At 35.9% G+C, this 63,134-nt stretch overlaps 1 protein-coding gene across 1 annotated transcript; it reads left to right on the forward strand.

The window, feature by feature from the left end:
• The first annotated feature begins 44,391 nt into the window (after positions 1-44,391).
• Positions 44,392-57,977, forward strand: LOC147079987 (E3 ubiquitin-protein ligase PHF7-like). Its single transcript, XM_085953830.1, has 5 exons — positions 44,392-47,278; positions 48,185-48,286; positions 54,854-54,978; positions 55,951-56,090; positions 57,481-57,977. Exons 1-5 carry the CDS (start codon positions 47,096-47,098, stop codon positions 57,639-57,641), a joined length of 711 nt encoding a protein of 236 aa, XP_085809956.1. The 5' UTR covers positions 44,392-47,095; the 3' UTR covers positions 57,642-57,977.
• Positions 57,978-63,134: the final 5,157 nt, after the last annotated feature.

Here is a 63,134-nt window from a genome sequence, read left to right on the forward strand (position 1 = left end):
AAGAGTTTCCTATACCTACGTGTATTGCACGGAAGCGATATTAAATAAAATTCCGATACCTACGCAATATTCAATACACTAAATTTTGATGCAGGGTTTTGAATGTGAGTGTCCTACGAAAATGAAACACGCATTATGCACGACTGTGTGTAATACACCAATATTAAATAAGCGACAATGCATACACCAAGAGCAGTAGTCAGTATTTGACGTATGACGTATTCTTGACACGTGTTTAAGTTTATCCCGGATTATTCCTTACTCGATATCGGTTACATGCTACTCCTTACCAGTTAGGTATTTCAGTTCCCTGGTATACTGTTTACTTCATCTTAGCCGCTCTCAATCCACGAATCTCTTTCCTGTTTCCACTCTTCTCGATCTTTATTCTTTCTTTGGCATCTTAATTGTATCACTTAGTCACTTTAAAGTATTTTAATCATATCGTAGGAGCAGAGCTCGGAGCTGGATTATAAGTGACTCGTCAAAATGAGCTTCAAGATTATTTTTAAATAATAAAATGCAAATGACAAAAGATGATTAGATTTACTGTCTGCAATTCTATTATACATATAGAATCATTTTTATTATAAGTACCTAATGACACTGAATGACTTTTGAAAACATGGGTCAAATAAGTTTATTAAAAAACAGTGATAATTCAAATTATGGAGCAGAATTTAGAACAGAGCGGGCCAATTAAAATATTGGTGTGCTGTGCTTCCAATCCACTGTTTTTAATATCTCTTGGATAGGTACCACGAATGATTAAACTAAATTTGTCAATTATCGGTGATTCGTCGAGCGACGTGACCTGCCTATGTAGACTTGAACGTCTTTACGCGTTTCCTAGTCTGTATTACGACCAGAACTTTGTTTTCACCTTTTTTATTTATAATGTCATACTCATCATAACATAACATAATTATTAAGTCAGTTGTGCAACTAATAGTCGCAGCATAATATAAGCCGGCTCGCACATCAGAACTCGCCTCGTGTGCCTGACAGCCATAGTGCGAGTTGTGTCATGCAACACTTGCCGCCCGTTCTCGGAAGTTTTGATTGGCGGTTAGGCACACGAGGCGAGTTGTGAACGTTTGTTTCTTGGTTTACGATGACGTCACATCGACGAATTCGACATGCGACGCATGAGGCGAGTTCTGATATGCGAGCCCACTTAGGGTCATATAGTATATTTATAATATCTAAGGGCTTGCGCAGACAGAGCGCGGTCAGGCGGTCTGCGTTCCGCGTTCGGAGTTCGGCGTTCTTTGTACTGTATGGACTTCATACTGTATGGGTACACAGCCGGCGGTCAGACCGCGCCGGTCAATTGAAACGCTAGAGTTCTGGAGTTATATGCCCGGAATTACAAAGAACGCCGTACCTCCCGTCCAGTCCCGTCATAGGAATTTGAGCAGTCACACAACATCGAGCGAAACCACACGGGGGAGTGAGTACGCAACAGCGGTGCTTTCTCACTTCCACTCGCAGTCGGAATATAGCGGTCTCGCATTATGCAGCGCTTGTGTCAGTACAACGTTTGTAAACAAATGGAACGCTTATTGTTGACCGCCACCTGTCTGCTGTCCCTGAACGTTAGCGGTCAACGGTCGGTTGAACGCAGAACTCCGACCGCTCTCTGTCTGCGCAAGCCCTTATAGTAATATCTTCATAATAAAATTATAGTAATATCTTCTTTCAACACGGCATGAATGTTTTTTAGTGTTGCAACAGTTTTATGATTTTTATGAAAGTCGTGAATACAGATTTATCAAAGTCATCAATATTATTTTTTTTATTTTTAACTACCCTCTTTTTAGGACTCGAAAAGGTCCCTGTTTTTTGTTTTTCTCTTAAAACACGCCAAACCGTTCTTAAACCAACTCCTGATGCACTTCTGTCACAACACTACTTTCACTACACATTTCATTTTTATTTTTTACGTATGTATATAATATATTATATTATATAACTTCCTTCGTTTGGGCATTAATATTATGACTAATTAAACGGGACATTATAATTCAGTATGCTTATCGTTTCGATAACAATCACTATATGAACACACTGTAGACGATTGCAAAGAATGAGTTTATGGTATGTTTATTACCAGCGACTGTCAATTCACCTACAATAGAAACTCTGCCTTTTATGCCCCTGCACTGCACGGATAACCAATTGGTGATAAGGTAATAATTGCAGGCGGTTCTAAGTAGGGTTTTATTACTGGGCTTAATGCATACACACAAATAATACCAAAGCAGATGAGAAGCAATTTTAGCGTACAACAGTAATTCTGTAAAGTGTTTCACCTATACCTACTGACATAAAATTCATGTATAAATAAAAGAATAAAACACGGTTCTTTTCTGTTTACAATATTTACAATTTACAGGAAGCCAGCAGCAAACAAATTTTGAAAATAGGCGATATACTGGATTATTTTTTAGGTTACGTTAGGTTTTTATTCTTAAATTCATGAATTTTGACAAAATCTCGCATGAAAATTGAATTAACGTTCATATTGAATCTAATAAAATTGGAAACCGTATAGTACCTACCTAGTACCTACGGTCATCTCTTTCCGATAGCGAACTATGCCACGGTGAAAGGGTCTAGGACGATTTGGCACCGCGAACTGGCCTCCGCCGATTGGCCTCCGGTTATTGGCCGCCGGTACAATCGGACACCGACCCAATTGGCCTCCGGGACGATCGGACGCCGGTACAATCGGGCGCCGGCCCAATTTGACACCGGCCCAACTGGCCGCCGGGAGATTGGACGCCGCACCGCTGAATAAAATGCGCAAAGGAAAAGACCTACGTAACGACTTCGTAGAGAAAGTAGACACGACACTTTAATAAATTCTTCTATCTACTTAGTGGTTGTACCTAATACATTTTGCGCTTAATATATTTTTATTATGATAGATAATAATTATTATTCATGCTTTATGCTGTTTATAAAAGAAAACATCAAATATTAATAATGAATTAATTAGTTAGTGTAACTATATCACCCGTAAATAATTATTTTGAAGATTATGAAATTACAAACAATATAAGTAGGTAAACTACTTGAAAGGTATATACCTATTACATTAGATATTAGCTCGAACAGGTGAAAAGCTACATCTATCTGGGACAACAAGTATCTATAGATGGATGTATATTTGATGAAATTGTTCGCAGAGTAAAGCTAGGCTGGAGTGCTTTTGGCCGCCTGAATAATGTCTTCAAAAGTGACCTTCCACTGTGCCTAAAGCACAAAGTGTTCAACCAGTGTGTGCTTCCCGTGATGACATATGCGTGTGAAACATGGACCCTAAGTAAAAGAGAGATCCAGAAACTTAGAGTAGCACAACGTGGTATGGAGAGGTGCATGCTGGGCATAACGCGAAAGGACAAAAAGAGGAATGAGTGGATAAGGAAGCAGACAAGGGTTTGCGATGTAATAGAGTTTATTAAAAGCCTTAAATGGAGATGGGCTGGACACATAGCTCGAAGAAGAGACAATCGTTGGACAAATCTAGTCATCCAGTGGTATCCAAGAAGTACAAAACGTCCACAAGGTAGACCTAGAGGCCGCTGGATCGATGAAATGATAAAGTTCTGCGGAAGTACGTGGCAACGCAATGCACAGGACCGAGAGAAGTGGAAGCAACTTGAAGAGGCCTTCATCCAGCAGTGGATAGATTCAGGCTGATGATGATGATGATGATGATGATTATGTTGACAAAGCGAATTTGTAACTTTATTGGAAGTTTTAGTCATTTTTATTTAAGTATAGTATATATATGATGTTTATAAAAATAATGGAATTCTTTCCTCGTCTTTTAAAGATGTGCACAATTAAATTTACGTATTTTTATTTATATTTACAAATCTGTAGGTGTCCCTATAAAGGGGATAATTAAGTATATGTTATGCGAAACTCAAAGCGAGGAAAAACACCAAATAAAAACAGTAACCAAAATATATGTATTCGTATATGGTATTTTTTTTAGTTTATTAAATGTATATGATTTAAAATACAACCATAAAACACTAAAGCTATTGTTATTTATTTCGTCGTGTGTTTTTTATTTTTTTGCCTGTTTCTAGTTTATTAGTTAAATTTGAATGAAAATAATATTCTTTCAGACTTTTCTTAAATTAAAACAATACATTTTTAAGTGTGTTTTAGGGTAAATAAAAATATCTTTAAATATTTAAGAAAATAATCTGCTGTAAATATTTCAGTAGGTTGATGGATAAATATGTAAAGTAACCTTATAGTAATTAATAATATTCACTATTTGCTAAGTCATATTTTTATAATAATACTTACATATGAATTTCTTTAACGGTATTAACTCACAGTAAAGCCTTGATGAAAAGACAGTACCTATATTAAATAATAAAATAAAATATAACACAATATTATGCAGTGCTAAGCAAAATTGATAAATAAAACGACAATTATATTAATACATTTATTTTCAATGACAACCTATTTTAGACAATACATTTTATTAATATAAAAACAAAATGCAGTTCATAAATACACATCGTATGGGTATTTTATAATCCTACTTATGATATTTAAATAACATAATATACGTACATATTCATCTCAAAAAACCTCATAACAAAATAACATACGAAAACTACACAAAATATTTATTACTTTCCATAAAAATAAAGGAATAAATGGAGGAACCTAATAATACAATATTAGGTACCTTCCTACCTATCTACCTAAAACTTGTAATGTAAATACACTTTTAATATATTCTACCTAACCGAATATTTTACTACTTTTCTTAATAACCTCTCAAAAATTCAACATACTTATATATTTGAATGTAAGTAAACTAAACGAATAAATTTTAATGGATTGAAGTTTTGTACTTTTCCATTTGAGTCGTTTTTTGCGACCCGAGTTTCGCCTTTCGGCACCTTCGGGCACTATGTAAATACACACTGTCGATGAATACAGTTAATAATTCTAACTTATATAATAAAGTAATACAATAAATTAGGTGAAACTTTATCACCTACCATTAAGTTCACAATAAAAATATAACAAACAAATTATGAATAGTTGAGGTGTTTGTAAAAAAAACCCTACCTTCTCACTAATAATACATTCGATATGAGTATTATACGTCAAAACATAATAATAGATCATTAGTAAATGTAATCAATAAAAATACTTACTACACTCAAGAGGTGTAAAATTGTCAATTCTGGGAACATAGCAACGTATTGGGAATTTAACGGAGGTTACTAATGAGATACCTATATCAATGATATCAATCTTGTGAAACAAATATTCGATATTATTCTTACATGCTACTTTTTTCCACTTCACTTCAAATACTTCAACTAATCATAATTTATTTGTTAATTTTTTATTATTATTTATTGTTATATTTTTTATTGTGATCATTGACTTAATAGGTAGGTGATAAAGTTTTTACCTACTTTATTGTATGAATTTGTTATATAAGTTAAAATTGACTGCATTCGTTGTCAGTGTGTGTGTCACACTCTAACTTTCCATGCCCGCGTTCGCTCATAATCTGCCCTTCCATTGCGAATATGGTATTTGTCACTAATTATTGTCACTTGAGTTTATTTTGAAATTTCGGCCCACGTACGTAAAAAGGTTTGCCAACCCTGATCGAAATAATACTATTAAACCTATTTTTTCTCAAAAAAGGGGGTTTTCAAACTGTGTTCACTCGTATAATTCTGTTTAATACAATATTTCTTTATTAATTATGTTAACTGTAAATTCATGGTGGAAATGAATTCTATTATTGATTTAATTTAATAAAACGCAATTTTTATCGTACTGACTAGACTAGCCTCTGAGTGGACGAAACCGGTTGCAGTTAAAAAACGTTCATGTGATTGGGTCATCGATATATTTAATAATATGTTTACTGTTCAATAATTCTACTTATTAAGTCATAATTTGTGTTATACTAATTATTTAATTTATAAATACGTACTGCAATATAATCAGTCAATGTCGATTTAATGATTTATTTTCTTCCAAACTCAATAATTACCCAGTATTATTAAATTTAACCTAACTAAAAAAATACGACATCCAACAGGATTCGCGCCCAGATGCGTGCTCTGGCCACTAAGCTATACGAGTCCTATCTACTTGTATCGAAGTGAGCTAATGCTTTTATAATTCTCTCTGAAGCACTTTCTAAATTGCGTTACTTATTGGCAATCGGCTTTTGTATTTTAAATCAAAGTAGGTATTGAATTATCGATTTCAGGATCACTCCAATGTTTTATATTATATTTTGCTGATATTTTTGGACGAATTCACTGGACAACCGGCTCTTAGACTGCTAGCCGATGAGTTAGACATTTTTCTAAATTCTTGTCCTATTAAAAATATTTTTAACGCTATTATAATATTTTGTATAATTCTCATGACAAGGGCCAATCATTTTTTAACCCCTGATCGAGCTAATGAGGTAGTTAGATCAGATTATTTTTAAATATCTGGGGCTTTCCCACGTACCCAGGTATTTCCACAGATAAATTAAAAATAATTCCCTATTACAAACATCGGCTTCCTAGTGATTAATATAATAGGTATTATATATTTCGACGTAGTTACACAAAACAATACAACTCATAAAATATAAATCCATGCTTGGTGAAATGTTTCACCAGTCAATATAATTTTTTTTCCTAGATTATTTATTTTCTTATTATCTTCCCAAGTCATGTCACCATTCTGTATCCACCATATATATAATGTGTGGATGGTTTTTAGTAGCCTTGGTCAGGTGACAGGTGGTGGTATTGACTTTTGTTGTCAAAGAGGATATATAATTATTAAGTTTACACTGCTACTTATTACTATTTTGTTTTACTGTTTTTGTTATATTATACGTATTCATATTCCAACAGTGAATTTTCCATTTGTGAGATTTTCTTCAGAAATAAATATTTATCTTCTTCTTCTTATTGTGCCATCCCCTAGTAGAGGTCGGACACCATCAAGGCAATATTAGCTTTGTCGTCTGCTACCTGGAATAGTTCAGTGGAGATGCACTCGTACTAATCACGGAGGTTTTTAAGCCACGATATGCGGCGCCGTCCTCTGCTACGCTTACCTTTGATCTTTCCTTGAATGATAAGTTGGGGAATACTGTACTTTTGTCCTCTCATAATGTAGCCGAGGTACTGTAGTTTCCTGGTTTTAATACTACGTAGAACTTCTTGGTCCTTTCCTATTCGATTGAGAATTTCAACATTTGTCACTCTGTCAGTTCAAGAAATTTTGAGGATGCATCTATACAGCCACATCTCGAAAGCTTCAAGTCTCCGTAACATCTCTTGGTTTAGCGTCCATAATAATGTTTATAATAATGTATTAATGTTAGCCATACTATTTATCTTTCAACAAAAATATGTGTACACATTTTAAATTAAAAGTGAAATTTTTAACATATGAACATTTCGACTTTTAAATTAATATCTAGTACACTCTACTCCAGTTATTTTAAAAATAATGTAAAAAAATATACCACACTATGAAAAAATATTCATTTACCTATGCACCGTGCTGAATTTTTTGAGTCAACTTTTCTTGAAATTTATCTAATGTGAGTTAGCGCGTTTTTTATAAAATACGTTTAGTAATAAAAATAGAATAAGCAATTTTAAGCCGAAGATACCTAACACCTATTTCAAACGATAGTCTATTGACAATAATATGCACATACATACAAATTCGCTTTGTCAACATAATATATAATAATGTAGGTACAGAATACATGTAGGTACTGAATACGGTATAGTTTGTTAATTATTATAGACTTATTTTATTTATTACGTAAACGCCTTGATTAATATAAATTGTACCTAATTATTAAAGATCGATTGACCAACACATTTCAAACAATAATATAATATATAATGTAATATGTAGGTACCTTTCAAGTATTTTACCTACTTATATTGTTTGTTATTTCATAAACTTCAAAATACTTATTTACGGATGATGAATAAATATAAAGTTCAATTATAATAACATGAAATCGAGAAAACGCCGAAAAATATTATTTTCACTAACCAATTCATTATTAATATATATATTTTTTTAATATGAATAGGTAGGTATACACAATAAATTACTTACTTAATTATGCACATCTTCAAGTTCTGACGAGGAAAGAATTCTTCTCTTTTTATAAACAGCATAAAGCATAAGTAATAATTATTATCAATCATAAGCGAAAAATGTATAAGGTACATTCACTAAGTAGATAGAAGCATATTAAAGTGTCGTGTCTACTTTCTCTACCAAGTCGTTACGTAGGTCTTTTCCTTTGCGCGTTTAATTCAGCCGTGCGGCGTCCAATCTTCCGGCGGCCAGTTGGGCCGGTGTCCAATTGGGTCGGCGCCCGATTGTACCGGCGTCTGATCGTCCCGGAGGCCAATTGGGTCGGTGTCCGATTGTACCGGCGGCCAATAACCGGAGGCCAATCGGCGGAGGCCAGTTCGCGGTGTCAAATCGTCCCATTCCCACGGTGAAATGTTTGACGTACAATTTACATGTCTCCTATACCAACTAATACAAGTTTCACTCTTTCGTAAACAGATACATACAGATGAAGTTAAACTCTACCTAAATTGTAAATATTGCAATACGGGCCATTATTGCGTATTTGCGCTTATATAATAATATTAAGTAAGTAGATAATTAATGTTGTACCTATCAGATAAAAATCAGGTGAAAGCTAATCTCGAAATGCGGGAATTGACAATTTATAATGCCAGGATTCAAGTTTCCGGGACTGCAAACCGTAGTAGGTAGCGCATATTATTTTCAGGTGAGTTGCGAGAAAGATTTTATTGCTCATAGGATAGTCTCGTAAAATATCTCTTCGAATAAAATCAAAATAAATACCTTCCGACATGCTAACGCTTGGCTAGCTTACAAAAAAGTTTTTTTCTCTTTTTAACACGTTTCATAATCATTTGTCATTTAAAGTTCTGGTCCAAAATTAAAACTTGTGCCACTTCTTCAATTTATAAAAAAATATAAATACATAGTTAATATAAGCATAATAGATAGGTACCAATGCAATATATTTATAATAATGTAATTTTATTATACCTACCGTCCCGTTAATTCTACTAGGTAACTCTGATTTGGTCATTGTTGGGAAAATGAAATTTAAACTTTACTTGATTAACATAAATCAGCATAAGTATAGGTAGGTAAAATATTTAAAATAAAAATGTAAAAATGTGCTTATCTAATTGGGAACAATTAAATAATGTTAAATTGTATGAAAAAATACTGTAGATATAATATTATTATTTAATGCATTTATGGTTTTAAAAGTTATCTAATATTTTAAAACACAAAATTGATGCAACAGTTCTCATCAACTTCTGACTTAGGTACCTAGTTTATCATTTAGTAGAGAAGGAAACGTGGAATCAGGCTCAATAGTTATCTAAAAACAGTGAAAATCAAGTTATCTAGTTGTAGCGTTGAGGTGACGATATATAATATGAATAGCATTGGCGAAGGTGGATGTAGGCTGTTAGGATCCGACTTAAATAGTAGGTGCACATTAAACTTTCAGTCATTCATATTTGTTTTCATTGAACTAAACTTACTAAACATACAATACGCAGATAGTATTAGTTATTTTTTTTTTAAATTAATTAAACTCTGCGTAAAAACAAGCCATTATTATTAAATCTATGCCATTATTAGATAATAGTAAAAAAAATAGTTGTCTATCTATAAAAAATCTAAAATTATGTCATTAAATCAAAATATTTGTAGATATATTTTAGATATAAGAATATTTTTATATAATTTGGTTTGGTTTAGGTGGGTACATATGGCTTTGCTTAATGAATTAAAAAAAAAACTAACCAACACCATCTGTAATAAGTATTCTTAATTCATAGCACGCCTAAACTATTATGGTTGGCATAGGCAGGATATAATTGTTTTTTTTTAACTAACTAACACTATCTGCAAACTATTAACTTTCCTAGTTTAATGAAAACAAATACATGCCTGACAATTTCAATTATATAGGTATAATATGAGGCACCAAGGCCAAACGGCCTTTTGTCCTCGTAATCTGCAGTATTCGCGTTTGTATACCTACCTATTAACGAAGAGCGCATGGCTCTTCGCCGTGGGTCTGAAGGGAAAAAAAATGAAAAAGAAAAACAGCTGGGAAAATAGGGGATATACGGGATATACAGTGGTTTCTCGTTGCAATAATTTATTGACAGAGTGAGCACTGCGGAATATTTTATTATTTCATTTTCTGACAAAGCTTTTTCTGTGCACTATTTATATCGGATCTTAAAACACATTTTGCGCGGGCTTCAGTACAAAGGCACAGGTACACGCAGCGGGCGAAAACCAGCGGAAATTGAAATTAAATCCAATTTTACAAAAATCTTCCAAACTGCCAGCTATTTTTTGATGAAATTTCGAATTCACACTCACCATATATTGCTCCCCAGTTCTGTGTTTCTTTTTAGAACAAATTGTTTAAAATAACATAAGTAATTAGTGGTTGGTAATCACATATTTACAGGAAAGTTTCGTAAAAAATATTATTACTATACTTATATAAATTCCCGCACAAAAACAATCATTCTAATATCTGGATAAAGTATGATATAATACCTATGAAAACACTCACGCCTGTGTAGGGGGACGTCACAAAATGTACACATATCACCAGTTAACCCTTTCTTTTTGTGCACCGAACACACTCGACATTGTCATTGTGGGTATTTTTTTTTTACCTCCGGAAACAATTTTTATCAATCGATACTTCTTCATATAGAATGATAACCTCCCGGGGTGATCACTTTTAACCACTCCTCTTAGTAATTGTGATGTAGATGGCCTCGCATCTTCTAAAATTGCATCGGTTTCAACGATATGGTCGGCTATTCAAAATTTGCTTACACTTCGCAAAAACTTTTTGTAAGTTAGTCTTTTGGTCGGATATAATACTTTATAAACTTTAAAAGAATTAAAAGGCGTACAATTTAACAAATACGTTACAACTCCCTTTGTCCATTTTTTGTTCTTAGCATGATCGAGTAGTAAGAGAGATATTGATTAACGACACATTCGCGTTACATTACACGCACAGAACAGATAATAAATAGAATACCGATAGGCTATATTCAATACGCCGCATATTGATGCAGGGTTTTGAATGTGTAAGTGTCCTATGAAAATGAAGCACGCATTATGCACGTGCAATAGTGTGTATGTAATACACCAATATTAAATGAGCGTAAATGCATAAACCGAGAGCAGTTTTCAGTATTGGACGTAAAACGTATTCTTGACACGTGTGTAAGTTTAACCCGGATTCTTCCTTACTCGAGTCGGTTACCTGCTATCGCCTTACCCGTTATATATTTCAGTTCCCATTATTTCTGAGTTCCCTGATTAGACGCGTCTGGACGATGCCCAAAATGGTAGATGAATGTATTGTTGAAATCATTCGAACATCTCTCTTTGATTTCTAGAGTTGTGACAATACATCCTTTTGCCGACGGAAACATTCTGGGAAACCTCGGTTTATTCTCATTGTTCCACATGTCCTAATTTTATATTCTAAAAGTGCTTCACTAGTTTTTACACTATTATAGTCATTGTCCATATAGCCGTGATGCCACAAATTTAAATACGGACCAAGAAGCTATTGGATGGTGTCTAATAGTGGTCTTCCGTGCCAGCTGTAAATGATCAGATTACAGATGTACCCCGTAGTGACTTTTTATAATTCAAGTAAATCTTCGCCAGAATAAGCAGCACTTTCATAATTATTGTCTGAAGCCATTTTTGAAAGATTAAATAAAATATCATCATTAATAATGTTAAATAAAAGAATAAATAAAATAGAGAGGTGTAACTGTATTGGGCATCACGCGAAAGGACCGTAAGAGAAACGAATGGGTTAGGAAGCAGACAGGAGTACGCGATGTAATAGACGTTGCACACATTGGCACATTGCTCGCCGAAAGGACGCCCGCTGGACAAAAATGCCGTCATCCAGTGGTACCCAAGGGACACGAAACGGCCACAGGATCGCCCTAAAAGCCGCTGGATTAACGAACTGGTAAAGTTCGGCGGAAATACGTGGCAGCAAATGACACAGGACCGAGAGAGTTGGAAGAATCTTGGGGAGGCCTTCATCGAGCAGTGGATTGACCCTGGCTAATGATGATGATGATGAAATAAAATATCAATTAAATATATTTCCTTGGTAAAAAAAACACACCCGTTCTATAACGCCGTATTTCAAAACAGAAAATTCAATTCTGATATTCAATATAGATTAGATCGTAGTAGATTACAGACAATTAATAATATTGGGTTCCACTCATGTAATATTTTATGGCTCCGCTCGCAAGCCAGCTTTATCTTCACAATATTGCAACAAGTGGGAACAAGAATGCATTCCGTCGATAATGAATATAATATTATATTGCCGTCTTTTCACTCACTCCACTAAGTGCATGAGAAGAAGGCATAATAATGCATTTTTATCACACATCATAAAAAATAAATATACCCGCATTCGCAGTACGACGAACAACGACGAACAAAATATTACTAACACATACAGATTTTTCACAAAATGTCGCCTGTCTGCTCACCCATCAAAGAATAATCAAGAGTGAAAAGAAGACGCATATAGTTTTAGCACTTATCGTCTACGGAAATATAGTTCGCCGATTTAATAAATTACTCTAAGCAAAGACAAGCTCTCACACGACTGCACAAGAGTATGTGCGTAGGTGTAAGCAAATTAAATGAACGACGTTTTTTTTTTTGTAGATGTGTGTAGTTTGACTCTGAAACGTCTTCTATGTAGATATATCATAAATATAGGTATGTGGTAAGCCGGTAAGGTAATACAGTTATATTAAATCTATGAGACAAAAAATAATACTGAAAAGCATGTAGGTATATAATATAAATATATTTATATTCTCATAAGTATTGTCTTTTCAATGTGTGCTTGGGCTAATGCAAGTGGCTGACAACCATTTAAATTTAAGTAAATATAGTATACAAAAGACCTATAAATACAACATCCACTCCGTGGAGGGCCGTATACCCCGCTTAGGATCGAATATGGAGTACCTAGTTCATTTAGTAAAAAACAAAATATGTGTCCTTTTCAATTCTCCTGGTAGGTTCTCAACCTCTCTTAAAGGTACCTACTACAAAAGTTTTCAAACAAGCACCTTTGCTTAAGTAATTATGTAATCAGAGTCTTGATAGTATATTACAGGAAGTATTTCTCGTATGTAGGTATATACCTATTATTAATTCTACAAACGGGTCAGTATCAAATGAATCAACGCATATTTTGAGGGGCTAAAATAAAAAAAAATAAAAAAAATTAGGAAAAATACAAAACAACACTGTCTCGATGACTCCAGGAATCAGCCACCGACGGGACCTTCGAGTATAAGGACGGACGGGACCCAGTGACCGTAGCGACCAACAGTAGTGGCTCCGTCTGAACCCAAATAGCTATTTATGTAGGTAAAATGTATGCATTGTACCGTACACCGGTTGTCTGCACTCCGGTGTCTCGTGTGAAACAATCTGCGTTCAGTACATAGCCACCGGTGACAACTAAACGATTCAGAGTGCATTTTCCATACTGTCGCGATGCGATTTGTCGGAGTGACTGACTTAAATAGTTCCATTGTTCTGGCCAGTCTATAACAAGAACACCTGTAAGAAACGATGTTTTTCATCCTTGTGGAATATAAAATAGACATGAACATTTGTATCAGAACATTTTGAATATTGCATTTAATGTTCATTCGTTCTATAGCAGGTATGTCTTAGTCTAGATTCGACATTACTTCACACTCATAACATCATTGTTCACACACCAACTTACCGCGCCTCGCCGCTGTTATCACTCATCGATATCGATCCAAATATATCATAAATTTGGCAGTTGGTAGGTTCTTATTGAAGTGAATTTGAGATCCTCAGGTTATCAGAGTGACTTTTGAGAAGATCAAAATTTTCCCAATATTGGTTTCCTACCTACCTATATTATTTAGGAATGTAGAAGTTTTAAAAAAAAATACAAAAGGCAAAAGGCTGTTAGTGACAATTTGCAACTTTACGGGAGAGTGGTGTGCATATGCGGAGTGAGGAGATATGGTCAAAGATGAAGAATATATTTAAAAAGAGATTTTTTTGGATAAATCATTTATTTTTCACTAACTACTCTGCTAAAAAAATAACGCGCTTTTGGGACGCTGAAGACGTAATTCTAAATAATTTTAGGCTATACTTCAGCTGGGGCACGGTCTAAAACGATCGTGACTACGCGACGCGAAGATTGTGCAAACGCGCGTGCAAAACAAAACATATTAATTTATCTTAAAAATTCAACATGCGTCCATTTAATGTTAAGTATGTTTATTGTTCTATTAGTAATAATAATAATAATAATATATTCATTGACATGTTTTCTTTTTCAAGTAAATGGGTAACGTTTTTTAGTCATCTTAACACGATTAAAGAATTCATCACAAAACAAATTGACGTGTTTAGAGCTCGACTTTCGCTCTTCGATTGGCAGCTAGTCCGACATTTCGTCGCACCTATAGTTGAAAATTATTATTGCCGTTTCACTGAAGTATGCTCTTAACGTGAATCTATTCCGAAATATTTTTCTTAGCAATAAGTCACTGTAATAATAATAATATATCTAATGTTTTCCAAACTGACTAGAATTTAATGGATAGTGGGCATGAACCCGTATGCGCAGACGATAATTTTATACTCGTGGCCGCAGCCAGGAGTCCGAAAATAAATCCGAATATAGAAGGTGAAAATGATTTATCTGAATGAATCACCACTTCTCGCCAATACATACATAATAATATCTCAAAGTATCTCATGTCAAAAATAAGCGTGTTTCTTGAGTCATTTCATTTCGTTTCACGCGGCTGTTACACAAGTCAAGTTGGTGGGCATTGTTTTATAATTTCATAAATTAAGTTTACTCAGCTGACTCGGTTCCTGTTCTGTTGTTCACGTATTTCCGTATACTAAAATAGTTAAATAATATGATTTTGTACCTAAGTATTTAGTATTTATTTTTTAATCACACTATTATTTACGTTTATATGCAGTGTTGTAGAGCTAAATAAAATGAATAGCGCCGGATCCATATTATGTAGGTACAGTCAGCGATCGAAATAGAAAACTTTATCAATCGGAGCGCTCGCGAGTTTTTCGTTATTTCAATTCAATTTCAATTTCAATTTATTTATTTTTACATATTGTGGACATTACAAATTATAAGTTTAAGACGTTCACAACATGACATAAAAAAGAGATAGATAATATGTTATTAAACAAATATGTACATACAAAAATATTAATTATATAGGTACATGGAAATACACCGGATGAGTTAAGCAGACCCTATTTTAAAAATTTATAAAATAACGTCCACCTATACTCATCCTCACGTAGGTGGAATATATCAACACCCGAAGCAATTTCGTTGAACATAGTTATCGCCCTCCCAATTGGCATTACCAGTGGCAGGTTGGTTCTGCACCTTGGGAGAATAAACAACTGATGTTCTCTATTTCTAAGATAGTTATCAGGGACACACAGGTCAACACTGCCCAGAATGGCAGACTTCTCATTTATACCTCGTATAAGTCGAAAGAAATACATAGCTATACTTAGGTACCTACTTATGTACCGGTAGTCCCAGAAGTACCCGACCTGATGTATAGATAGCAGTTGTTGTTTGAAAATAATGACCATGATAGAAAGTACCAACCTTATAAAGCCTAAGTTTGAAGTTTGACGACGCTACGTTGTTCAGTAATTATTTGTCAGCCATCAACAGTGAACGCTCTCAGTGAATTTGTAAACATGGAAAAAATTGGTCATAGTTATGTGATACAATACTTTCATTTGAAAGGCTTCAGTCCAACCAATATCAAAGCGGCGCTAGATTCTACTCTGGGGGTGTCTGTTCCTTTGTTTACAATAGTAACATATTGGGTGGCTAAGTTTAAATGAGGCTGTACGAGTTGCCAAGAGGAACATCGCAGTGGTCGACCAAATGGGGTGACCACGCCAGAAATGGTGACTAAAATCCACAAAATGGTATTGGATGAACGTCGACTGAAATTGCGCGAGCTAGTAGACATGGTAGGCATTTCAAAAAGTGCTGTAGGTACATCACATATTGACTGAAAATTTGGACATGAGAAAGTTGTGCGCAAGGTGAGTGCCGCGATTACTCATAATGGAACAAAAACAGCATCGTGAGGATGTTTCAATCGTGTGTTTGGTAAAGTTTCACAGCAATAAAGCAGAGTTTTTGCGTCTATTCATAACTATGGATGAAACATGGGTCACTTCACACCTGAGACGAAAGAACAGTCAAAACAATCGACTGAAAGGGGAGAATCAGCTCCAAAGAAGGCGAAGACAGTTCCATCTGCAGGCAAGGTCATGGCGTCAGTTTTTTGGGATGCGCGTAGGGTAATTTTCATTGATTATCTTCAGAAAAGAAAATCAATCAATGGCGTGTATTATGCAAACTTATTGCAGCGTTTGAGAGATGAAATCAAGAAAAAACAACCGCATTTGGCGAAAAAGAAAGTTTTCTTTCATCAGGACAATTCATCAGTTCACACATCTGTTATCGCGATGGCCAAAATCAATGAGTTAACGTTCGAATTGCTTCCTCACGCACCCTATTCGCCAGATTTAGCCCCCTCGGATTATTTTATGTTTCCAAACTTGAAAAACTGGCTCGGTGGTAAAAGATTTGCCAACAATGAAGAGGTGGAGTCTGCGGTTGATGGCTATTTTGAGGAGCTCGACGATTCTCACTATAAACAGGGTATCAAAGCTATTGAACATCGCTTGGAAAAGTGTATCGACCTAAAAGGAGACTATGTAGAGAAATAAAAATATTTTCCCCCAAATTTTTTGTGTTTTTTTTGTTAGGTCGGGTACTTCTGGGACTACCCTCGTAGATACCTACTTAACTGGCAGTGCATGGTTTGTCTACCTCCACGGGACATCATTGCTTTTTACTTATAAATAATGTATCATTGACGATCATTTTTTTTTTTTTTAATAGAGTATTTTTTAGAATTTAAGATTTAAGAATGTAACATTCTAATTATTGATGATAATTATAATACATAATTCACTTCTGAGAAAATATATTAAGTATAACTATAATCAGTAGAAAAATCTTTTTGAAAAAAGTAAGACACTACCGCTGCAGCCCGATTTCCTAACTAATGTCTGGTGCCACACGAGACGATAGTTAGAAAATCGGGCCCCAGGAATCGAACCTGCATCTCTCAGGTATCGCGCCCATGCACATTGATCACAATGCTAAAGGCGTCATACTTAATTATGACAAATTTTAAGTAATGGCTTTAAAACTCACTGAAGCGTTTTCTAAATTGAGCTACTTATTGGCAATCGGCTTTTGTATTTTTTCTATTGGTTATAGTATTATATTTTCACGGAAGTGTTTTCAAAATTATGTAAGTAAGTATATTTAATTAGGTAGTTAAATTAGTAATATCATACAATATTCAGATATATTGAATATATCGGAAAGCGAATCCTGGGATACTAAGCCCAAATCCTATGAAATGGTACAGAAGTCTTAATCAGAATTTATGTTATATTAATATCGCCCAAAACGTTGAAAAAAATAAACAAAATGTTATTATTGTTTGTAGAAATAGGTGTATAATTATGACATCTCAAGTGTCTTATAATACTTTATTAAAAATGTAAATCTGATGTAATAATTTTACTGCTATTCCCGAACTCCCGAACTGGAGCGCAATTTTATTTTTTTTTTACCACAAGAGGGAGCAGTAGTCTCCAGGATTTTACGAACCGAACCTGCGCTACGGTGCGTTCCGGTCCATTTGGAACTCTGGGTACAGTAAATAAAGCCGGATTGGTATATTTTTTTTTAATCACATCCCCACTTTTCATAAAGAACATTTTTCGATAGTTCGATAGTATCGTACAACCTTAAAATGTCGTTACAAAATTAAACATATCGTAATATGACATATCATGTATAGGTATACAACATAATATATTATTGATACCTACTATATTATGCTCTCGTCGTGAACGAGAAATAAACATTCGATTTGGCAAGTGACACGGTGTAAAAAATTGCATTCGCATACAACACTAAAATAATTCGTCTTGGTTTGTATCGACTTCAAAGAATTCTAATAATAACAAGCAATCTGATGGAATTTTACTTCCTTTTTGTTAGAATCTCATGACTGAGGAATTTGTCTCGAATGTTTTAGCTATCGAACAACCTTCTCAACGGGTTGTCCCCACTACTCTAATCATTCACAACAACACGCAATACCAGTGGTCACTGAAAGACGCGTGGCATTCATGATTTGGTGCAGCCATCAGAGGTATCAAATGTTTGTTTTTTATGTTACCTAAAAGTCAAAACAGCGCGGATGACACAAACGAATACTAATAATTATGACGGTTGGGCCTTGTGTATTCGATAGCATCTTGTGGATGCAACAGCTCGCAATAACCCGTAAGTGAACACTAAACACCCTTAGTTATGGTTATAACCCAATATTATACCAGGAAATGACTATTGGAATAATAAGGACTATAAGGAGTGCCCTGAATGACTGAATGAAATAATACCCTAATGCATTTGAAGGTGCCAAATTTAAGTTTATTCAAAATAGATCATTGTGAATTAACATTTATAATGAGACTGCACCATGGTACAGCATGTGGTTTCAATACTTTGTTTAAGGTTGTACCTCAGTTGAGGCTCGGTCTAAAAAGATCGTGTCTAGGTGATGCGCGGATTCCGGGTCGCGGGTGCAAATGACGCATGCCAAACGAAATATAATTTGTCATATAAATCCAACATACGTCCATTTTATGTTCTGTTTATTGTTCTATCAGTAACAATAATAATATCTGTACCTCAGAGGCACAGATAATTTAATTTAATTAATTTAAGAATCGTCATGCTAAAGGCTTTATCTATTAGTGACAGAGAGATTAAAGTCCTAATCCAAGATATGCACAGCATAAAGATGCAAATGCCATACCTACCTTAGAAGCAGAAGGATGCAAATCCAATAATCCACTAAGATAAAATTCTCTCAAACCGTCTGCAATATGTACTAGACGAGAACCAGCCAGGAGAACGAGCTTTAGAGGAGGATACAGCACTATGGACCATATTATCCAAGTCATCAGAGAAATCAGAGCGGTAACAGGAATACAAGCTCCCGCTATCCATGGGTTTTATAGACTATGAGAAAGTGTTCGATTCCATAAAGAAATTTTCAATACTCGATGCACTCAGAAATCAAGGAATCCCCGGGCGCTAAGTATATAAATATTTTCAATAATATATACAGTAGCGCACCAACATCTCCATAAACTCTATCAGCAAAGGAGTCCGACAAGGTGATACAATCTCACCTAAACTATTTACAGCTACATTTGAAGACGTATTTAGACAACTTGACTGGAATGACACGGGTCCCCATAAATGGAGAATACGTGAGTCATCTACGCTTTGCCGATAACAATAAATAGTAGTTTGCAAGACTCAGAAGGCCTCCAAAGCAGAATGCAGTAACTCGCTGGAGTAAGCAACAAAGTAGGCTAGAAAATAAATGTATCAAAGAATAAAGTCATGTTCAACTGCTTTGCGGGCCAAAAAGATATCCTCGTCAATGGCATTCAGCTCGAACAGGTGAAAAACTACATCTATCTGGCACAATAAGTGTCTATAGATGGATGTATATTTGATGAAATTGTTCGCAGAGTAAAGCTAGGCTGGAGTGCTTTTGGCCGCCTGAATAATTTCTTCGAAAATGCCTAAAGTGCAGAGTGTTCAACCAGTGTGTACTTCCCGTAACCACATGCGTGTGAAACATTGAGCCTAAGCAAAAGAGAGATCCAGAAACTTACAGTAGCACAACGTGGTATGGAAAGGTGCATGCTGGGCATAACGCAAAAGGACAAAAAAAGGAATGAGTGGATATGGGAACAGACAAGGATTAATGATGTGATAGAGTTTGCTAAAAACCTCAAATGGAAATGGGCTGGAACATGACTCGAAGAAAGGACAATCGTTGGACAAATTTAGTCATCCAGTGGTATCCAAGAGGTAAAAAACATCCGCAAGGTAGACCTAGAGGCCGCTGGATCGATGAAACGGTAAAGTTCTGCGGAAAAACTTGGCAACGCAACGCACAGGAACGAGAGAAGTGGAATCAGCATGGAGATTAGCGAGGCCTTCATCCAGCAGTGAATAGATTCAGGCTGGTGATGATGATGATGATGACATAATAATTTTTTTTAAAAAAATGTGTTTTGCTTTGTTATATTTATACCTATATTTTTTTTTAACTTACAAATTGTTTTATTTTGGCTAGGTAAATAAGATACAGATCCACATTAACAAAATATCTTTAGAAGCAGAAGGATGCAAATCCACACTACGTTTTTTATTTTATTGTTTTTAGATATAAAATTGTATTATATTTATTCCTTTCTTACATATTCCAGAAGTACTTTAATTGAATTAGAATAAAAAAAATAATGATCATTCTATGTATATTTTCTTAGAAGTTATGAGTATTCGTTTAAAATAAAAATTGTTTTTTGGCTCTCCTGAACAATTGGGTATTTGGATTTGCATCCGTCTGCCTCTGAGGTACAGATATATTCATTGTCATTGTATTCGTTTTCTTTTTAAAGTAAATGGGTAACGTTTTTAGTCATCTTTACACGATTTAAGAATTAATACGCCCGTCGCCATCACGAAACAAAGTGACGTGTTTCCAGCACGATGTTCTCTCTCAGAATGCGAGTGAGTCCAAAATTTCGTCGCGCCTATAGTTGAAAATTATTTGCCGTTTCACTGATGTATCACCTTAAGCACGGTCACGTTAAGGCACGGTCTAAAACGATCGTGACTACGCGACGCGAAGTGTGCAAACGAAGCGTGCAGAACAAAACATAATTTGTCATGAAAATTCAACATGCGTCCATTTAATGTTATGTTTATTGTTCTATTAGTAATAATAATAATACATTCATTGACATGTTTTCTTTTTCAAGTAAATGGGTAACGTTTCTTAGTCATCTTTACATGATTTAAGAATTAATTCCCCCGACGCCATCACATAATAGATTGACGTGTTCACAGCTCGACTATCGTTCCCCGATTGGCAGCTAGTCCGAAATTTCGTCGCACCTATAAGAATAGTTGAAAATTATTTGCCATTTCACTGAAGTATGCTCTTAAGCTTATTGAGATCATCTGCGAATAGCAAACAGGGAGAATGAGGTAACTTTCACAATGTCATCGCTCATTCCTCAGAATCTTTGCGTTCGACCCCGTATCTACTGCTGTTCACCTTTTTCACCTTTCGCCGTAGCGATTGTAGGTGCAATTCTGTGGATGGATCGTCAGTGGCGGGTCGTGAAAAAACATAAAATATGGAAACTAATAAAGAAAAATTAAATATATCAATGTTCTAACATTGACATCTCATATCTGACATTCAATATTTTTGACAGGGGGGAGTAAAAAATGTTAAACCAAAAACTATTCCTAAATAAAATGTAATGCATATTTACTTCAGTACCTACTACGTAGATCTACTGAAATTTCAGTAGGTACCTAGACATTGCAACGATTCCCTACTTATTCGTTATCTATCTATATCAGCGGGCATTTCATCTAGTGGGAATTCCCCAAATCGTGTAGCGGTATAGTAGGTAGGTAGGTTGAAAGCACGGTGAAAGCTTTCGCGGACCGGCAATAAATTCTTGCGGACCAGCACCGGTTTGCGGACCACCGGTTAAAAACACTGATTTAGTGGACATCTCTTCTGCAAATTTAAAGTTAACATTGTAAAAAAGTTAGTAAGTTATCGAATCCATATGGCTACAATATAATTAGGACGCCTTTTCTTTTGTGATTCGTCTAGTTCAGCGGTACTCAACCTTTTGGACCTTGCGGACCACTGAACTCAAAATCTTGAATCCCGCGGACCACTACCACGTATTTTTTTCACACTTGTTAAAAATTCGATATGTCAATATAATGATAAAATAATTATAATAAATAACCTCATTAACACAGATATTCATTACGAAAAATGTAAAAAAAAACATTTTAAATTTCATTTTATTAAAAAAGAATCAATACAATTATTAAATTAATATGAATTCTATGTCGACATAGAGGTGCATAAAAATTAATTACAGGTAATAGAAAGATAATCAGTGTGAGCTTTGTTGCTGCTTGTTTGAAACAAGCTGTTGGATTCTTGGTTCCAATGACGTTGACAATGACTGCAACACGGCTTGTATTTCAAGCTGATCAAGCTGGCTTTAATTGCCGTAACTGATGAGAATGTCTTTTCACACAAATATGTACTCGTAGTTGTATATGGAATCAAAATTTTTGAATTGAAAATGGACTGACAACGTAATAAGGCTAAAATTGCAAAAAACAATATTATAAATATTGAAACTATTTAATAAATACGAAAATTGCAAATAAATTCAAATTACTCTGCGGACCACCAAGATTATCACGGACCACTGATAGTCCGCGGACCACCGGTTGGGGACCGCTGGTCTAGTTGAGACCATAATCGACATGAAAAGTAATGGTGTGAGCTCGGGAAGTGGTCGTGGGTCCTACTCCTCGCTTCTGTAACTTGGTAGGTGGATACACCATGGACACCGGTTGCGTGCCTCGGATTCGTCTACCTACTTAATATGACAGACGCAGTTTATTTTGTGATTCGTTTAACTGAGACCATTTTATACAGCACATACGAAAAGTCATGGTGACATCCCAATTACTCGCCGTGACTCCCACTTCTCGCCTCGTACTTGATGGCAGTGTTGCCAACCGTACTATAATTATAATTATTAGTATTCGAAAAAGAAGTATGAAAAAATCTCTTTGGCAACATGGTAATTTACACGCCAATTTAACTGGCAACTCTAAAAACACAAAATCCATCTTGTTTCGCTCTGTATCGGTTTCAGTAGGCCGCTTCAGTTTTGCATTTACACGTCAGTTTAACTGACAACTCGATTTAAATGGAGACTGATCGGACAGCAACACTGATCGTTTAAAAGCACCTTTACATTATGTTGACTACTCTAGTATGACTCTAGTATTAGAATAAGAACAGTAGGATGCTTGTTTCATGTGAACTCAGGCTATATTTTATTACTACAGTTGACATGTTTTGAAATATAAACACTCTTTATTTATAAAATATGGCATCACCATGTTTGTAAACCTTTCTATGTCTCACGATATTACTATGGCAGTATCTGACAGGCCGCAGATTTTTAACCACGTTGATTGTAGAGCGAAGCTCTTCAAAATCGCTGTAATATAGATAAGTAATTATTTGAGACGTATTTCATAATTGTTAAAACAGATTTGTATGTGCGGCCTTTCAATCACGGCCTCGGAGTGAGATAACTCACTGAAGGCATGGAACCGGTTAAAATTGTATAACAAAAAAAGGCCCATCAAAAAGCTATTTATAGTATTTGTACCTACTATCATTTTAGTCTGCGTACTATGTACATTGCTCATGTACGATATAAAACAGGTATAGTACCTACGCCCAAAATACTATAATTTTGAATATCGAAAAAATAAGGAAAAAGTACTAAAATTTCGATAAGTATTTCCATTTTCTAAAGTAGATCTACTATAATTTCGCAATATAAGAAAATTTGGAGAACCTGGAAAAAAATTGCTCAAAAACATAAAAAAAAGCCCTAGACTTTGGTTTAAAATGAAGTTTCTTGAATTCGTCGGTAGGTAAGCATTTTTGGTCGGAAGGTACCTGAATAAAAAGGGGTCTCGGGAATAATTCTCATGTTCTCCGTTTTTTTTTTTGGTGAGAAGCAAAAAACCTATAAGTACATTTTTCAATATGACAACGCGTACTAGGTATAATTTTTGCCAAAATACTACAATTTCTTAGACCGCGTACAATTCGGTAACAAAAAGATGGCAACACTGCTTGATGGGCACAACGCGCGTGCTTCGAATTCGCCTGCATAATACTATAGGTAAGTGAGAAAAATATACTTACATCAAAAACTTTCTCTAATTGAAAAAAAGTCGCCTACATCAGACATATTAATGTTTTAAAATATGTAGCTCTGCGATGCAATTTTTTATTATTATGTGTCAATACACTGAATACATACCCTTAATTTTACCTTGAACCTCACACAGCATTTACCATTAGTGATAGGTAGGGGGGCTGCCAAATATTCTGACCTGAGGGCCCGCTTCAGGTTATGGGGTTATGAAATTATGTAGGTATTGGTAAGTATATGAAAAAAATATTATGTACAAAAAATGGTCTCAAATATGAACGAAATTTTATATAACACATCTGTTATATATCTATAGATTGAAAATTTCGACATGATTAATGATCGATACTTTGATTGGTAAAGATCACCGCCCGAATTGCCAATATGGTGTAATATTTAGTAATATATAGTAATATTTTGTGCGTATGGTATGTGTTAACATCATTTTTTAGTTTTCGAGCCGTAAGTATATAAAAATGCTTGATAAACTTTTCTCAACTGATCAAGTATTGTCCGGGTTTGATGGTGTTATCTGCGCAGTATTGTACTGCGCCGGTAACGCGAGACGGCAAGATTGTCCAGTGCGACATCGGCAGGTTCCCGCATTTAGTGAGAATGTAGAGAACAGAAAAAACCGTTATGTTACGTTAGGTAGATAGGTACATACTCATTATCAAGGCATGGCCATGGATGCCGTCGGCCCGTCGCATTTTTATATTCCCTCAATCTCAATAAAATATAAACTTTTCACTTAATGCCGACAACGTTGAAAAAGGTGAAGGTCACAACACAATCACATCGGAAATGGGTGGTTTTCAAAAATGACCAACAATATTTTTTCAAATAGTAGATTTTCACTATGGAAAGAAAAAGTTCTAACCACGGAACAGATAATATTTAATTATTTCTGAGTTCCCTGGTTCTAACTTCTTCTCAATAGAAGGTTATTGAAACTACCTAATTACCTACCTATCTTCTTCTCGGTCGTACACTCATGGCTGAGGATCGTGACCACTTTTAATTTTTGCCATCCTTTGAGCGACCAAGATTTTCCATCCTTCTCGATCTTCAGTCAGCTTTTTCTGTTGGTAGCTCCAGCGCGCAGACGCTCTTCCTCTGGTTCGCCTTCCCTGCAGTTCTATTCTATACACATAAGCCTGATTTCGGTCCGCAATGGCAGCTAAATAGGGTAGGAAACTTTGATATTACTGCTATCTACTTACATGTCTGATCAGAATTAGTTTAAAATCCTTTTCAAAGAGTTACTATTTAGTAAAAAAAACTTCGCCAGTGATATACCCAGTGGCGCACAGAGGGGGGGGGGGGTCAAGGAGCCCTGGCACCCCCCAAAATTACCAGAATGATTTTAAACATTGAAATTGAAAGCCGATAAACTATACATTTGGGCTTAGACAAATAAAAACACGGCAAAAAAATGATTTGTAATTCTCAAGCACCCTTTTTAGAAAAATTTCTTAGATTTTAATTTCTAACACAAAAATTTCGAAACACTAATGTCAGGTTTTTTTAGAAACCCAATCCCTAATGGAACTGTCAAAAAATTCTCGGTGTCTACCCGAATTCCGGAGTAGTGTAGGCCATGGCTGGGGAGGGCTGACAGGGCTCTAGCCTGGGGGCCCGGGCTGGGGGCCCGGGCTGGGGGCCCGGGCTGGGGGCCCGGGCTGGGGGAGCCCGGCGTGTCGGGTTGACCAGATTAGTGAGATAAACACACATCATAAATTAGCTTTAATAGTAAAAAAGTCGCTATTATACTTCATAGCCATGAAAATTTTCAATAACATAATTGCGCAATATATTTTTTGATTATTATGTGTCGATACTCGACAGCTCTATCATTAAAGTAGATGTATTAAAAATCGCCAATAATTCACTGTATGAGTACCTACCCTTAATTTGAACAATTTGAAAAACGTTAATGTAGTGTTTCACACTGTCTTTAATCTTAGCGGTAGGTCCCCTACCTACCCGCCAAATATCCTAGCCTGAGGGCCCGTTTCAGGATGTGGGGATCATGGTGTAGCTACACCGAGTGCAATAGACAAAAGGCCGATAAACGAGAAATTAGCATGTGAAGAAGAAAAAGACCCTATGGGACTAATTTACATTCTCCTCCTTGCCCCCCCCCCAATATTAAATCCTGGGTGCGCCACTGGATATACCTATTGCAGGTAGGTATACCTCGGCTATATTAGTATAATAATATTATATAGCCAAGGTATACAATATAATATGTCAATACAGTCGAACTTGGTTATTACGATCGAAATAGCGAGATCTCGGATATAATGAGAAAACATTCTTCGTTTACATTTTAGTTTATGATTTTCTCCATACATTTATTCACTATTATGACGAGCTACTTCTCGAGTATACCGTCGTTTAAAAACAACATTTTTGACCCTAAGCAATAAAATCCGACCGGGCAGTTAACTAGACCAATGCCGCCGGAATCGGATTACGTTTATGACACTAGTTAAGTGTCGTCTAAGTACCTAATTGGTGTTTTCGCCGACAACATTGAAAAAGTATCCACGCATATCAAGCTTTATGAAGTCAGTAGTTACCTACCAGTGCCGGCGGCTCAGCACTTCATTACAAAAACAACTTCTTTTGTAGTTTATAGATGCCATGCTTGTTTCGGGGATTTTACGATGGTTTTCAGATTTTTTATGTTCTATTCTTAAATAGAACATGGCGCGAAAAATGTTATATAACGATATAACGAGTAATGCTTATAACGAGCAAATTCAGTCGATCCCATCTTCCTCATAATAACCAAATTCGACTGTAGGTATATTACATATCAATAATATTATATTACGATAGATTCAATTATATTCTGATACATTCAGATTAGAATTGAATTTAAATTTATTTGTAAAGCTAATTGTAATTGTATACATAATCAAATTTGTACAGCATGTCACTTGCCGAAACGAATGTTATATCTCTGGTTCATGATGAGAGCATATTATATAAATAATAAAATATTTATATATCTACCTAGGTACTTTTAAATAATATAGAACTATTTTTTTATATAAATATTATAATTATTAAATAATCTATGGAAGGAATGCGACAATAATATTCGTGTTCACGAAGTGAATAGCTAGGCAGCCAAGTAATTATTATAATAATTCACATCATATTTTAAATCGAACCGCGAATTGCCTGTAGCTGAAATTTGTATTAGGAGAATATGAACGAGAAGAGTAATTTTTTGTAATACCCAGAAAGTAAAAAGATGCACTCACAGAAACCTTCCGAGATTATTTTAATAAGGGATACTTGACCATATTAATATGTGACGCGGGTGAAAATAATGCATTTAAATTTCCACAAAACTGCCTACTACAATTTATAATAAGTAACCTAGATGTTTAATTCAATGCATTGGTTTGTATACAATCAATGAATGACATTCAATACGATCAATAATTTACTCATTATTTTTACGTTCTTCAGAAAGGATTTGTATTAGGCGCACAGAAAGTCGGGAGGATTGTAGGAAAACGAAACTTCGTTAGGTAAACAATGAATGGTGTTGCTATAATCGTTACACATTTTTTATAATAAAAAAGTATTTTAGTGTAGGTAGTACGAACGTAAAGTTATGATACAATATTTTATTTGATCCTAAGATTAACGATTAATAATTACGTCGTTCATAATAAAATATAATATATTGCCTATTTAATCTGTTTTTTGGGTTTGTTTTAGAATATTGCATTACTATTTAATTAATTAATATTGTATGGACATATTTTGATTAGGCATTTTCTGCAGTCCTAAAATTGTTAAAATCATACTAATATTATTGTACCTGCCTAGTTGAATATCAATAAAAAATCGGTGCTACGTATATTATGTACGCGCGTTAGAAGTTATACTTCTTTGGCGTAACAAAACTTGTGATATCTTAGATTCATCGACTAGCTCTTAATTATTATCTTGTTAAATTACACACTCAAGAAAAAGGACCGCTTATTGGAACGCCGTTGGTTTATTTCTATACACTTTAACTTATATTACTAAATTATATAATTATTTATCGTTGTTTTTATTGTTTAAGTAACAACTGCCACTATGACGTTTAATAGTTTGTTTACGTAAGGAATTGCAAATGGTCGACAATAATAAATTCGCTGCCTGAGCAATGGAACAATTCTAAACTATAATATTATACTGTATATACGTCACGATTGAAGTATCATACTGTGGCGTAATGGTTGTGCGTTCGGCTGATAACCGAACAATCGGTGGTTCGAATCCAATCGAGTGCGTTTGTTGTTGTGTTGTGTATTTCAGTTCCCATTATTTCTGAGTTCCCTGGTTACATGTCACACGCCAAAAATACACTCTTCCAAACGCGCCTAAAGAAGTATAACTTCAAAATTAAAAATATTTATAGAATTAGCATCAATCAACATTATTAGTACATAATATTATACAATCACTATCACCATAATTAACGAAGAAATCAATATTTTCAATAAAAACATTATGAAATGACTTAATTTGGTTATTTGTTTGTAGGTGCTTTGGTGCTTACAATAACAACGCATTATATCATGAACCTACTGTCATTTTATAAACCTAAGCACGATAACCGAGATTGTTTTCTGGTTTTTCTAACAAGCTGATATTTATTTTTCATAATTAATAATATAATAATTTATCGACTTTAAAATATTACGTCACGTTCTCCACGTTTTTATACAAAAGTTAAATTTAATTCAATCGATTCTTTCTATGAAATAACTAAATAAGATATATTTTCGAAATTTATAATACAGCCAACTTATAAAAGTTTGTACCTATTAGGAGCGCATGAACCAAGAGTATTTTCTTATGGATAACCAACCAACCACTGTGTTGAGAAATGATGCATTCACAAAAACTTATTTTAATAAGGGATACACGACCACAAAATAATGCATAGGTATTATCATAGATGTATAAATATGGTATTATAATATAGATTTTGCACAATACTGTGGATATTGTTTTAATTTCAATAAACGGCAAGTTTGCATACAAATCGCATTAACACTTACTATTTTTACGTTCTTCATGAAAGGATTTGTATTAGGCGCACAGAAAGTCGGGAGGATGTTAGGTAAACGAAACAGCGTTGTGCGAACAAATAGTGTTGCTATAAATAAAATATTATAATCTTTGCATAATTTTTATTAAAAAAAGTATTTTAGTAATACTACGAACCCCAATAAAGTTACGAAACAATCATAAGATTAACGATTAATAATTTACGTTGTACCTATATTATAAAATATAATTAGTTTTTCTAGTTTGTTTTGTTAGAAAATTGCATTTTAATTTATATTATTAATAAATTTATTTTAATCTTGTAAACATATTGTTTTTTAATTTAGTGTATACCTATTAACTTTTTGAAGGCATTTTCTGTAGCTTGATATTATGGTGGGTAGGTAATTAAATATCAATAATAAATAATATTATTGTTTTAGAAACATTTAGACCGACAACGCTTGTTGGAATATATTTTTAATACATCGAAAACACATAAATAATTTATTAAGTGAATTTGTCATGGTTTTGTTATAACGACTTGCTATAACTAACGATTTTCAGAAATTAAAATTAATCCAATTGAATAAATAGGTAAGTACATAATATTCTATATTAGATATATCTAGGTACCTGAATTAAATAATATTGAATTTAATTAAAACACAATAGTATAATAATTAATAGTAGGTACATAGGTTCTTATTCCACATAAACGAATAATGATCATTGATCAGGATCGGTTTATCGGTTGATAAATGAAATCTGTCCTAATTATTAATTAATTAATTGAAAATTAATTATTATTATTTTTTAATTACTTAATACAATGCCTTTTCACCTAGAATCGACAGTTAATATCTATCGTTTAAATGATTGAAGAAAGTATAAATTTCAATAATTTCATACATTCCTAGGTTATTTTTTTTATGACATACCTAGGTTCTTGCATACGAGGTAGTAGGTACGTGGGTAGTAGGTAGGTACGAAATACTTTTTTGATCTTTGCTCTTATAAAAATAATTTTAATAATTACGACATAATTCTTTGAAATGCTGGTGTGTGGGCACTCTTTCAATAATAAGACAAAATACTACGAGTTCGTTCTCTCAAATTATGTTCATGTTCATTCTTAGTATTGATTCTTGTGCGGTATTAGGCGAGCATAAGTTGAAACGGGTAGCAAAAACGAAGTTACGATGCATAGACCTGTCAATCTATTGAAAAAGTATCGATAGATGGAATGGGTATCGTATCGATGTAAAGTATCGAAGGATCGTCCTTTAAGGAAAGGATGGCCCACACTACCTGAACCGGGCCCCCACTCCCCAGGCCAGGATCTTTAAATTTACTTAGGGTTAAAAGCAATGTGACGCTCAACATTAGCGTTTTCAAAATGAATGCTATATTTTGAAAACATTACAAGTCACTATTGTGTTTTAGTCAAAATAGTGAAAACAATCCTATAGGTATAAAAATAAATAGCTAGGTAGATGTAAAATATATTATTTTATAGCAAGTGTAACATATATACCAAGCAAAACTACTAACATTTGTGTATTTAGGTAATATGATGATTTTTGCAACTTATGTCACTGTTTTTTAAAATGTGTCAGGCAACGTTTTCGAAATACAGCATTCAAATGGTGGTCGAGGTAAAATAATTAAGGATATTCACTGTATTTTTAGTGATTTTGTGTATTTTTTTAATATATCTACTTGATATTAATACTATCGACCAAGAGTCCTTTCTTGGTGAAATTTGAATTTAAATTCTAATGGATAAGTTTGAACTATTCTATATTAAAAGATCCGCAGTCCCCATTCACTGCGGACCATTTAATTAATATTTAATTACCACATTTAAATAATATGCTAATTATATCTAACGGCCACCTGATGGGCAACGCACCAGTTGCGTTGGACGCAGTGAATGGGTCATTTTTTACGACCTGGGTCGGTGTGTCAATTGTATTTACCATTGGTGAGTGCGCATAGTGCCCGAAGATGCCGAAAGACCCGTGTCGCAAAAAACGATCCAAATGGAATAGTACAAAACTTAAAACCATTAGAATCTATATCTATTTTAATTGCGGTGTTGTCAAGTATCGACATACAATAATAAAAAAATGCGTCGTACTACTATTGTTAAAATGTTAATATCATTGAAATAAAATAGTGCGCAGGCGACTTTTTTACTATTAGAGCAAATTTCTTATGTGTGTTTATCTCACTTATCTGATTGACCCCCCAAGCTAGAGCCCTGTTAGCCCCCCCCCTGCCTTGTGGGGGCCATGTTTGTAAATATCGTTGTCAAATTATGGTTGTTTGCAAAGGATTATTTATAATTTTATTATATATCCATCGTTATCGAAAGAAATTATCAATATCAAAATATCGATGTATCTTTCAGAAAGTATTGATACTTCAAAATATCGATATTTTTGTTACGGTCCTACACTCATGCATAATAATGCACTGGCCAGACCTAACGCAGCGAAAAATAAAAAAAAATGCTTTCCTTGCATCCAATTAGTGTCGCTGAATTTTTTGCAATCTCACGCTACATCTATGCTCACGCTCAATTGTCGGGAGCATAAATTATATTACATAATCTGGTTGAGAATCACTGATCTAACAAATGATTTGAATTGTTACGAATTGTATATGTTATTCTGCACCAGGCAGGATAATTATTCACATATTTCTAAAACTGACATATCATTTATAAGTCCTAAGTTTTACTGTTCCAATTTATAATAATGTCACTGTTCTGGCAGAAGACACTAATTCGAAAAAAATGACATATTGAGTTAGTACCAAAATGTTCCTTATTTCAAACTTTACCGTCTGGAAACCTTCTTAATAAATAAACAGTCTTTATTTTAAAGTCATCCTTTTTACGATTACTTAATAAACTCACATGATAGACCATTATTTCAAACTTTTGAACAACTTCAAAGTCAAATTATTCAAAACTAGTATTCTCCAGTTAGTGTGTTCTGCCAGAACAGAGACGGAAATTGGAACAGTAAAACTTAGGACTTATAAATGATATGTCAGTTTTAGAAATATGTGAATAATTATCCTGCCTGGTGCAGAATAACATATACAATTCGTAACAATTCAAATCATTTGTTAGATCAGTGATTCTCAACCAGATTCCGCGGAACCTTAGAGTTCCAGCTCATCTATCCTATACTCAGGACTGCTTTCGGTCAGCCACGGCAGCTGTATATGTAGGAAAGTATCGAATTATTAACACTTATTGTAACAATTACAATAAGTTAGCGGTCTGAACTGTCAAAATTATCTATTTCGCTCCAAAAATTATCAGTATCACAGCCAAGAGAGATCTATTGTAACATTTCTTATAACTCACCCCCCTTGTGGTGGCCATGAAGGTTGCATGTTAAAATAAATGATAATAATTTTAACAAAATATTATGTAATCGAAAATCTTTATTTATTGTGAACAGGTTACAGCTTTCCATTCAAAGATAATCAATAACTAGCACTACCATCGTAATTTGAAATTTAATGTCACAGCGGACATTGACTAACACCAAGAAATGTACCTATAGCGAGGCAAGTTCCATTGCATTTGGAATAATTCACGCATGAAAACAATATTGTTATTGTTGCCCATACATACGTTTTGTAAAAAAAAAAACACGTGGGTACCTACATGATGTCAGAATCGGCGCCATGTTATCGCGCGCCTGGAGTATTTTTATGTCTTTATGTCTGTATTTTTAATCTTTTTTACCAGAAATATTGGATGGTATATTATGTTAATAATTAACAATTAGTATGTGAAAGGAAATCAATGAACTCATTGTGTTACATGTGCATATTATAATCTTACGATATGGGTTTGTTTAATGTTTAATGTGATATGTTTACAGCAATGTAAAAATGATGCATCTGGTCATATATAACTAAACTTATAATATGTATAAGGAAAGTATAGAATTATTAACACTGATTGTAACAATTACAAAACCACCAGTCTCCTCTAACAGTCTAAAATAAATCGGTGTATCGAAGTAGAACAGAGTTTCGTTTTAGCTGTTAAATTAATTAGAATAATATTTGGTTCTTGTCGATTAACAGGAAGCCAGCGACAAATAATTTTACTTACTATTTTTTTTAATAATTTTTTAATAATTTCACTAATAAATATTTTTTTTACAAAATAAGCCGACTGGATTATTTGTTAAGTTATGTTTTCATTCTTGAAATCATGAAAATTGGCGCGGTTCCCGCCTGGTTTTCTGTAAATCGACCTGTACTTACGACGATACTTTGTATCAGTTATACGATTTTTTATAATTTCTAAAATGAACTTAGTTTTTTAAGATGTAGGTACATAATCGTAGTTTCTTGTTAGGTAGATACCTACATCATTTTTACACCAATGGGAGGGTCTGTATATGGGGAACTTAACGCATTGACACGGTCAAATTTGTTCTAATAGTAAAAAAAGTCGCCCGCGGCGCTATTTTACATCAGTGATATTAATAATAAAAATATTTGGTTGTATGATGCAATTTTTAACCGTGTGCCGATACTCGACAACTCCATAATTCAAATGGATTTACGTAGCTACTGCAGCGCGTCACACTGCCTTTACCCTTAGCGATAGGTAGGGGGGCTCGCCAAACATCCTAGCCTGGGGGCCCGTTTCAGGATGTGGGGGCCATGGTTATGACACTGATGTAGTAGTGTCACACGACCGATCCACGAATATTTCGCGGCCGACTTCCACCCTTCGGTCTAGCTCAGTGATGTAAGTTTCAAGGGGTGTCAAAAGGGGTGTTACGAGAGATGGATGTTAGCCATATTTGCTAAGCCTATTAGGGCCATACTCCGACTTCAAACTCAAATTGAAAAACAATGTTTATTTGCCAGAACCAGCCACGACATTATAAGCCGATATTATGTAAACCGCTCGGCCATTGTGGGCGAAAAAAAGCGAGAGAAATTTATTAATGTAACTAGTTGTTAAAATGAAGTTTTTTTGACCATATCCGATCCTAAGAAGATCATGTTATAGGCCTCCACAGAGTGAAAGGTTTGTATTACTTAACAGATTTATGTTTTTATGATAAATGTGTCAGAAAAATTGTATGTATGCACTATGCCAAGGTTTCCCAAACTTTTTCTGCAATGGAACACTTCTCGAACCCGGAAATTTTAATGGAACACTTAGCTTTTTTTAGATTGATTCATACTAGTTAAAATTTAAAGAAAATGTTATTCAAACACATTATTTATTTAGTAATTATATATTTTTAAATATACAACTATAATATAATATAAACATAAAAATATGAATAAATAAAGCACTTAGGTAATGACTTTGATAATTTTGAGACCTTGAATTGCATATCTCCTTGATATCAGGCATAATATTCGTAAGTTGCATTCTAATATCTGGTGTGGCGTCCAGCCTGTTCCTGCACTTTGACTTCGTTACACTGTTGCAGCATATTAGAAAATCCCGCTTCGCATAAATAGGTATCTAGTAGAAAACGGAAGTAAAACAATCATGGCCCCACATCCTGAAGCGGGCCCCCTACCTATCTCTAACGTTAAAGGCAGTGTGTCACACATTAACATTTTAAAATTAACAAATGTTAATAGTCATGAAGTATAATAGCGCCGCAGGTGACTTTTTAAAACTATTAAAGCAAAATTGTGATGTGTGTTTGTCTTACTTTGGGGTGATAACATTACAAAAGTGCCAACCAGCTGCTAAAAATCAGGAACTGGAAAAGACGTGCGGAGGACCGTTCCGGTTGGAGGACGGCGGTGGAGGAGGCCAGGGCTCGACTTGAGCTGTAGCGCCATCGAAGAAGAAGAAGTTTGTCTTACTTGACTGATCAACCCGCCACGCCAGGCCCACCCAGAGCCCGTGCCTCCAGGCTAAAGCCCTGTCAGCCTCCCCCTTGTGGGGGCCATAAAACAATAATAGCTTGTTTTGAAAAATTGGGGTAGGTACTCTTCTGACAAACTCGCCCAGATATCATTTAAAGGCCGATCTTCAAATCAGAGTCACTAATTAAATCAATAAGATTTTCTTAGTCACTTGCGCTTCAGCCTACTGGTATAGCTGTCACGGAAAATGGGTTCCAAACCCAGGAATCGTCCTTACTAGTTTTCAGAAAATATTGCAAAAGCCTATAAAACCTTTCCAAATTGTCGCGGAACACATATTGAGGCTTGGCGGAACACTGGTGTTCCGCAGAACATAGTTTGGGAAACCCTGCACTATGCAGTTCGACGTATAATAGTTTACCGTGAGCTGTCGCATGGGAAACTTATGGTCCTATAGCATTGAAATCTTAGATTAAATTAAGATGAAATCCGTATCGAAATAAAATACTTACCTATAGATATAATATAAGTATGTGTAAAAATACCGGAATACAAAGGAAATACATAATAAAATAGGTAAATTTATAATATTTTTTTATATAAGTAAAGATATTTATGTATAGGTAGGTAGGATCTATATTTATATAGAATTTTGAATGTTTCAAAAGTAGGTTAGCAAGTAGGTACCTACATAGGTGCCCATAAATCATGTCGTACCTAACCAATAAAAGCGTTATTATCAGATCTTTGTGACCAATCATTCCAATAAATATCAAATTAATGTTCTTATTGAATTAAATATAATTAGAACATTACTGTCTGCAAACAATGTCACATCTAAATGGTTTTGTAACATAGTACGTACAACTTATGTACCTACTTCGGCCCACGGTTCACGAACAACGCGTCAGTTTTTGACCTCAATGCTATACGGCCATCTCTTTCCGATACAATAGCTGACAGTGAACTGCATACGTACAAGTTACATTTAATCACGCGAAGCTATCGATGTTTGGGAATGTGCAAGACATTTCTTTGGCGGCTCGATAGATGTCTGGTGTGGTTTTAATTGTGTCCTTGTTTTCTTTAAGAAATTTACTTGGTATGCCGATCTTTGTTGACACGAAACATGAATTATATACTTACTTATTATTTTTGAGTTTATGTATTTAATAATTATTTACTATATATTATCTGCGTATGGCAACATTACCTAATAAGTATACACAACAAGATCGTAATAATTGTCATCATGCCGCTCTAAGAATTGAATTTTGCAAAGGGATAATGGTTTGGTTATGCTCTTTTTTTCATCGCAAAATTTAGCAACGTTATAAAATAATAAGTCGCTAGACATGAGTGGACCCACCACTACCCCCACCGCAAGTCTTTCCTCACACCACGCTTCATCACGTAGGTCCTCTCGGTTATTGCTGAAACAACATTCACACAACGCCAGCCAAAAATATTAAATTCGGTGCATTTTTACTAGTGACTAGTGAGTCACTTCTTCTCGGTTATTGCTGAACCAGCATCATGGCCCCCACAAAGGGGGGGGGGGGCGACAGGGCTCTAGCCTGGGGGCCCGGGCTCAGAAAGGGCCCGGCATGGCGAGTCGAGCAGATAAGTGAGATAAGCACAGATCACAAATTTGCTCTAATAGTAAAAAAAAAATACTTCAATAATATCAATAATATTTGGTTGTACGATGCATAATTCAAATGGATGTAAGTACATAGGTATTATTAAAAATACAAAAAATCACTAAAAATACACCTTAATTTTACCGCATACCTACATTATTTGGAAAACGCTACTGCAGCTCGTCACTCTGCCTTTACCTTTAGAAATAGGTATGAGTATTTTATAAAAATAACAATTAAGTTTTTTTGTTTTATGGTCGATCTACCTCAGACGGTCAAATTATTTTCCTACGAGATTTTATTAATCGGAACGGCGCTTCGGTGCGTTCCGGTCCATTTCGAGCCCTGGGCGCCCGCCAAACATCCTAGTCTGGGGGCCCGCTTCAGGATGTGGGGGCCATGACCAACAGTCACACAACTTCGGGGAAAATGATTAAATTCGGTGCATTTTTTTATTGTTTGGAAACTAAGACGTAGTGAGATCTTAATAAAGTAAACGATGAACTGCACCCAATCACAGAAATTATCAAAAAAAATTATCAGAAATTATCAAAATCCGTCTGTAAGACAATTCTTTAAAGACATACAAGATCTTGGGGCCCCACGCGGCCGCTTACCGCTATACCCGCCCCTGGGTAGGTATCTATGATTTAAAGACCAAAACTAACTACAAGATCATCACGGCAACGGGAGTGTGAATATGTACCTACATTATATTTTAATGTTAAATACCTACTGAGTATTAAGTATTTTAAAAACTTTTAAATTATTGGTAACAAGTGAATAAAAAACTATAATGTCGTAAATTTGATAACCTTTGATGTGATAATTTTACCAAAATGGTTTAGTAAAATCTTCAATCTATAGTAGGTAGGTACCTATAATACCACAAGCATTCAAATGCGGGGAGATAGGTATCTACGTATAATTCAGTGATAATTATTATAATGCACGTAAATGTGATGTACCTACCTACCTACCTACCTACACACCTTGTCATGGTTTTTTTTTTATTAAAACGTTTTTATTAGGTCGTATTCTTATTTGTCCGCTACAGTGACGTCCCTAGACAAAATGCCGCCCCTAGGCAGCGTCAAAATGCCGCCCCATTTTTTTATCATCCTTTCATTACTCCAATATCTAAGAAATGTGTTGTATGAAGCATGGCCCCCTCATCCTGAAGCGGGCCCCATGTTAGGATCTTTGCCCCCCCTACCTATCGCTAAGGTTAAAAGCAGTGTGACGCTCTATAGTAATGTTTTCCAAATGGTGTACGCGTTAAAATTGATGTGTATATTTAGTGTTTTTTTGTATATTTTAATACATACACTTGAATTGTGGAGTTTTTGAGTATCGCTAGACAATTATAAATTGTATTGTGTAACCACATAATTTTAAATAATATCATTATTGAAGGAAAATAGCGCCGCAGGCGAATTTTTTGCTATTAGAGCAAATTTGTGATAAGTATTTATCTCACTTATCGAGCCCGAGCCCCAGGTTAGAGCCCTGTCAGCCCCCCCCCCCCTTGTGGGGGCCATGGTTTGGATACATTACTAATAAAATATACACCTACCACTAAGCTGAAACATACAAAATTAAATTTAGATATCAATAAATAAATAAGCGAATAAATATAATATTAGTTAGACACTTACCCAAATCACCAGAGTCTGAGATGCCATTTGGTTAATATGTCTGACACATTGGTTTGCATCATTTAGTAATACCTACGCAGATGTATTATTTTCACACCATTTTTTTCTATGCTATTATTGTACCCTACAACATGTAAACAAAATAATTTTCCTCATTATTTTTTTTTATAAACCTAAATTTAATCATAAATACACTATTAATTAATGGTCTCAACATTCAACCGTTGATGATTGAAATAAACTACAAATCCACACTATTATCAGCAAAAAATATGTTTACAAAAAAAACGACTTAAAAGAAGGTATTGCACAGTATTGTATTCACAGCACGATAAATATGATATAATCTAGGTAGATACCTACTAGTGTACATTTTTATTACAATTAGCTGGTACTTAACGTAAATACCTATTATATGCACGAATACTAATTGATTATGTCAAATGTCAATAAGGATTAATAATCATTATGAATAGGTATCTATTTGCAATAGGTACATCCGGCAACTTTTAAATCTCGCGAATGACTGGCAAAAATACTTGGATAAATTAAAAAATACGGTATGTACCTACCTACCTATAAATCTCTACCATAAATTCTCCTTGTTTCGTTACCAACGTTGATATAATATATAATATTATTTTCTTTTAATAACTATGGCGCGACATAATTATTGGTTTTTGCGCAGTATACCTACCACTGTTATGAAAGAAACTCTTTAATCTGAGTAAATGACATTATATTATTATGACTGATTTATTATTCGTTTGTGATGTTTAACATTTATAAAAATATTCATAATGTGTATAGGCGCCAAGTTTATTAGCATTTGAATACGAAACCGAGCAGTCAAAAATAAAATAAAAAAATCTCTAGCTGAGCGTGGTGACATCATACTAAAATCGCTGCGAGTACCGACTGGATAATAATAAAAAAAAGCATCCGGAACAAAACATCTCCAAAGCTCTGGTTATAATATAACTAAGTTTAGGTAGCTATTTCTATATAATACCAAATGATTCTCCTCGATTTGCCGCCCTTCGAGTATCTGCCGCCCCCAAGCGACGCTCAATCTGCCTACCCCCACGGGACGTCACTGGTCCGGTACAAATCTTGCAATCGATTTTTAATTAACTTCGCGACTAGTTAGACATTTGAAACTTTTAGAATATATCAGAACACGATTCCAATGGATTTTTTAATACTTTTAGCCATCTTTAAGTAGAATTAAATTCATTTTCAGTTAATTTTGTTTTGTATGAAAAGTTATTTCGGAAGAAATCCGTAATCCAATCCACTATTATTAGTTGCTAGGAAATTATTAATGTAGGTATAGGTACGTGCGCTATGGAAATCAATATGAGTGTCAAAATGACATTTTAGTATTATTTCTATCAAATACATTTTTTTTTGATCTTTTAAGCTAGTCAAGTCAAGTTTATATGATTCAACAGAAAATTTAAAAACGTTGTAGGTATATAAAAAGTTCTTTTTATCTTGTAATTAATTATATTTATTTTAAAAAACATTGATTTCTATAAAAATATAAATGTATATAAATCGAGTTTAAATACGAAGCTTGCAATTTTTTGATAATTCACAATTTCAACTGCATTAATTAATAAATAGGTAGGTATGTAGATACCTATCTGAAAACATTAAAAATGAAAATATATTTTTATTATTGTCAATCACCTTACATCTGAATATTTTGAAAAAAAACAAGACGTTAATTACTTTACATTTGAATTTTTGTCTAAAAAAAGGTGACGTCAATTACTTTACGCGTAATTTTTAGAAAATGCAGATATTCGTGCCGAAATACTATAATTTTGGAGGCTCGGTACTATTCCACTTTGAAAATAATATGGTAACACTGACCCCTCACCCCTGGACGTTTTCCCGCTCGAGAAAGTTTTGGCCAATCCATACGGATGACGCGACATATAACTCCGCCTATCGCACCACCACTCTCTTGTCTTTGTAGGCTTTGAATCAGTGTTGCCAACCGTACTATAATTATAGTATTTGTACTATAATTTTGGTTCGCGATATACGATGTACGATATAAAACAGGTATAGTACGCCCAAAATACTATAATTTTGAATATCGGAAAAAATATGTAAAAAGTGCTAAAATTTCGATATTTTCGTTCTATAAATTGGTGCAAAGCAGTGACGTCCCGTGGGGGTAGGCAGATTGAGCGTCGCTTGGGGGCGGCATTTACTCGAAGGGCGGCAAATCGAGGAGAATCATTTGGAATATATAGAAATAGCTACATAAACTTAGTAATAACGAATTTTATAGGCCTTAAGTCTATAGGCCGATCGTGGGTATATCGAAAATATATTTCCATTAAAAAAATCAGCTCACTGGTTTTATCGGGTCCGCGATATCTAGAATACTTCCATTGCCTTTCGACGTCCTTGATGACCAGAAACGACACGTGCAGATTCGCGAATAAATAGTCTGATATTTTGTTAGTAAAAGTATCCACACAACACATTCCTTAGATATTGGACTCTTGAAAGGATGATAAAAATACTGTAAGTAAAAATAAAAACCAGGCGGCATTTCGGCGCTGGTTAGGGGCGGCATTTTATCTAGGGACGTCACTGGTGCAAAGTACTATAATTGCGCAATATAAGAAGATTCGGAGAACTTGGAACAAAAATTGATCGAAAAACGTAAAAAAATCCATTGACTTTAAAATGATATTTCTTGAATTCTTCGGTAAGCATTTTTGGTCGGAAGAGGTACCTAAATAAAAAGGGGTTTCGGATTTTCTCAAATTCTCCGTTATTTTTTTCTGAGAAACAAAAAACCTATACATTTTCAACAGATGGCAACGCGTACTATATTTTTTCTCCAAATACTATAATTTTGGAGGCTCTGTACTATAATTCCACTTTGAAAAGATGGCAACACTGCTTTGAATTTAAACATTTGAAACATTCCCGTTGTAGTTCTCAATAATATCAATTGGGGAGGACGTTTACCAAATTAAACATCCACTCCATAATATTAATCGAACGTTATCCGTTTTGAAAACAAATTTTGACATCTAAAATGTATTTTAAAAAATTTGTATGTTAAGCTGATTTGGCGTCGCTTGTGAATTTATGAACTAGGTATATAATATTTCCACTGAGTCATAACATTGTGAAACTTTTCTCATTGTGGAATGAAGGTGAAGGAAATAAACTGTTAAATTTATTGTGCCTAAGGAATTCTTTTCCTTTGAGTGACTGAACTTCTATCTTGCATTTAAGGACGTGATTTACTATTTTGTTATATAAATTATTGGTAAGCAATAACATATTATATTTATTAATCTCTTACTTACTTTTAATCACCCAATATTTACGAAGTTATGCCTGGTATGAGCAGTGGCGCACTCAGGGTTTAATAATGGGGGGAGCCCAAGGAGGAGAATGTAAATTGGTCCCATAGGCTCTTTTTCTTGTTCGTATAACTATTTTTACATATTTTCACAATACACGGCGGCATATTTGTACAGTTTCTCCTAGTTTTTATTTAATTGTAGGCATAGTGGCGGTAGCCGTTGAACCGTCCAGCGACCATGCTGGACATGTGCGCCTAGTATAAGTGCCTTATACCTATGCTAAAACATTACTCAAATAATATCGGCTGTGCTACCCGCTTGGTCTAGACTATTTATGCCAAATTCCACTGAAAAAAAGTTCTTTTGATTTTCACCACCACCGACTGTAGTGGGTGTAGTCGTTCTTTTCGCCGAATTTTATCGTCGTTTTTTGGTTTTTTAATATTGAGGTTCCAAAATATTAATTGAAAATGAAAAAAAAAGTATTATTGCATTTAACTTAGGTATACACAAACCTACTCAACACAACACAGCCTAATTTCTTCTTTATCGGTCTTTTGTCTATACATATTATTTTGTTTTTTCAATAACTCGTAATGCTTTCGCCAATAACAATAGATAAATCTGTTATAATGTAAAACTCATATTTCCCCATCATAATAATATAACAGTATCTAACTACATGGCGGGGAATTAAAAATATTACACATACGAATTACAGGCTCGACTTCATTGTAGTGTAGACCAACCTAATCTAATCGGCGAATTCAATTAATTCTATTTTTCAAAATTGTGGTATTTTTGACGTACCATACTTTTTTAATAGTACGCGGACCAAAATGTACTGTAATTATAGTTCGGTTGGCAACACTGCGCTCACTGACAGATGGCAGCGAGCGACGGCGGAGAACCAGTCAAAAGACCCGAAATTAGCAACAGATTCATGATAGGTACATGATATTCTGTTTATGACCAATTATTGATGTGATACCTACTAATTAAAAAAATACATAATTGAATAACAAAAACCAATTAGATTCTGTTTATTTTGTTTCATTCTTTTTTCGATACTGAGCACACATAATGCGTTCAATCTTGGTTACGTGATCGTGTTTCTGCTAAAACACTTGATCTGTTCGAGTGTGGAAAAACATACACTTTCCACTGATGTCATCGGAATAGTGCAAATTAAGTTTAATACATAGTAGAAACGTTTCCGCAAATGTGTCAATAAGATTTTTTTCTATTAAAATGTTTAATAATTGCCTAATAAAATAACCTTATTAAATAAGGTTATGACATTGCCATATTTTATCAGTAACCATTATAATAGCATTGTGCTTAGAATCAGAATATGGACATGATAGGTTGAGTAAGTGGCTAACATCTTTTTCTCGTAAAAACAGAAATTTGTTAATACAAACCTTCAACTCTGTGGAGGTCCATATGATCTTATTAGGATCGGAAATGGTCAGTATGTAATGGCATTAATAAAACTTAGGTTTTACTTATTAAGACTTATTATTAAAGTAGTTAGGTACCTACTTACGTCAATTTTTTACCTTGTACCTAATATTAATAACGAGAATGTATACAGAACTTCTGATGAATTTTCGTACCTACTCTCAATCCTCAGCTTCTGTCAGGTTAGAGTGAAGAATGCCTCACCTTAGTCAGCTCTTTCACTTGGTCACTCTTCCTCTGCTTTGGGTTCCCTGTAGGCTATCCAAAACCACCAGTCTCTCCAGGTTATCTAGTCCGCGCCGAACAATATGTCCAAAAAACTGCAGAATGCGTCTTATCAGCGCCATATTTAGATTAATAAAGCCTGAGCATATCTTTTTGATAACGAGTGGTCCATGTTCAGCTGTCAAAATCAGATCCCAGATTGCTTGACATATTAATTCGCCCTTTCTCGTTTCAAATTGAATTATAAAAAATACTCAAATCAAATATATTAATAAATTATAAATAATATACATTCCTGTTATTCATCAGCTGTCAAAGTCAGACTAGTCTTACCTACTAGTCCCACAAAAACCGGTGGTAATATTGATTTCCAAAAAATATATAGCATTGATCTATTGCATTACATTTGTAGGTGTGTTAATGCTAGTGTATTATTTATCATGTTGATACCAGATGGAAATCTCCCACAGGAGACTACCTCAAAGGACGGACCGAACCATCATATTTCCCAAAATACCACAGCCTACGTCCACTCTTCGCGGTGATCGCAACCCTCGGCCGAGCGGAACCCGTCTCCTTGAAATTCAAATTCGTCAGAATCCCGCCAAAACAGACGCGGCCTACCGATAGCGCCGCCACCGGTCAATTTGTCGGTAAAACAGGGAGGTTCGCGACCGAGAGCGGGATGACGCCGAATCTGACGGTTGAACACGCGCGAAAAGCTCCTTCTTCGATTGGCCGCCGGACAGCGAGCATCATCTCTGCTCGCCTCGGACGCGAAGCCAAGATACATATCCCGCCAAAAGGACCGCGTCGGCAGACTTCTTAAGCATCTCCAGGAAATAAAGGACCACATCGGCAGCACGCCAAGCCGCAAGCCCCGATCCTATCTCCCATCGGACAGCGAGCATCGCCTCGGATGCCAAGCATCAGCAGCTAGGACGCAAAGAAGCCACGTTTGCAGCCCGCCAATTACCGACCGACCGCCATGACAATAACATGTAACGACTTACAATAAACCAGCCTTGACCAAATACCCCGTGCGTTTCTGTCCTCCACCCCCGCTTTGACCTTGATGTTATCACGGCCTGCCATCTCCGCTTCAGAGCGCGCAGAAGGCCGGTGATAAGTTGATCGCCGTCAACGTGGGGCTTGTGGGCAGGATTGTGTCCACCGGAGCCAGCATCGACCCTGAGATACGCCAGCAGAGTGAGTACAACTGTGAACTTCCTCAAGCAGTGACATTTGCGAGTACTCACTCTACCGGGGGAGAAACACACGGCCGGTATTTACAATGTCAAATTGACTTTGTTTCGCGCGTGCAATCGCAACATCGAGACACGCGGCGATACGTTCCTCGCAGCGGAAATGACACACGAGATCGCGCGGACCGTACTCCCGCAAGTTCATTCGATGTGGGAAGCATAGCCAGACAATGCTGGGGGCCGCGCAAAAAACCGCGTGGTCCCGAAACCTGGAATTCAGCACACCAGTGGCGCCTGACAGAAGCAAAAGCATGGACATCGGCTCCATCACAAGACGGGACAGCACCATGAATCAGCAGCATCGCTATGTTCCTCCGACCAGCTGTATCATCCCTCGACCCTGGCCCACGGAGGAATACATAAGATGTCATGGCCAACGGCGTCGCGACGCTACACGGAGATGCCCCGGCTACCGACGCCGACGCTCTTCGTGACCGACGTCACCCAGCACAGCGAGGTGCCAGCCAATGGCGCTCGTACCTCCAACCCAGGCGAAACATCTGCCACCAGCGCGGATGTCTCGCCTAGCATAACGACCAGCCTTATCAAGCCTAGCGAGCCTTACGACGCTCCTCGCAAAGACTCAAGGTCAAGCTTCAGTACCAAACCCCATAACCAGCCGCTTACCATTTGGCACCGGCGTTATCACGGAGTGCCCCGGCGCGACGCCCGGCACCTTCGTGATATACCTTACGGCAGACCGAGGTTGGTCGCCTGGTCTCTGGTTGCCCAACCGGCGGTGACCAGCAGATACATCAGACACCGCCTCAATCGCCGACGGCCCAAGGCTACATCGGATCTGCAACCTGAGGGTCCAAGAAGACTGAAGCGGAAGCCAAGATTCCAGGGACGCAGCAAGACCCCCAGCATTAATCGACCAACAAGACAAACATCCGACGCCAGCGAGGATGTCACGCCCGCCTTAAAACTACGACACCTATGGCCAAACCGCTTCGACGCCTTGGACGTGCGAGAAGACGACGCTCAAGAACTCAAGGTCCCACTTCCAACACCAGACCCCATCACCAGACGTCTATTCTTGGAACCGGCGCTATCACGGAGTGTCCCTGACTGACATGTCTGACACCTCCGCGAAAACCTCACGAGGAAGCTGAGATTGGTGCCCTGGTCTCTAGTCACACAATGGCGGCGACTAGCAGGCGCAACAGGTCCCACCTCACTCTTCGACGGCCTAAGGATGCGATGAGCTGGTCGATTCGAGGGAACCACCATGTGGAAGTGGAAACCTCAGCAGTTTTGACACGAAAGAGCCTCAAGCACGCCAAGACCATCGGACGCGTCAAAGCCGCACAGAGGTGAACCAGCCCTCAAGGACAAGCGACGGTAGGCTGATGGAAAAGACGACGGTTCGGTCGTTTCCCGGAGAGGTCGTTTGATACCAGATGGAAATCTCCCACAGGAGACTACCTCAAAGGGCGGACCGAACCATCATATTTCCCAAAATACCACAGCCTACGTCCACTCTTCGCGGTGATCGCAACCCTCGGCCGAGCGGAACCCGTCTCCTTGAAATTCAAATTCGTCAGAATCCCGCCAAAACAGACGCGGCCTACCGATAGCGCCGCCACCGGTCGACGAATAAGACCAAGTTAATGGTTGTTGATCGGGCCAACCTTCTACCAACACCAAGTACACTCCAAAACCTCGAAGCAGTCGACGAGTTTGTATATCTTGGATCGACCATCAGTGGAAAGGGCGGATGCGAAGCGGAAATAAGAAGGCGCACACAGATTGCAAAAAATGACGCGCCTTACCACTATATGGAAGGATCGGGGAATTTCGATTGCCACAAAAATGATGCTTTTGCAAACATTAGTGTTCTCGATATTTCTATACGGAGTCGAGTCGTGGACCCTGAAGGCAAGAGAACGAAAGGCAATTGATGCCTTTGAGATGTGGTGTTGGCGCCGAATTCTTCGCATTTCTTGGACGGAGCACAATACGAACCAGTCAATCATCCAGAGACTGAAGATAAAGGAACGGCTCTCGACGATATGTCTGAGAAGAATTCTGCAGTTTTTTGATATATTGTCAGGCGTGGACCGGACAACCTGGAGAGATTGGTAGTTTTGGGTAGCCTCCAGGGATGGTGAAGCAGAGGAAGAGCGTCTGCGCGATGGAGCGACCAAGTGAAAGAGCTGACTGGGGGCACCATCCATTCTGCCCTGAGAGAAGCGGAAGATCGAGAAGGATGAAAAGTCTTGGTCGCTCAAAGGATGGCGAAATTTAAATGTGGTCACGATTCTCAGCCATGAATGCACGACCAAGAAGAAGAGAAGATGAAAAAAAGTAAACTGTTGAGCCAAACAGAGATGAAGGCTTACCTTCGGACGAACACTCAGCTGGCTTGCTCCGTCTGCCGGAATACCCTGGACAACGGTGTCGCTTTCGGGGGGATGTACACAATCGGACAGCTCACGTGCCATCACTTTTGTTTGGTGAGGGTATACTTTAAAAATTCTCCCCTTTCTCTCAATCCAGTTTTAAAAGTGTTTTCCAGTCTGCCCCACGTAGAAGGTGTGGAACACACCACAAATTTGTTAAGCATTGTCTTTACAGCTATTTAATCGTTTAACTGGCGCAACCGTGATGTTACGGTAATTATAATTAAAAAGAGAATGGACATGAGACCTCAAGGTATAGATCCGGGGTTCTATTTTAGGTTAAACCTAGTTCATTAGAACCAGGTTCCCGAGACCATGTGGTCTCGGGAAGATCTCTGCTTTATCTTCACTTAAGAATCTAGAAAGGGCACCATCAGAATTTACCTTATTCAAACTCTGAAAAAGAGACATATAAATTGAGGGTTCTGGTTTCATAACTCACAAACTCCACAATATACCAAAAATGAGTTATGAATGCAGCAATGTTCTTTATATTCACACCGTCCATTGAAGACAGGAATCTCAGTTTCAAAACGCTCATAACTAAACTGAAAAGACGCAGCATGCTAGTCTCCCAGTCTCAGTTTCCAGTCCCCCATAAAACAGTGGTACCAATATCAGTATATTTCATGAAAAATCATATTTTCTTACCAAAAATGGCAGCACTGAACTGAAATACTGAAATGAACAAGCAATAACAAGTCAGGACGTCAAAAGTTAGATGGGCGAACCGATTTTAATTTAAAATTTATGGCAGTAGTTGAGAAAAACCCTCGGTTCGTAAAATTTTCTATTTCGAGGGCTGATTTCACGGTGAAGTGTGATAGCGAACTGCATGCGCACAAATTTTCAGACACGATAGTTCTAATATGACTGATTGACTATTGTCTATAATCCAAAATTTTTTTAGAGTATTCTTGATTTGGTGGTTCATTATATTGTCGACTGTTGTATTTTTAGCTCCTGTCGAGTGAGCTACCGCAAAGTGGCCGTGATCACGAGGGAATCCTTGGATTTATGCACCTGGATATCAAACAGGAAGTGAAGAGGGCTGATAAACTTGTGAGTAGCTTTAAAAATGTACCTACACGCCTTATGGAACAGAAATGGATATCATGTATAACAATTAAATTGTGTAATAAACCTCTGTATTACCTTAAACCAGTGTCTGAAAACTATGTGACGCAAGAAGTCAAAGGGTGTGCCGAGAAGGAAGAAGCCCAAAACTGTTCATTTTAAATAATGCATATTAAATTTTCTTAAATTTTAAATAAATTCAACATCTACATATTCAAATAAATATTTGTCACGTTCGTACATAGTGGTCAACGCGACACAGGAATACAGTGACGCTCATGAATCTTTGGAATTTGGTTTTTCAGAGCTCTCTTGGAAATGACATCAAAAAAACGAGAGTTGTTACACATGGTAGATGATAAGTTACGTGTTTGTTTATCTAATGTACAGCTGCGTTTTGATAGAATTCTTTCTAAAAATCAATTGCATCCTTCTCACTAATAAAATTATTACCATCTATGGAATGAGAAGAGGGCGGTTGAAATGAAACGCTGGGTCTATTCAACAGGAACACGTTTATTACACTAGACGACAGAAATATAGGTTATGTTATTATTTATTGACGGAGACAGGTTTGATCCTGGAGTTACACACAAATAGAACAAACAAAAATTAGGTCAGGTGTTACATACATGCAATTGAAAAAGACACGTCTAATTAAGACATAGACGTATGAACTATACGCCAGGTGTGTCATGAATCGTAACACGGTAGTGATCTATCGAATAACAAATGGGAATTTTATTATCGTAAAGAAAAATTACATACTATTTTAATCCTATATAATGTGAACAGTATAGGGCTTTGTTTGAGGGTACCGGGCCAAAGGCGCCCAGGGTGACAACCACTGGATGAAGCTTTATAGCTTTGGCTACCCCAAGCCGCTCCACAATCCTCGAATCAGGCCCTTTACAGGGAGGGGCACGTCTGCGGGTTTTCTAGCTCAGTTATTTTTACTTAAGGGGGAGACGCATGCCAGCAGAGAACCTAGCGGAAATATACGAAGCTTGCCATTTGAGATTTTTTTTAGATAATTTACAATTTCAACTGTATTATTTAATAAATATGTATCCGAAAACATTAAAAAGATTTTTTATTTTTTTTAAAACTTAAAGATAAACTTACAATTTTATTGTAAAAAAATGTAATAAAATGTGAATTCGTTGCAGGGTCAAATCTTTTTATTGCATTATATTTTATGGTCATAATTATCATTAAAATTTAGTTTATTAAGTTTTAGATTTTATGTGGTATAGATTTTTGACTAATTCATCGTTTTAATATTTTTTATATATATTTTAAAAAACATCGATTTTTATAAAAATATAAATGTGTATAACTTGAAATCCTTTTTATTTATATCAACTCGAGCTTCAATATTGTGACTATGCCTAAAATAAAATTTGATATAAATAAAAAGGATTTCAAGTTATACCTACACATTTATATTTTTTTTTAAATCGATGTTTTTTAAAATATATATAAAAAATATTAAAACGATGAATTAGTCAAAAATCTACACCACATAAAATCTAAAACTTAATAAACTAAATTTTAATAATAAATATGGCCATAAAATATAATGTAATAATAAGATTTGACCCTGCAACGAATTCAAATTTTATTACATTTTTTTACAATTGCCAGTTTATCTTTAAATTAAAAAAAAAAGTTAAAATCATTTTAGTGTTTTCAGATACATATTTATTAATTACTACAGTTGAAATTGTAAATTATCAAAAAAAATCTCAAATTGCAAGCTTCGTATTTTTCCATTAGGTGCCTCTTTTCGCCTCTGATGGTATAAGCATCTCCCTTAATTAAATACATTTTTTGTCGTGTTCCATGAACTGAACACAGATGGCAATAGCAAAAAAAAAATAATAATTGTTTAATTTATATTCGAGGATTGTGGGCCGTCAAAAGCTGGCTAGCCAGACAGGTGCAGTTGTGTTGATGGTTAGATCGACCGATGATAAACAAAGCCCTATATCTCCGTGTATTCGGTGAGATGTGGCACCACAAAGCTCGCCAATCATATAACAATTACGTCCGGTGAAATGCCCTTTCTGCAAGCGGGAGGAGCGGTTTTGTTCCGCGGAAATTAACCCGACATAATTAATTTTATTTATTGGGATTAATTTGTCCGTTTGCAAATATAAAAACAAAAAAAACACTTTAAGAGAACGAAAAAAAAAAAACCAATCACGGAAATCGATATATTGACACAAAGGTTCGCGCTTTAGGTAACGTGCCTCTATCTGATTTTTATAGATGGCGGTGCAGGTTCGGGAAATCGATAATCGCCGTTATTTCACGCCAAGAAAAAGAACGACGTGGTAGAATTTAACACGACAATTAGTTACTTTGCACCTCGCTTTACATATATTGTGGTACCACATAACACACTGCAAACATCACAGGTCAATTAGACTTAATTCCTAAACACGTAAATTACAGTTAAAAAGAAAACATATCCTTAAACGTTAATGGGATTCTATAAGCTATGAAACAATTACACAATAACAATTAAAAATAATACCAATAACAACTAGGGTTGACTTTCCACTAACAGGGCATGGCTTTAATATTATGTACACTCAAAGGGAGATAAGTTTGAAATAAATTTGCGTAAATTAGGCACGAGATAAAAAGGGGAAGACCAAAGTTATTAATATACAGAGTTATACAATAAAGAGAAATTAACGAAAAATATTGATACAGGGTACTCAGGGTTTGGCGGCGTGCTGGTGGGTGCTGCCTTCGGATGAAGGTGCTGTGGAGACCCAGGTGGGGTCTTCAAGGCGTCGGAGAAGAAAAAGAGGCCTCTTAGAGTTGCGCAAGCTTCTTTTAAAAGCTTCTTTGCGCCGCCCGCGTGGAGGGGGCATTTCGGCGGCCGTCGTTAGTTCCGCCATCCGCCGCTGGGGTAGATCCCGGCCTTTTTTTACTACGTCACGGTATGTCGGCGGGATTTTTAAACTGGCCGAAGGTCTTCTGGGATGTCGTCCACCCCGCCCTCCTGGTTCAGGGGTTCTTGGCGACCGCCTCCCTTCGCATAGGTGTAGTACGTCTTATCTGTTCGGCGATGCCTCGCGCAGGTGACCGAGTTTGCCGCTACTCGCGGCGAGATGTCGCTGGGATGTCTGTTTTTAATATCCCATAGCTGCGGCGGGAAACGTTCGATCTTTTGAAGATACCGACCTAACCACTATTGCCGGCTTATTTGAACATCAGTCATTTACAATTTTAAGTCAACTGGAGTGGATATTCGAGCGGTAATGTCTATTTCCCGGGATTTGAGAGCGTCAGGTTTTGCGCCGTTACGTACGTCAATTTTTGCATCGGATGCCTTATTATCCACTTGCTCTGCGTAAGACAGCAGGTAGTATGGTAAGGGTCGCATTGCTGACCTTGGAACGTCCGCGATCCGCCGCTTTCTTAAAAGAACCGTTATCCCTCTGCCTTGTCCAGCGCAGGGATAGACAACCTTAGCGCGACGGGGGTCGCACGTATTGATTTGGTGACAGTACCTACTTATATATAGGTTAATAAAATATTAAAAAAAAATGTTACCTACACTATGTTTTCCTTTATTCATAATATTAATAAGGTACATTTTCTTTTTCAATGCATTTTTATTTGGTATGATGCGGAACAAATCCCATTGACCAGTGTGCCGTGAAGTAAAAAAGTTTGGCAGACACTACCTTAAACAATGGAATGGTTCGCTGGAGTCACCCTCAATCCATGTTTTGAGAAGCTTCTTTCTTCTTGAACTTATTCCGCTTCTTAGTTAGAGCATACGGCCAAGAATCCCTGTCTTCTTGCATCATGCCGGCATCCCGTAGCTCCGCCATATACCAGTGGCAAAGGGTGGACGAAGGCTGCTAAGATCCGACATAAATAGTGCACACGAAACTTTGTCAGTCATACTTATGTATTTGTTTTCATTAAATTAAGACTACAGTGTGTAGATAGTGTTGGATAGTTTTTTAAATTCAATTAAATCCTGCGTAAACCAAGCCATAGTAGATGATGGTCAAAAAATATTCATTTATCTATAAAATAATATCTAAAATTATGCCATGTAACCATACATAATTTTAGATATTTTATAGATAGAAGAATATTTTTTGTCATTGGTTTATGAAGGCTGAACACTTAATTCATCGAAAACAAATAAGTATGACTGAAAATATGTGCACTATATTTGTTGGATCGTGCATAGCATACCTACACTATTATGGTTTGGCTTAGGCAGGGCAGGGCAAGCAGTTCAATGAAAACACCTCACCACTGCCGAGGCAGTAGTATTGTAGAAAGTATTTAGTGGCCTTCCAGGTCGCCAGGATCCAGTTGGCTTGAAGAACAAGCAATACAGGTTGAAGTTCACGTGGCCGAGCCAGTGTGATAAAAGGCTGCTTGGTCAGCTCTCTTCACACACTGAGTATCCGTCGCAAACATCTATTTTCGAAGCTCAGTATAGGGTTACTCTAAGGCTTCCTAAAGTGCCATGATTCGGTAGCGTAAAGCAGCACCATTAAAATGCATGTATCGAATAAGCAGCATTTGGTTTTAACTGAGTACAGTTATCAGTTCCAGACACTCTGCATCGAGTTGAATGTTGCTTCAGCCATTCCTATTTGGATAGCGATGTCTCGTAGTGAGTAAAGTATACGCTTCATAACTTTGCACTTCGGTTCTAGGATGAAAATGGTGTAATATATTCTAGAAATATTGTTTTTACATGTATTATCTATTTACAGTACTCTCTCAGTAATCTGCCACTCCAAAAACCAGACAAGTGTCCAATTAGTGAAAATGGCGGATTATAGTGTATGATATTATGTATTATACAAAATATGGTAAAAAATAAAACAGCTGTTTCGTAAAAATATTTTTTTTGAGTAATTCGTACTAGCAAATTACCGTTTTATTTATAATCAAAATCAAGTATTTAATAAATTATAGATAAGTATTTATAAACTAAGTTTATTAACTAAATATTAAACATAACCAGTAGTTCATTTAGGCAGATATTCTTGAATGGCTAAGGATTTCTGGCTTTCCCTATGACCAAAAGCTTCAGTTTGTGTGTCCCGGTTGCATTTGAGCACGGCATAAATTGTGATGCGGTCCTTGGGCACTTTTCTCCCTTTGGTACATTAGGTACTTCCTTTTCGATGAACGTACGTTTTACTAAGGAGAAGTTTCCAAAATAAGCCCGTCTCGTCTGCGTTGCATACTTGTACGCGGCGGACTACTGAATTTGACAATCGAATACCGGTGAATTATAGAGCTTGATTTTGTGCTTTCAACTAGTATTACTGAGAGTGTATTGTATTTATTTATTACTACATAATATATTATTTATACAAGTTAATAACATTTGATCTAATTTTATGTGAGGCAACAGGCAAAGGCGTATCAGTGTAGTAGAAAGTGCAAGGTTTTAAAACGTATACTCTACCCCCAAGTATTTGAAGCTGTCGACACTCAATGTTTTGCCCGTTGCTAATCAAAGGGAAATCTGGATCAGGACAATGTGCCATTATACAAAACGTTGGTGTTATCAGACGAATTGTCATGCAGCCTGTCGATTGTTTCTTTAATGCCCTCGATTGAGTTTTCGAATAGGACAGCGTCTTACAGGTTGCACCTCGGTCAGGCGGTATTGACTTTCATAGTATGAAGTCAAAGAGGATGATGAAGAGAAACGTAGCAAGGACACAACCCTGTCTGACTACGGTAGTGATCCCGAACCATTCTGTGACAGTGTCAACAATTCTGACACAGGATTCGCTATTTTCATGCAGAGATTTGATTATGGAGAGGATGTTAAGAGGGATACTTATGCTCCCAGTATCAGTGCGGACTGTCGAAAGCCTTCTCAGTTTTGACAGGCAGTTATATGATAATTTTTCTTTGAAGTTATGTTATTACATTTAATAGAGGGCAGCCGTGAGCACCACCATCCTTTAAGGCCGGTTCAGATTAGTCGAGTGGCGAATGATTTAGTTACCACTAAATGATTTAGTAACTGAAAAGTGTCCGAACACAATACATTAGTGAGTGACGTGTCAAAATGAACAGAGCACAACGTAACAAAGCTAAAATAAATAAGTTAATAACTGAATTTGTAATGGCTATATTAGAAGAATTAGAGGAAGAAATTTGCAACAAGGGCACTCACGGTTAAATATTCCGAAACAAATTTATGGGTAGTATCTTCGCTCCAACGAAATGTCATTTCCACGACAACTAATGAACTTGACTGAAGATAACGTTTTCAGACTTGTCTTGTGTCTTGTTTGGTATTTAGTGAGAGGTGGTGGGGGTCACTACTCGACCAAAAAATTAGAACAAAATGGATTGACTCAACTAAATGATTTGACTAAATTACTCGATTAAATTTGTCTGTTCATGCATGTTTAGTTACTAAATTACTCGACTAATCCAAACCAAACTTTACAGAATTTCGAGTAATATAGCTCTACATTATTTTAGTAGTCATTAGTGATTTCTCGTAATAAATTTGAATTCTCTTTCTAGGGTTGTGATTTCTGTTCCAAAAATGGGGCTATCTTGAAGTGTCACTATGCAGAATGCAAAATCAAGTTCCACCTGCTGTGCGGCAGAAAGGAAGCCACCCTCTTGCTGTTCCACGAGGCCTTTCAGTGAGTAACATTATTTGCACAGTCTTATACCACGTTTACATGTGCATGGATTTACTGCTGACAGTACGTATTATCTCGGCCATAACAAGAAAATGCATGTGTAAACATGTATTATCATGCAAGTTGCAAGATTGCATGTATGAATCAAAAAAGTTCGGAAGCTTCTTAATTTTCACGCGACAGTTGGTTTGGTAGATATCTGTGCCTGCGCAGTAGAACTATAGTAAAAAACAAGCTACACCTCGCAGAGATTCATCTTGAGATTAACCGATTTTTATCGTCTTATGTTCGATTTCGGTATTAAAATTTTTCGAATCTGAATTAAGTAAACTGCTGGAAGTTATTTAATTATACTACGTTATCTGTTTGTGCAAAAAAATGAGTGATTTTCATAATTTTTCAAACAAATAGGTAATAACACGATTTTTTATTGAAAAGCAATATGCTGCCATGCTGTAAAAGAATTATTATTAAACATATTTTTTAGGTTAACGATTCTATAGTTAATTATCAGGACTCAAATCAAAGGATAGGACAGGATCAAAGTTAAATTGGGAATAAAAAACTGCTACAAAATATGTTCGAATGCTGCTAAAGAATAATATATTTACATTTAATAACACGCAAGTGCAAACATGTCAATGCAAATGCTGTTCTGATTATTAGGTTGATAATTTTCTTTGATGGAAATGCTGCTAGGCTGAATGGTTGCAAGAAAGCTGGTTAAGATGGAGGCAGGTTCCGCTTGGCTGAGGGCTGCGAATGGCCACGCTTTACGGTGGGTGGAAGTAGGCTGCGGCAGGCTGTGGTTTTTGGGGACAGTCGATGGTTCGGTCTACCCTTTTTGCGGTGGTCTCCCGTGGGAGGCCTTCATCTGGTATCACCGTGTATCATTTTTCGATCTTCAAACCGGCTGTGACGAGTTATGCATCAAGTTTATGTTTTGCTCTGACAATTGTAATGTTGTTTCAGGTCATACTGTATTCTGCATCATCTATATCAAAGCATACCTGTTCAAATCTTCGAATCTCTTATCGGCGAGCCTCCCGGATTGCCGATGATCAATTTGACACCGGTGGATTACAAGACACAGGTCGCCAATAATAAAATAGGTAAAAACATACCCTATTCAACTAGAATTGTTTATTTCTAATATTATCTTCACCCAAGGTCTTAAATCTAATTTGACACTATTAACCTATCTTGTATAAGGTCGACCAGGTCAGTTTCTTTGTTATGCGTGACTCGTCTGTCCTGTATACAGCCACCTAAGGTGATCCAGTTTAACCGGATGGCTGCCAATAAGGTCTTAAGCTGCGCACTTTTCCGTGAACGGAACGCCGCTCATACAAAAGTCTTTGGATGTACCGCTTTAAATGGGATTTTAATAATGTAAATCAATTATTTTAAACATACAAATGTGTTGAACCTACAATGACATCTATTGGGAATATCGTCACATACTCCGAATTGAAAAGAGCTTTGTCACCGGAATAAATGGCGGCACTAACAGGACAGTGCAATACATTATCACAGTTTACATACGGGCTTCCCCAAATTCCTGGTAAATTCTTAATTTCTGTTCATGTTTGGCGTATATAATTTTTCATCTTTAGTTTTAATTTGTGTTCCATGTTTGGCGGTTCGGATTATTTACATTGACAACCCTGATGTGTCATAAACATTTTAATTGTGTTATTATGGATAAATGGCGGTACAATTGGCGCACTCTTCCTTTATTTGATAAGTTTTTATAAATAAACTTTAATTCATTTTCAAAAACGATATATTTAGAAGGTTTTATTTTTGCAATAAAATTCGCGGTGTGCAAGGTACCTCCATACATACACCTACTGGCAGTTTAAAGGTTAATGGACTTTTCAATGTTCAAAGCGTAGAGCTCGTTATTGTATCTATGTCTCCCACCTCGACTGTGTCGTTGATGTGTTCAAAGATACCGTTCAGTACGCCTCACTCGAATGACACACAACACTCTTTCTGTGCCTTTAATCATGCAACGGGTTTCCGAACCGTACATGCCAAAAATGGACTTATTAGTGTTTAGTACAAGATGCACTTCAAGTGTCGGTTCAATGCTTTGAAACGTAGCATGCACGGAATGGATTAATAATATGTGAAAGTTAATCGCCATAGACCAAGACATTGAAGGCTTAAAACACAAGAAATACAAAGTCCGCTGAATTTCCTCAAATATTACCAATATTGGATGCGTGTTTCGTTTACGTGACAAGCTTAAATGCATGATATATTGAACTTTAACACGTGTTGTAAGTTTATTCCATATTTCTCCAAAATCGAGAGTTAAAATTTCTTACAAACACCTAGAAGATAACGCATTTCCCTATGCACAAACCTAACCAGCAGACTATAGATAATAGACATAAATACTTCTAGCTTAAATGTTGGGACCATACCTAAATAAGATTTCATATAAATAAAAAGGATTTCAAGTTATACACATTTATATTTTTTATATAAAAGCCACGTACACGATGGGTGACAACATTACAAAAGATGCCAACCAGCTGCTAAAACTCATGAACTGGAAAAGACATGCGGAGGACTGTTCCGGCTGGAGGACGGCGGTGGAGGAGGCCACGGCTACAGATACATACTTGCAGATGGCCGCTTTTGTGCTGTAGTACGTGTGGATCGCAGGCCGCCCACGAGAAGTGCATCGTCACCAAAGACAATTTATTGATTTGCTCGCGGTGCCAACCTGTTGATACTAAAGCTGTGACATCTGACGCAAGTAGGTCTACAAAGCATTTTGATATTTATATAGATTTTGCAAACACATTTCCTAAGACCTTTGTCGAAGAAGACTCACAAACGAAAACGAAATGAGAAAGAAAATCTGTTTAATTCGAGTTTTAGCAGTAATTAGACTTCATTCGGAAGTATTTCTGTAAATCTACATCTGTAAATTTATTGTATTCTTAGTTGTTATATAATATTGTATTAAAATTGTATTGTGCAAAAGTAAAAATTGTGTTTTATTTTTAACATGTATATGTTTTACCGCTCGCCGTGATATTAAAATTGTGTGCACCAAATTGAAGTGTAACGCAAAATGTTTCCGTGATACTCATTTTATTACAATTTTTCACAACATCGCGACGAGAACGGTGGCCGAGCGGTCTAAGGCTGCAGTAATTGTATAAAAATTGAATTGAAGTTCTGTTGACGTGGGTTCGAATCCAACTTCCGACAAATATTTTAATATTTTATTTTATTACTAAATGTATTTCTTAAATTATTAATTTATATTTTTAACCTTAGTAAGACAAATATGTTAAAAAGTGAATACTGGACTAACCAAATTGACGATAAAAAATATTCTTCTATTTATAAAATATCTAAAATTGTGTATGGCTTAATGGCAAAATTTAATGCCGGCGCTCCATTGGCACGCAAGTCAGACGATTTACAGTCTTCGGACTTTTTTTGCATGGAGCACCCCAGATCTGCGGACTTTTTAATCCGCAGACCAGGCTCGTTGGATTTCAAACATGTTTGATATTTTAGCCTCCTAGTTGCTAGACTTCGTCCGTCGATCACTGCATAAATTCGATTTGACATTATACGGAATCATTCGGACCGAAAAAAAATCTGTAATTGTTTTAAACATTTTCAAACATCAACACAAATCGGACGATCTATTTTGTCCTCGGACTTTTGGCTCGCCGATGGAGTGCTGGCGTTGGATGTTTAATAAATAAATGAATATTTTTTGACTATTTTGCAATATGACTTGGATTTAGGGTTTAATTCAATTTTAAAAAGTAACAAACATTATCTACAGTGGTCGGTAACTTTTTGAGGGACTGGGTAAATGCTGAGTACCTCCGCTACATGGAAGTACATTGGAATGTGGATATGTGTCTTCAATCGCTCTCAGACATATACATGTTACAATTTACTACGTGTAGCACAGGTACTCATCATCAGGCTACTGATGTAATATATGGAATTATCATCTTCTACATGTTTGATTTACAATCTGGCTACATATTATGTGCAATTTTTTTGAGTAGTTTAGTAGAGAAAGTTTTGTATGGTTTGGTTAGGCAGGATTTAATTTTAAAAACTGACCAGCACTATCTGCAAATTCTATTAGTAGTTCAATGAAAGCAAATAAATATAACTGACAAAGTTTAGTGTGCAGTATTTATGCCGAATCTTAACAGCTTACCTCCACCCCTCGCCACTGATACCTACAATGAAAAAAAATATTCTAAACGAACATTTTTAAAAATTATATCAGAGGTTTTACCAACTGAACGATGATTCTGCTTGTAGATAGGTAGTGTTTTTAAAATGTATGCAATATTTTCAATAAATACATTACTAGTAATGATGACAATACGATAATAATGATATTTTCTAATTACTATACATCCATAAGATCTCGCGGACCTGGTTGGGAATCACTGTTAAATCAGGAGTAGTCAACCTGGTGCCTACCGCCCACTAGTGGGCGCTCCAACTTTCATGGTGGGCGGTAGGGGTATTTCCGAAAGAGTTCCTGAGGTCCTAATAAGATCATATGGTCTCCGTAGAGTGGAGGTTTGTATTAACAGATTTTGTTTTTACGAGAAATGGATATCAACCACTTGCTCAACCTATTAGGTCCATACTCTATACACAAATTGAAAACCAATATGTGTACTTATCAGATCCAGGATTCGAACTTGGGACCCACAATGCTATAGGTCGACTCTGAAGCCACGCGGCCATAGTGTGTTGCACAAAAAAGTACGACTGACAAAGTTTAATGTGCATTATTTATGTCTAATCTTAACATCCTTCCTCTACACTTTGCCACTGCCGTATACTATACGGTCTCCAATTATATTAGATTCAATATGAACATTAATTCAATTTTCATAGTTGATTATGGAAAGATTCATAAATTCAAGAATGAAAACCTAACCTAACCTAACAAATAATTCAGTATATCGGCTAATTTCAAATTCACGTCTTAATAAAATACGGTTCTTGTCGGTTTATACTTTACAAGAAGCCAGTAACAAACAATTTTTGAAAATAGCCGATATACTGGATCATTTGTTAGGTTAGGTTAGGTTTTCAATCTTGAATTCATGAATTTTGCCAAAATCAGCTATAAAAATTGAATTACCTAATGTTCATATTGAATCTAATAAAGCTAAAGGCGAACTGTGCCACGGCGAAATGTTTTACGTACAATATACATGTAACCGTTAAAAATACGACAATAGTTAGGTATATTTTCAGGGTTTATAAAGCATTCGTTATCTTACCCAGATTGAGGGAAGCATGCATTTTTGAAATTCTGGTACCGCCGGGCTAGATTTGCAGCTTTAAGGCCCCCTATGTTGTAACTCGTGACATGAAGTCAATCGCCAACAAGACGCCACATGACATTGTGACGTACTACCGGAGTGAGTCAATAGTCTTTGAGAAATTAACGCTACTCTGATACTGGGGTTAATCATTGTCGGCATAATAATATCTATGGTGGGCCGTGTGCATTGGCTGACTCGCCTCGTATTGAGCATATGTCACAATTACGTCATGTCATCGGGTGACTTAATGTCACGAGTTACAAGATAGGGGGCATAAAATAAATTGACAAACGGCATGAATTAGTTAATGAGTCCCATACCTACAAGCATTTAAAGAGGACGCAAATCACCAAAAAATATCGCAAATGTGCCAAATTCTAGAAGATGGGCGACCAACTTGACAATCTTTTGGAGTCCCATACATTTATTAGCGAGCTGCAATGGTCAAGTAGCGCAAAATTAACTACCTACCATGTCTATTTTTTATGTGTGAATAGTATGCCAATCAGTGGCATCCCGTAGGGGTATGCAGGCTATGCGTCGCTTAGGGGCGACAAATGATAAAAGGAGGCCAAATTAAAGAACTAATACTATCATCTTGACATCTTAGTTTAAAGAGATCACAAATTTATTAGGTAATCTGTTTGGTGTACATGTATAATATTATAACTATTTATTATTCACGGTAATTCACGGTCATAATAAAATATACCCGGTAATACATCGCCATCTCTTGCTCTAAAAAAATAGTTGCAAGATAAATTTAAAAAAGGCAGCTTTTAAAATTACATCCAGATATGTATATTTATTTATTAGAATTCACTCTTCAACCCTTGGTAAAACTTACATAATTATACTTCCCACATATAATTTGACTGTATTTTTATAATCGGGAAATGGTCGAGTCCTTGGAAAAAGAAGAACCAACATCCTAGCTCAAGAATGTCCAGAGACTATAAGTAGTTTGACACGTAAAAGATAGACAATGTTAACAGTGTGTACTTACTGTACTTTATGCATGGTACACAAATTTATTTCTTTGTATTATTATTAGTACCTATTATTACATTATGATAATATTACCTACTATTAATTATTCCCGGTAATACGGCACCATCTCTTGCCCTAAAAATAGCTATCACATACAATTTGGCTATTTTTTTATTAAATTAAAAATCAGGAAGTGGTTACTAGTCCCCACAGAACAGAATAATTTCTGATTTCCCTGCTAGCAGTGGCGAAGGCTCCATACTAAGCGATTATTTAAAGCTTACCTTCTATTTTCAAGTATTTAATTAAAATAAATAAATATCTATATTGTCTAGGAGTAGGTAATATAATAAAAATATTGATTGTCATCTATCGTCGGTATTTAGAAGTAGAGCGTTTAATTTAGTCAAGCTTCGAATCAAAAATAAATAACGGAAGGTCATAGACGTGAGTGCTATTTTTAGAATTATGTCGATCATAATCGACGCCGAATTTTCTACCGCAATTCCGTTGCCAACTTCATACATGTCTGCATATTTGTTCCAGACTTGTAAGCATTACAGGACAAGCTTACGCTCTATATTGATTTGTTTATTGTCGATGACTATCTTTTTAAGCAAATAATAAATAATAAGGATGATTCAAAAAAAAAAATAACTATTGTGTTCAATCACGTCATATAATTTATAAATTGTTATTAAAAATAAATATTGTATTTCGCGATTATTATTTAGGTTACTTCAGTAACAAAGAACGGTGATAAAGTTTTATTTTATAATACAAAATTCAGTGTATTACTGTGTTTTGAATGTGGATAAATTATCGCATATTGTACCAAAATCATTCGTAAGTGCTTTAAATATATAAGTATTTATTAAATTGTCTAGTGTCCCGGCGATCGAAGATGTTATCCGAATCATTGCATTTTAAAAAAATCATTCCCGAGTTTGACGTTTCTTCAAAAATTAAAAATTATCAAAGCTTGACCTTCCAAGGGTTCATTTAGATTTGAATACAGCAAAAAAACTTATATTAGAAATTTTCACAACAATTTATATGATAAATATTTGATTTTTTGATGGCCATGCGTTTGCTAAAGAAAAGTCTGCGTGGAATTCTACTGCCATAAGTGATTTACATAATTTGACAAATTCAGCGGTGAAACCTATTGTGACCAGTGTGTCATTGTCATTTATTCATCAGTAGTAATATCGTAAGTATTATCTTCTTATTTCCCGTAAGTTACCTGACAAGTGTGCTCTTTTTCTCTGATCTCCACAGCTTACCTCTTTCCAAAAGTCACCCTTCGTCACTGCCGGCTAGTCCCCCACAATGACTTCCAATAACTAATTTATTGCCTATGACTCAAATTACTATAACTCTTATGCTTATAGTATAAACAGGAATTTATCCACATCCTCAATTTTGACAGTTGTTTTGTTTGTACCATTTCGAAGGTAACTCAAAAAAAAAATATTTTTTGCATTTTTTTTGAGTTCTCTTATATTTGAATTAGGGGAAAACATACTATTATGGGCCATCTTCAATAATTATTCGCCACTTACAATTCGTGGGTCGGGATGTGTAGTCAGGTAAGTCACAAAACAGCAAAAATGAGATATGAATGCCACTATACTAAAAAAAAAAAAATCTTTCGTTGTGTGTAGTCAGGTAAGCCGTACGTCTCACCATTTGCGAGATGCAGTTTCAGTCAAAACATATTTTTTATTTTACGGGGTGTGTACACAGTTAAGTCACATGAGTAGTCAGATAAGTCAACATTTTGTGTGACTTACCTTACTACTCATAGTTGGC

The sequence above is a fragment of the Rhyacophila brunnea genome, unplaced genomic scaffold, assembly GCF_057557595.1.
Source record: "Rhyacophila brunnea isolate RB1 unplaced genomic scaffold, BYU_Rbru_1.0 scaffold_1, whole genome shotgun sequence".
NCBI classification, from domain to species: Eukaryota; Metazoa; Arthropoda; class Insecta; order Trichoptera; family Rhyacophilidae; genus Rhyacophila; species Rhyacophila brunnea.

Excerpts from the sequence above, each read along its gene's own strand:
- LOC147079987 (XM_085953830.1), top strand. The coding sequence starts at position 47,096 with ATGCACGACCAAGAAGAAGAGAAGATGAAAAAAAGTAAACTGTTGAGC. Across the intron at positions 48,287-54,853 it reads TGAAGAGGGCTGATAAACTT|GGTTGTGATTTCTGTTCCAA; the intron begins GTGAGTAGCTTT and ends TTCTCTTTCTAG. Across the intron at positions 54,979-55,950 it reads CTGTTCCACGAGGCCTTTCA|GTCATACTGTATTCTGCATC; the intron begins GTGAGTAACATT and ends ATGTTGTTTCAG.